At 43.3% G+C, this 69247-nt stretch overlaps 3 protein-coding genes across 4 annotated transcripts; all 3 read right to left on the minus strand.

The window, feature by feature from the left end:
- Positions 1–2746: 2746 nt before the first annotated feature.
- Positions 2747–5114, minus strand: LOC120880803 (serpin B8-like; the record flags this gene model as incomplete). The annotated part of the gene is made up of 2 exons (XM_040264210.1): positions 4947–5114; positions 2747–2884 (listed from the first exon to the last, which is right to left on the minus strand). Coding segments are annotated over exons 1-2 (306 nt in total), but the record flags the coding sequence as incomplete, so codon positions are not given.
- Positions 5115–11649: 6535 nt separating this feature from the next.
- On the minus strand, positions 11650–35372 carry LOC120880828 (serpin B10). Of its 2 annotated transcripts, XM_040264233.1 has the most exons (8): positions 35311–35372; positions 31236–31412; positions 26960–27025; positions 26376–26513; positions 25273–25390; positions 17816–17958; positions 14457–14612; positions 11650–12474 (listed from the first exon to the last, which is right to left on the minus strand). In XM_040264233.1, exons 2-8 carry the CDS (start codon positions 31401–31403, stop codon positions 12070–12072), a joined length of 1194 nt encoding a protein of 397 aa, XP_040120167.1. In that variant the 5' UTR covers positions 31404–31412; positions 35311–35372; the 3' UTR covers positions 11650–12069. The 2 variants fall into 2 exon arrangements, with proteins under 2 accessions (XP_040120167.1, XP_040120168.1); XM_040264234.1 differs by lacking the exon at positions 14457–14612.
- Positions 35373–40838: 5466 nt separating this feature from the next.
- On the minus strand, positions 40839–56676 carry LOC120880830 (plasminogen activator inhibitor 2-like). Its single transcript, XM_040264235.1, has 8 exons — positions 56643–56676; positions 52418–52597; positions 48428–48547; positions 46662–46790; positions 45911–46028; positions 42676–42818; positions 41857–42021; positions 40839–41537 (listed from the first exon to the last, which is right to left on the minus strand). The coding sequence occupies exons 2-8, from the start codon at positions 52586–52588 to the stop codon at positions 41133–41135; spliced, it is 1251 nt and encodes a 416-aa protein (XP_040120169.1). The 5' UTR covers positions 52589–52597; positions 56643–56676; the 3' UTR covers positions 40839–41132.
- Between the last annotated feature and the right edge of the window lie 12571 nt (positions 56677–69247).

A 69247-nucleotide genomic window follows, 5' to 3' on the forward strand; every position in this document is an offset into this window, starting at 1 on the left:
TCAGCCCAACAAATGAAAATCCTTTCACCAATGCTCCCCTTAAGATCTATTTAGTCTTAAAATAGTGATAAGGTTACATTTTTATATAACAAGGACACAGTGATTTATAACAAAGTACAGATCTATTACAAAAGAGAAAATTCATTAACTCAAAAAGTCTAGTATTGCTAACCTTAAAAACTACTATATTTCCTTTTCTATATTCCAAATACATTGATTAATATCTTCCCTGGTGCCTAAGGATATGGAGGCCTGGCGGCAATCATTGACTCAACAATGAGAAAAGCCCTATGATAATTAAGACTCTCAAAATACTCCAAACTCTCTGTGCTGTTTATGGTTGAGAGGTAGTAAACAATCATGTGGCAGGAGTATGGATAATCCTGTCACACAAGCTAGTCTGTCAGCAGAGAGGTTTGACCTGAGACATCCTTGTCCCACCCAGGGGAGGGAATTAGCAGCAGTTATTGGCACAACAAATGAAAAAACCCTTCACCAATATAATTCCTAACCAACCCACTATACTGACAATTTCCAACTTCCCAAAGGAATTTGCCTTTAGTAAGTCTAAAACATCTCATGCCTCTCAGGTTGGGAGGCTGTAAACAATCACATGTGGCCAGACGAACCTATACAGGCGGGCCAGATAACCTTCAGAGGAGTCTGTAAGTTGAAACACTCTTCTCATGCCCAGGAATTTTTATTGCCTTGGAGCTGCACGTTTACTCCTTCTCCGAGAGAAATGGTGATGGGGGAGAGCCCCCCGTAAAGTCAGAGGTGTAGGTGAGAGCATAAAACAGACTCTGGTTTGGGGGTAGATGCTCGGGAACAGGGGGTTTCCTGAGGCTTGATCACGCCTTGGCATATGCCAAGCCTCCTTCCTCATGACCTCTGCCATGGGCAGAGTTCCTCACGCTGGCCCCCGGCCATCCCCCTTGCATGCTTTCTGTCAAATTCCTCATCACTTGCCTTTGAAATAGATGGCATTCACCAGAATGAGCTTAATCAGAGGACAGATTGTCCCAGCCCCCAGTGTCTCTGATATCTTACCTATAAAGAGTATGAGAGAAAGTTACTGCTATTGGGGGAGAATCAACTTTTCCTTTACAAAAGTTCTCTCAATATCAAGAAAAGGCTGGAATCCTGCCTTTCTGGCCACCTGAAGACTGCAGGCTCACAGTGCTGAGAAACACACACGGAGAGAAGCTGCAGGCTCACAGTCTGCTGAGAAACACACTCACAGAAGCTGCAGGCTCACAGTCTGCTGAGAAACACACACACAGAGAGAGAAGCTGCAGGCTGTTCTGAGAACATGGGAAGCAGCAGCTATGCATAAAAGAGCCCATAAACATTCCTGTTAAACATGTAACTCCACGTTGACCTTCTGTTTGATTTTACCTCCTCCACTAGGTGGCCTAATCATGTTTTACTCGTTTCTGTACCACCAACACCAACCACAGGGTCTGAAACATCCTCATGGGATGATTGGGAGGCTTGAACTAGGTTATCAAAAAGTCTTGTAGGTCTTCCAGGAGTAGAATCTGTGTGTGTGTGTGTGTGTGTGCGCACATGTGGAATTAGGGGGAAAAATAACAAGGGATGAGTCATGAAATGTAAGCTGGAGTCAAATCAGGAAGGGCATTATATGTAACACATTAAAATTCACAGGTAACTCACCTCATGAAAACTTGTTTTCTGATATCATGTGCCTGGCAATTGGCTCCCATCCTTTGCCCATCTCCTGTCCTCAAACATTTTAGCTTCTAGAGAGGAAAGAAGATGTAGAGAAAAGAACCCAAGCAACCGTGAAAAGTGGAGAATGATCCCCTGTGTCTTCAATATTCCCCAATTACAATATTCAAAAATCTGGCTCATATTCAAAAATGAGCATCCATTAACCAGAAGATTCCTGGAATCACAAGTACTTATCCTAGAAACCCTAACTAGCTGAGGCACTAAGAATCATCTCCAAGGACACTGAAGCCCAGAGCAGGCAATCTGCACTGGGTAGCACCCAGTAGCATCCAGGACAAGGTTACAGTTGCATCTTACAGAATAATCCTCGGAGCTGCCAATTGGTAAGAAGGCCAGACTTACCCTGATCATTTCATTCATCTTAAAACAGCATCCCACTGCTTATCGTTTAGCACAGTTGTTTGATTCTCACTTATTGAATAATGACAGGCTTTTACTGGACTAGGGAATTTTGGAATTACACGCTGCAGTAAATAGGAAATACTCAGACACAAAATCTTATTTTTTAGGGACAGATTTTAATTTTAGAAAGACTATTCTATTAGTAGCATAGAAGGACCAGGTTGGACTTGGAGAGATCAGTTAGAAAACAATTAAGATAACAGTGTGGAAGATGTGAGAACCTGGACACGGGTAATGGCAATGGTGACTCAGAGGAGGGGTCAAATTTAAGAGACCTCACGAGGTCAGCTCCACAGAAATTGCCCAGCAGAGATGAGACAAGGGTTAGAGGTTGTGGCCACTGAGATGGGGATGGGGGAAGGCAGGTGTGGGTGCAGGAGGCTGGACAAGTTGTAACTGACATCTGGGAGCATGAGATATCAGAAACGATCATTTTTAAAGGACACAATTCAGAGGCAATCACAAAATCCTCACTTTACAGAAGTATAATTCTAAGCACACTTTTAAGGCAGTACAGCTATTCTTTATTTCTGCTCTTCTGTAATTTCTGTTTTATTTTCAGTCTTTTTCATCACTGTGGGAGCACTACTGGCAGGAAATCCCTCGTCTTTTCCCCAAAGAGTCTGTTGGCAGTTGTGAGCAGGCTCTGTGGGCCAGGCGTGCTCACTTCCCTGAGGAGTGACTGCAAACCTCGGTGGACATCTCCACCTTCATCCAGATAAAGTGCCTGGTGAGAGAAGACAAGAACACCGGCTTATAACATGCCATCTTCTCCCTCAAAGAGCTCTTCCCAAACAAATGTCTGCGCTGAAAATCACAAAGGATCCTGTTTTAAAAGAAGTTTGGTTTGACCATCTAACACAGAGTTACTCAACCTGGAAATCCAGACATTTGGGGCCACAAAGCTGGTGTTCCAGCGGTAAAGAATCCGCCTGCCAGTGCAGGAGACATAGGAGACACAGGTTTGATTCTTGCCTGGGAAATTCCATGGACAGAAATCTCAAGGTGGGGTACAGTCCATGGGGTCTCAAGAGTTGGACATGACTCAGCAACTAAACCACCACCACGACTTTGCTGAGTCGGTCCTGCACACAATAGAATATTTAGCTGCATTTCTGGCTTCTGTCCACTAGATGTCAGCAGCACCTCTCGGGTATGACAACCAACTGTACGGACCTTGTGAACTGTCCAAGAGGGTGCAAAATCGCTCCCAGGTGGACCGACAGCCCTGCTTCAGCAGGTGTATCTATTCCAGGAAGGCAGCACGCAGTCACTCAGGAGGGAGACTGAACAGAACAAACAGATATATGGAATAACCTCTACAATACAGGAATGAGCAGAAATAGACATGGAAATGTTTCGTTAGGAATTCCACAGAAGCCCTCCAGTCTAGACTGTATTTTAATGTCAAATCAGAACTAAGGCTGTTCCCTATCTCCCGGTGATCCCAGTCCAAAGCCTCCCTCCTCGGGAGCTGAAAGAAACACCCACCGGGGATGCAACTGGGGCTGGGGACAGATTCTGAGCAGGGTCCGCACACCCTGGTGTTCATGAGAATGTGACGTGTATGTGAGAGGTTTCTGAGACCCTTTCACCAGGGAGTCTACTTCCCTAAAGTAACAGCCACTGTTTCACTGGTGCCTGTGTGTGCTCAGTCACTTAAGTCGTGTCTCACTCCTTGTGACCCCACGGACTGTAGCCCACCAGGCTCCTTTGTCCATGGGATTTTCCAGGCAAGAATACAGGAGTGGATTGCCATTTCCTTCTCCAGGGGATCTTCCCAACCCAGGGAGCAAACCTGGCCTCCTGCATCTCCTGAATTGGCAGGCGAATTCTTTATGCTCTGAGCTACCTGGAAAGCCCACTTCATTTGTATCTAAAGTTATATATAAACCATGTCAGATCAACCAGATTATCTATTGATTGATTTTATACACACACACACACACACACATGTATTGATGCTTTTGAACTGTGGTGTTGGAGAACACTCTTGAGAGTCCCTTGGACAGCAAGGAGACCGAACCAGTCCATCCTAAAGGAGATCAGTCCTGAATATTCATTGGAAGGACTGATGCTGGAAGTTGAAACTCCAATACTTTGGCCACCTGATGTGAAGAACTGACTCATTGGAAAAGACTCTGATGCTGGGAAAGATTGAAGGCAGAGGAGAAGGGGACGACAGAGGATGAGATGGCCGGATGGCATCACCGACTCAATGGACATGAGTTTGAGTAGGCTATGGGAGTTGGTGATGGACAGGGAAGCCTGGTGTGCTGTGGTCCATGGGGTCGCAAGGAGCTGGACAAGACTGAGTGACTGAACTGAACTGATATATAAGGCTGATCTATAGGTAGATAGATAAGATTATATGTAAAAAAAAATTCCAAAAGATATAAGCCCCCACTTTGTGCTGCACTTTTTCCACTTATGCATAACCTTATACTAGAGACAAAGCATTAAACAAAGGTTTATTTACAAGATTGCATTTCCATTTGAAATATGACATCAGGAAAAGTTTAAAACAAAACAAAGTTGAAACTCTTGGCTTTCTGGTGGAATAGAGTTGTAATTTCCCTTGCTTATCAAAGATGCAGTGAATAACACCCAGTGCAGCCCATGGACACTGGCAGGAGGCTTCGTCTCACACAGTCCTCCTGCCGCTTTCAGGGCTGCATTCTCCCCTTCACTGCGGTGCCCCTCCCACCTGCCGGCCTCACTGGCCTCCATCAGCCAGTGTGGAGTAAGAACAGACGAGCTCTATGAGAACACAGCGGAAACCCACATACCTGGGACATCTGAGCCACTGTGTTCCCCTCGGCCCCCATTAAGACCACGGTCAGGACAAAGGAGAGGCTCAGTGGAGAGAAGAACAGGTGTGGTGAGTGGTCCTCTTCACCCAACATTTTTAATAAGTTGATGGCAAAAGTGCCGTTTGCTACACAGAGCACAGTCATTGGTGGAGGTCTGTATCCAAAGCCAAACAGAAGCACATCAACCATGCCCTCCACTGGTCACCTGCTCAGTCGTGCCCCGCCTGTGGACCCTGGGTGTGGTCAGCAGAGAAGCTGCACCCTCAAACATCCACGTTGACTCCCGGAAACCTGTGGGTGAGACTGAATTAATGATCGTGCGATGGAGACAGTCATCTGGATCACCGGGTGAGCCCAGTATAATCACAGGCTTCTTATAAGGACCGCAAGGGACTTCCCTGGTTGTCCAGTAGTTAAGCTCTGTGCTCCCAATGCAGGGCGTCCAGGTTCGATCCCAGGTCAGAGAACTAGATCCCAAGTGCCAAAACTAAGACTTGGCACAGCCAAATAAATCACTATTAAAAAAAAATCAAGGCTAGAGGGTCAGAGGCAGAGAAGGAAATATGAAGATGGAAGTGAACATGAGGATGATGTGGAGGTCACGTATCAAAGAACAGCCTTTCGGAGCTGCAAAGTGCAAGGAACTGGACTGCCCTAGAGCCTCCAGAGGGGGAAAAAAAAGTAGCTCTGCCAACCTCTTACAGATCTCTGACCTCCAGAAGTATGAGATAAATCCCCCTATTACTGATCGTTCTCCCTCAATTTGGCATCTCTGGCATAATCTTGAAGCAACATTCCCCCCCCACTGGGAACACAGATGGGATATGAAGCTCAGATCTCAAGGCATCAGATGAACACTTTGAATCAGACACTCATTACAGATCCAGCCTTGACCTTTTCCCAGCTTAACTAAACTACAAACAAGATTCTTCCCACCTCTAACCCCTGACCTCCCTTTCCTTAAAGAACTTACTTTAGGCAATTGGTCATCTTAAGATTTTTCTTTGCAGTCTCTTGTGGGTTCTGCAGAAGTGGAACCTCTGATAGAATGGAGGGCAGACTGTATTCAGCATCATTTTCTCCTGGGGGCCCTGAATGCCTGCCACCTCCCTGCCCCACCCTCCACCTCTAACACATACATACATCTGAAAGGGAACTTGTTCAAAGATCATTTATGCTGAACTTCCTTTGTAAGATTCTGGAGGAAAAAAAGCAAGGTAAAAAACAAAGGCCATAATTCCTGACTGGGAGCTCCCACCCTTGGAGACATACACAGGCATAAATGTTCAGTTTCAAGCCACCTTTGTGCTCTATACCAGGATAAACAACAAAGTACTAAGGAAGCCAACAGTAAAGCAGAAAGAATTCTCTGCAGAAGCCCAGGAGAAGGGCAGGAGTAAGCTGGTTCTCCAAGACTGGGCAGGAGCTCTGGAAGGCAGGGCCAGCCGGTGCACAGGATGGAGAGGAAGGGCCGGATTCGCGTGGGGCCCGGGAAGCACGCGAGCTCAGTTTCTTAAGAGAGACACGGCGCATGAGACCGGAAGGAGGCACCCCACACACCAGGTTGAGAGTTTGGAACATGAGCTATGATCTAGGAAGGCAGGCACTGTTTTCAAACAAATGCCTTAAATGAGTTTCAGAAAAACATTGTGGCTCATGGTTTGCTATAGAAAAAAACTGGGGACCCCTGCTACTGACCAGCACCTCCCCAACACAGTGGAAAGGTCTGCACTAGAGAGTGGAAGACGGAACTGCCAGGCTGGGGGGCTGGTCACCCAAGGACAAGGAGGACCGAGTCCCATGCTGAGGCTCTTAGCTAATCCACCCGAAGGGTGGGACACCAACCACAGGAAGGTGTATGAATCAGCTTGGAATGGGGAAAGTGCTACATTCCAACATTCCGTTTGAGATGACTGGAACATACCATCTCAAGGGATCCTATGACAAAGACAGCCCAGGAGTGTTTGTCAACATAGGGAGGCGTCTTGCGATGACTAGAAGCTCTAGAGCAAAAGACGGACAGCCCTCAGTCTGCACCTCATTCCAGGAACCTCCAGGTAAATGGGTGAAATTAGAACGAACAAGTGGAGGCCTAAGACGAAAAAAAAGAAAAATCTACCTCGTTCTGAGAATTTCCAATATTTGCAGGTAGTGAGAGGAAAAGCCAAGAGACTGGGACCCGACAATCTGGATGTCCTGGGAGAACCGGACAGGAGAGAGGGCCGAGGGACCGGGGGAGGATGGAGGACAGGAAGGCAAGCACCCTGCGCTCTGCCCTGGGGAGCGACCAGCGAGGGCAGTTCGGACCTCAAATCCCTCAGCAGAGTTAGTGGGAGCAGGAACCAGGGGCCTGGCCTATTGGGGGAGTGTGGGATCCATTCTGTGGCTGCTGCGGAGCCCAAACAGGGAGGAAACTTTCTTTCACGCGCGAGAGAGAGCCTCGCTGGTAGCTCAGCTGGTAAAGAACCCGCCTGCAACACGGGAGGCCTGGGTTGAGAAGATCCCCCAAGATCCCTGGAGGGCACGGCACCCCACTCCAGTATTCCTGCCTGGATTTCACCTGGATCTAATGGACGAAGGAGCCTGGCGGGCTACACACAGCCGATGGGGTCTCAAGGAGTCAGGCACGACTGAGTGACTAAGCGCAGCGGAACACAGAGAGAAAGGAGCCCATGAGTAAGAACAGGTGAAAGATGTTAAAGAAAAACAAGAAAAAGAAAAAGAATGGAAGAAATGCAGAAAGGAAGAAGGGAGGGACAGAGGGAAGGAGGAAGAGAGAGAAGAATGTGGAGGAACAGGAGGGGAGGGGAGGGGAGGTGGCTGGTCACACCTGCTGAGCTGGACGGCAGCGGGGCGCGCTGGTCTGCAGGTGGCCGGCACCCAGCACCTCCCAGAACTCGCCCGACGCTCCACTCCCGCCTGCAGCGGGGGCCACAGACGCCCACAGACCCTCACCCCCGCCAGGGCGCCCCCGTCCTTCTCCAGGAACCACCGCCCAGGCGGGGCTCCGGCCGCGCCCTCCCTGCCCGCAAATGGCAAATCGCGCGCAGTGGAGGGACCACCCTGTGACCAGCGCGGGTCTCCCAGCCCCACCCTTGGAGACTCACCTTTGAGGCCCAAACCAAGCAGGCCGGGGTCCCCAGGGTGCGGCGGGGACCGGGGCGACCCCAGCCCCGCGGCCCTCCCGCCCGGACACCGCCGGCGGTCCTTCTGGTCCCCTCGCTTCCCTGACCGCGGCTGCCTCCGGCCTCCCGCCGTCCCTGCATCTCTCCGCCTGAGCTCCAGGCTCCAGGAGGCCGCCGGGGGACCCCGAGGGCTCGGGAGCGCCCCCACACCGGGTGTCTGGGAGATTCCTGCTTTCCCGGGGGCGGCGGCTCTTCCAGCTCAGTGGATGGTTCGCGTCCGCTTTGATTCAGGCCGGGCTTCTGGCGATGACTCAGAACTCCGGGAGACAGCCCGGCTTGTGCAGCGGCTGGACCGTGGACACAGGCCGAGCCTCGCGCGTGTCCCCCTACCCCGGCCTGAGAGCGGACGGCCTGGCGGCGGAAGCTAGCGCCTGGGCCTCCGAGGGTGTTTGCGGAAGGCCTCTCCAGTTAGAGAATGCGTGTGCTTTCCTGGGTTAATTTGCCGCAGTCTTAGCTCATTTAGTGGGCTTCCCAGGTGGAGCTAGTGGCATAAAGAACCTCCGTGCCAATGCAGGGGACATGAGATGTGGGTTCAGTCCCTGGGTCGGGAAGGTCCCCTAGAGAAGGAAATAGCAACCACTCCAGTATTCTTGCCTGGAAAATCCCATGCACAGAGGAACCTGGAGGGCCACGACTGAAGTGACTCAGCAGGCACGCACAAGCTTGTTTAATACGCCTTGTTTAGTACGCCTATCGGAGAAGGCGATGGCACCCCACTCCAGTGCTCTTGCGTGGAAAATCCCATGGACGGAGGAGCCTGGTGGGCTCGTCCATGGGGTCGCTAAGAGTCGGACACGACTGAGCGGCTTCACTTTCACTTTTCACTGTCATGCACTGAAGAAGGAAATGGCACCCCACTCCAGTGTTCTTGCCTGGAGAATCCCAGGGATAGGGGTGCCTGGTGGGCTGCCGTCCATGGAGTCGCGCAGAGTCGGACACGACTGAGGCGACTCAGCAGGCACGCACGAGCTTGTTTAATACGCCTTGTTTACTGCGCCTATGGAAGAGCGCTCTCAAAATCCAGATTCCAGTCTGTCCAGTTGTGTTTTTGGCTACTAGAGGAATGTCCATGTTATGTAACGTGTTGTTGCTTAGCTGCTCAGTCCTGTCCAACTCTTTGTGACCCCGGGGACTATAGCCCTCCAGGCTCGTCGGTCCATGGGATTCTCCAGGCAAGAATACTGGAGTGGTTGCCATTTCCTTCTCCAGGGAACCTTCCAGACCCAGGGACTGAACTTACGTCTCCTGCATTGGTTTTCAGATTCTTTACCACCAGAGCCACCAGGGAAACCCATATGTACTATACCACTTTTCCATTTTTTAAAAAATAGTTTTGTTTTTCCTGGGGAGAAAAAGGAGGTTAACAGGCCATGATTATTATCTATTGTTCTAAAGTCTGTGATACTTCTAAAAAGGCAGGCTATATATATACATTTGCACTAAGGGGGGAAAACAAATATCATCAGCGAATATTTTAAGCCTCGTTATTGAAAAAGTCTGATGAGTGCACACACATACATGTGTGTCCAGGATGACTGCAGTTTATTTTGCAATCATTCTTTGCACTAGCATCCACTTTGAGTCTATTTCCCCCTTGAGTTTATAAGCTCCATGACTCCAAGAGACAGGGGACCAGGGTGTTTATGTTCAGAAACATGGTCTTCATGCCCTAAATATCAACTGATACAGCATAGATGTCTAGTAGCCATTTTTTAAATGAATGACTGCCTGAATGCATCTTCAGTTCTGTTCAGTTCAGTCTCTCAGTCGTGTCCGACTCTGCGACCCCATGAATCGCAGCACGCCGGGCCTCCCTGTCCATCACCAACTCCCGGAGTTTACCCAAACTCATGTCCATTGAGCCGGTGATGCCATCCAGCCATCTCATCCTCTGTCGTCCCCTTCTCCTCCTGCCCCCAATCCCTCCTACCATCAGGGTCTTTTCCAATGAGTCAACTCTTCACATGAAGCGGCCAAAGTATTGGAGTTTCAGCTTCAGCATCAGTCCTTCCAATGAACACCCAGGACTGATCTCCTTTAGGATGGACTGGTTGGATCTCCTTGCAGTCCAAGGGACTCTCGAGAGTCTTCTCTAACACCACAGTTCAAAAGCATCAATTCTTCGGCGCTCAGCTTTCTTCACAGTCCAACTCTCACATCCATACATGACCACTGGAAAAATCATAGCCTTGACTAGACGGACCTTTGTTGGCAAAGTAATGTCTCTGCTTTTTAATATGCTGTCTAGGTTGGTCATAACTTTCAGAATGCATCTTACCAACCTGCAATTTCTAGTATCATCCTTTTCCTCTTTGTTTGGAAAATGCTGTGTTGAATACTCTTTGACTGACAGCTTCTGACAGAGTCACTCTGGTCTTTCTTTCTCTTGGCTTGGTTTCCAGGCTCCCTGTTCACTTGTTAACCTGCTTTTCTTTTGAGTCCACATGACACCCAAAACATAAGGACTTTTAATTTGGTAGAACACAGACAGAGGGATTTCTTTCATCGTTACTTAATGTGAGGTGCTATGGGTAGAGGCAAAATGTTTCATGATGATGTGATAAATGTCACATATACTACAATTTCCCTTCTTTGGAGCTAAAGCAAAGGACCCGGGTCTCCTGTATTGCAGACAGATTATCATCTGAGCCACCAGCGAAGCCCGAAGTATAGGATCTTTTTTTTTTTAATTCTATGATACCAAAACAAGATTTGATACAGAAAACACATTTTCTTGTACTAGTTCATACACTGTTCGTATCAGATCCCTAGTAGATTATATCTTTCACTTAGTAAATTCAAATGGAAAAAGCAACTATAATGATACACTCAGTCTCTAAAATTAGAATAACAGCTGACGCGACTACCTGTAGGAACAAGGTATAAGGAAGGTTGAGAAGTGCTTGCAAATGAGACTCTCAACCAGGGCTGAACATTCTTGCAAACGAGATGTTCAGCTAAGAATCCTCTGTTTGTTCCCGTGGGAAAAGAACATTTCTTGCACACAAGGATGTTTCTCTGATTCCTCAAAAGGAACAGACCCAGGGACAAAACAGATTCTAAGTTGATAAGGAAGTTCCCCAAAACAAAGTCTTAACTGCAGTAAATAAGTCAAGGTAAAGGTTATCTCGCCCTGCGCCTGCGCACTGTATAGTCTCTGAATCGTAGTGCTTGGCAACTTGCCCTGTAGGTTGTTGTGCAAGGGATATAAAATAAAGCAGCTGTAAGAAGCAAGTGTTAAAATATAAAGATTCAAACCACTGTGCAGTGTTGGTGTTTCATTCCGTCGCCAGCAACTACCAATAAGCCATTGTGTAGGAGCATTTTTAGTAGAAATTGGAAAAACACAGGCAATTTTTGTGGAGATAAAATTTTAATAAGAATACCTTCTTATACCTGACAATATGCATTTATATAAATTAGAAATTTACTCTTCTAGTTTATAAGATTTTTAAAAGCAAAGATGTTAACGTGACAACTGTTCCCCATAGTAATTCTTTCTAATAAAATGTTTATTTTAGAATACTTTTAAATTCACATATCAATATCAGTGATATCATTATATCACCTTTATAAAGATTTTTCTTCACTAAATGATGCATGTGAAATATAAGTGCCAATGGAAATACAGTGACCAGGTAGGCCAAGCATTGTAAGGCATTTGATTGAATAACCGAGTTTCTGAAATGTAAATAAAAGTCACATTAAAATGTTTAAAAACTTAAATTTGCATTCTCTCTAGCTATATAGGCCTGATAGGATCACTAGAATATGTTATTTCAAGATAATCTTTCTAATATTTATGCATAAGAAAGAGTCAGGCTACAAACTGGTTTTATAGTAACTGTGTTTTCCATCATATGTGTATTTTTCACACTGTAAGATGCTCTTGTTTGATGAGAGAGATGCAGGGTTTAGGGGGAGCAGAATCTCCCATAAAATAAAATGCCGTTGGTTTTGTTGTGCCTGATGAAAAAGAGGAACGGGTGATCTGCATTGAATTCGATGGAGGGGAGTTTCATTCTTACACTTACCTCACTCCCAGTACCAGCTGCAGCCTCTGTACCTTGTTCATTTATTTCCACAAAAGACTTATGGAAAACATTGGACAGAAATAGATTTCTCTCTGAGGACATTCCTGAGAAATCAGCTTTGCTCTGGTTAAAGGCATCGCTCATCCCCATACTGCTCAAAGTTGACTTGAGATCATAAGTCTCTTCCAGCTTGAACTTGGGAAGGTTTAACTGCACGTTGCCCAACTCCATCACGTCTGCGCTGGTCCACTCACTCAGCTTCTCATAGGTGATGGCCTTTTCCAGCTGCAATTTGGAGCCAATGAAGAAAGAACCAGTAATTTCCAATTAAGAAGTAAGAAATAAAGGTTGAGTGAAATCTCTAGATATTACATAGATGAATTATAATCACTCCCATTACCAAAGGTAACAAAACACACACATTTGGAAGTTTTTTGTTTATAAAGAGATCTTTCACACTGTTGATATATCATTTTGCAGATTAATAGTTCTCAGGCTTAATAAGTTAGACCTTGATTCAAAACAGAAGTACTTCTATGATATTTCCAAGACAGCAACTACATATACAAATATATTAGTATAAATATACATTTAGATGTCATCGACACAAAAGCATATGCTCTAGGACACATTGCATGCCAGGGAACCAAAAAAATTATTTTTATTCGTTGTATTAACTAGTTTAAAACTAGTTTATTAACTAATAAACTAGTTCAATAACTAATTTATTAAATTAGTTTCATTAGCACAGTATACAATCCTTCAAAAAGAAAATCTGAGATAAAATAAAATGCCTATACTTTATAATCACACCAATATGAAACTAGCAACTATAAATTATGGGGAAAAGAATAGTAAAGAAAGGAAAATCATTCTATCTTAAGAATAATAACTTTTTAAATGGTGATTTTGAAGCTGCTTTTTCTCTTGATATTTAAAATTTTAAAACAATAAATATATATGTATATATACATATGCATTACATATATAGGATAAAAAGCAATGTTTGATTTTTTAAATAACAAGTTTGTTTAAAGCACATGGTTTTGCTACTTTGGAGTTCTCTAGATCCAAGTATTGCTGTCAATGACACATATGTAAATGATGTGCATTAAAATGACAGTGTTTTCAGGTCAGGAACCTGCACTTTCTAAAAAAAAGAAGGCCTATAATGATGTAACTCTAATGGTTTAGTATTCACACTTGGTCTTACCATCCTCTCCAGTTTCACAAATTTTATGACACTATCTAGAAATCTTTCTAAACACCAGTAGGGCAGTGGAAGCAGAAATATAAACAGTCTGGCACACATGAAAAATTACTCACAGTGCAAAGAAAGACAGACCACTTATTGCACATGAATTGCTCAGAAATGTGGTCTGGCCAAAATCAGGCTTAAGAGATGTTTAACTGGTGAACAACTTAAATAATAACCTGAAGATGCATTGATACAGACTATATCTTCTGAAGAGTGTTTACTTGATAAAAAGCATTCTTTAAAAAATGTTTTAGACTCTGTTTAATGTTTTTAAATGTATGTCTAAGGCTAGCTTTTTAATGCATGTGATTTAAAAATTAGGTAGGTTCTACCAGGAGGAGAAAAAAGACCTATACTACCTGAAAGATTGTTATGATCAATCTACACAGCTTTGTTACTCACAATAAATATTTCTAGCTGTTGTTTGTGTGGCTACTCAATGCTAAAGGTCTCTGTAGACTACTTATCCTTCCTGAGAAACAGTAACATCAACCTTACAAAGTTTTGTAAACTTAGGTGATACATGAAAATACAGTACCTAGGGCTGAAGGTGTGTTGGTTGCCCTCCTGTGCAGAAATTCAAGAACTGTGAGATTATATCTTTATAAGATCATATCTTTTTTCCCGGGACAGATAAACAGTAGAACCATCTTCATGTCAGACTGCTGTCTTTTTTTTTTTAAGTTATTTTTCCATGCAAGTAAATGTTCCCAGGTGGTGCTAGTGGTGAAGAGCCTGCCTGCCAATGCAGGAGACATAAGAGACACAGGTTCAATCCCTGGGTCGGGAAGTTTCCCTGGAGGAGAAAATGGCTACCCACTCCAGTATTCTTGTCTATAGAATCCCATGGACAGAGAAACTTGGTGGGTCCATAGGGTTGCACAGAGTCAAACATCACTAAAGTGATTTTGCATGCATTTGCAAAATAGACATAGACTCACAGAGAGAAAAGAAATGTTGCCAAAGGGGAGAGGAAAGGAGGGAGGTATGAACAGATGGATCCCTTTACCTGACCCAGTCCATCAATGTCTTCTGGCAGTAGTATGAGCAGACTGAGGTCACGGCTCTCATAGTAGAGTTGAAGGCCTATGGCTTGTGGACTTTCGATGTAAAACACTTGAAGTTTTTCTTTCATGGACATCATTTGCACTGGTTTGCTTGTAGTCTGTAGAGTATATGCAGCAAAATCACTATGGAGGTATCTCACCAAATTCTTGACTCTTTAGCAACATTGGCTCCCAGCCATCTGGGACACTGACAAAGATGATGATCCTCTGCTAAATGCTAGATAAAATTATCCAAACCTTGCTTTCTGGAAATGTGTGTTCTACTGGATAACATCATCAATAAATGATGTGGGAGTTTCTTTCTCTGACAGTATTATGGCATCCTCTATGAATCGTGGCAAGCTGGATTCCACCAAACACTTAAAAGAATACATAATCTTAAGCAAACTATGAAAATACCAATGATTCGGAAACAAAGTTGCATTTCAGATGCAAACATTTGAGACAGCTTTTTAATATCATAAAATTGAAATCCACTAAGAGAAGGAAAACACAAGCAATTAACTAGGAGCTAAGAATTGCAAAACATATGTTTGATAAAATACCAGTATCTGAAATTTGTGAAGAACTCTTAAAATTCAACAATCATAAAGCAACAAACCCTACCTAAAAAATAGGCAAAAGATCTGAACTGATACTTCACCAAAGGAAAACCTATAGCATGTGAAAAGATGTTCAATCCTATGTGCTTAGGCAATTGCAAATTAAAACAGTGAAGATTAGCTGTGGAGTGTCACAGCTAATAGAATGGCCAAAAGTTCAAAACCCTGATGACACAAACTTCTAGCTAAGATGGAACTGACATTCTCTGCCAATGGGAATGCAAAGTGGAAGCCACACCAGATGGCAGTGCAGTGGTTTCTTACAAAGCTAAACACAACCTTACCAAGTGATCCAGCAACTGTGCTCCTGGGTAGTCACCAGAATGAGTTAAAAACATGTTCACGCAAAATCTTGCACATAAATGCTTATAGCAGTTTGAGTCATACAGAACCAAAATGCTCTTCAGAAAGGCAAATGGATCAACAAAATCTTAAATCCATACAATGGGGATTATTCAGCAATAAAGTGAAATGACCTGTCAAGCCAGAAAAAGTGGCTTTAAATACATATTGGAGGAACTTTAAATACAGATTGCTAAGTAGAAGAAGGTGGTTGCACCTTCAAGAAGGTTACATACTATGTATTTCCAATTTTATGGCATTCTGGAAAAGGCAAAACTATACAGACAGTAAAAAGATCATCAGTTGCCAAAGACTTAGAGGGAGGGGTGACTGTGTTGAGTACAGGGCATTTTTAGGACAATGAAATTATTCTGTATGATACTATAATGGTAGATACATGACATTATGAAATGTTAGTAAAGTCAATGGTAAGCAAAAGCAAAGCCTGCAATTCAGACATTTTATACTTTTTATTCATCCACTCTATGTGGTGCTAAATGTCCATCACAAAGCCCTACCTTTCTGCTAAGGTAGTGGCCTCGTGACCAGGGCTGTTCACTCAGGATGCTCTGTGCTGAAATGACTGTCTCAAAGATAAGCATACGGGTGGGACCAATCAGAGTGTTCTTTGGGAGCATTCTGCTAGAGCTAGCAGCCAAGACTCTCTGTATTAACAGTAGAGTTGTGACGCTAGAATAAAGGGCAGGCCTATTCCCTGGTCATATGGATAAACTCCATCCTTAATATTAGAGAATGAGCGCAAGAATGATGGCTCAAGGGTAGAGGCAGAGAGGACACATTGTTTGAGACTCTAGAGGCCCCACTCCTGGTTCCTCTTAGTTTCTTTGATGTTGTTTAGTCTCTTATTCGTGTCTGACTCTTTTGTGACACCATGAACAATAGCCCGCCATTGTCTTCTGTCCATGGGATTTCCCAGGCAAGAATACTGCAGGTGTTTACTTCTCCAGAGGATCTTCTTGACTGAGAGATCAAACCCACATCTCCCACACTGGCAGGTGGATTCTTTACTCCTGAGCCATCAGGGAAGCCCCTGAGCTAACACTAATATAATTCTCCTGTCACTGGAGCTAGTTTGGAATGCTTTTCTATCACTTGCAGCTGAAAATTTCTAGTGGTTTTATTAAGCTGAGTAGCTATCCAGCTTATTTCCAGTTAGCCTGTTGGATTATAAATTCAGTCCTTTCTACATCTTTTCCCCACAGATTATCTGACAATTGCCTATTGCACACAACATATTGTTACAGCAATATGTCATCAGCCAGGACTAAAACATTTTCACAAACTTTGGCCAGCCAGTTCTTTACCTAAGAATTTGGAATGTGACCTATCAAACTCATCTCTAGAATGGAGATCAGACTGCAGATTGAGAGAAGAAGGATGGCAGAAACAGAGTGGAGAAGATAGAGAATGAATCCTGACAATATTTGAATCCTAGTTTCCATTCAAGTCTCAAGACCCAGCCACATTCCAGCCCTTGGGTGTATCTGTGACCTTCCGCTCATCTCCCTTGTTGCTGAAGTAAGTGCCTACTACAAAACCAGATGCTCTGTGTGCCACCCAGAGGGAAAACTTAAAGAAAGAGATGAGACTTTAAAATGCTTTTTATTTCTTTTTCTTCTGGAAAAGTAACAGTTTGGTGTAAGATAGTGCTAGTTTACTAGAACAAGCACAGAACTCATAAGTGAAGAGCGGGGAATCATGGTTCTGGCAGCCTTCTAACTGAGGCTCAGCTCGAGGCACTTGGGGCTTCCCCACTGGCTCAGTGGCAGAGCATCCGCATGCCGCTGCAGGAGACACAGGAGACCCGGGTTCGATCCCTGGGTCGGGAAGATCCCCTGGAGGAGGAAATGGCACCCCACTCCAGTATTCTTGCCAGGACACTCCCATAGAAAGGGGAGCCTGGCGGGCCACAGTCTGTGGGGTCGCAAAGAGCAAGTAACACACACACACCCCAACACCGGACACTTAATGGTTGGTTCCTCTATTGACCAAAGAAACTGTAATGCAACCAAAACAAATAAACTTGAAATGAATCTAGTCACTTAGCCCCACTGCATTTCTAACTTGGGAAATAAATGCAGTGACTCCCTTACCTACTCTACCATAATCGCAGCAAGGGGTGAGTGATAAAATATGTGCATGGTCTGTTTACAGAGATTAAAATAATGAAAGGGTAATGTCCAGGTGGGATGAAACTGGGGCTTTTAGGTCAGTCATCCCTGCCCGAGTAAAGAGCCATAGTTTACAGGAACATATATTCAGATAGAATGAATTTAAAATAGAATTTCATTTGCAATGTCTTATAAAATACATACTGGTTATTAACAGGCTCCTACCTTGTTTATCTTGAATGACTTTTCTGTGGTATTTTGGACTAGGAATTGATGTTCCCAGACTCCTTTAAAGTAAAGGGCATTCACCAGAACCATTTTGGTTGTAGGGCCCACAGCATCATCAGGTAGGAGATTCAGGATTTTTCCTACAAAAGCAAAGGAACAGATTCCAAATGATATAGTTATATCCTGGTGAAATGCCATGCTTATAAAACTGATAATTATGAAATACTGTTTAATGGTAACAGACCCATAAAAATTCAAACCAGGAAGTCAGTATTGATAGAATACTATTAATATTAACAGATCTCTTTAGACTTCTACTAAAAAATAATTTTTATGTAGACCATTTTTAAAGTCCTTACTGAATTTGCTACAATACTGTTTCTGTTTTATGTTTTCATTTTTGGGCCACAAGTCATGTGATATCTTAGCTCCCCAACCAGGGATCAAACCCATACCCCATGTTTTGGAAGGCAAAGTCCCAACCCCACTGGACCACAAGAGGTGTCCCCTGTTTAAATTTTTTCATCTGTTGTTCCAATAGTGTCCTTTTTTTCTGGATTAGAAATCAATCCAAGGGCTCAAGTTGCATTTAGCTGCCATTTCCTCTTCGGTCCTCTTTAAGCCGAGGCAGTTTCACATTCATTCTTTGTCTTTCATGACCTTGATACTTTTGAAAAAAAATTTTTTTTAGAATGCTTGGCTCTCAGCTCAGATGTTTCTGATGCTTCCTCAAGATAATATTTAGGCTATGTATTTGAGGGAGAATATTGAAGAAAGTGGGGAAAACCACTAGACCATTCAGGTATGACCTAAATCAAATCCCTTATGATTATACAGTGGAAGTGAGAAACAGATTTAAGGGACTAGATCTGATAGATGAATGCCTGATGAAATCTGGACGGACATATGTGACATTGTACAGGAGACAGAGATCAAGACCATCCTCAAGAAAAAGAAATGCAAAATGGCAAAATAACTGTCTGAGGAGGCCTTACAAATAGCTGTGAAAAGAAGAGACATGAAAAGCAAAGGAGAAAAGGAAAAATATACGCATTGGAATGCAGAGTTGCAAAGTATAGCAAGGAGAGATAAGAAAGCTTTCCTCAGTGTTCAGTGCAAAGAAATAGAGGGAAACAACAGAATGGGAAAGAATAGAGATCTCTTCAAGAAAATTAGAGATACCAAGGGAATATTTCATGCAAAAATGGGCTCAATAAAGGACAGAAATGGAATGGACCTAACAGAAGCAGAAGATATTAGGAAGAGGTGGCAAGAATACACGGAAGAGCTGTACAAAAAAGATCTTCACGACCAAGATAATCACGATGGTGTGATCACTCACCTAGAGCCAGATATTCTGGAATGTGAAGTCAAGTGGGCCTTAGAAAGCATCACTACAAACAAAGCTAGTGGAGGTGATGGAATTCCAGTGGAGCTGTTTCGAATCCTGAAAGATGATGCTGTGAAAGTGCTGCACTCAATATGCCAGCACATTTGGAAAACTCAGCAGTGGCCACGGGACTGGAAAAGGTCAGTTTTCATTCTAATCCCAAAGAAAGGCAATGCCAAAGAATGCTCAAACTACCACACAATTGCACTCATCTCACATGCTAGCAAAGTAATGCTCAAAAATCTCCAAGCCAGGCTTCAGCAATACGTGAACCGTGAGCTTCCAGATGTTCAAGCTGGTTTTCGAAAAGGCAGAGGAACCAGAGATCAAATTGCCAACACCCGCTGGATCATGGAAAAAGCAAGAGAGTTCCAGAAAAACATCTATTTCTGCTTTATTGACTTTGCCAAAGCCTTTGACTGTGTGGATCACAATAAACTGGAAAATTCTGAAAGAGATGGGAATACCAGACCACCTGACCTGCCTCTTGAGAAACCTATATGCAGGTCAGGAAGCAACAGTTAGAACTGGACATGGAACAACAGACTGGTTCCAAATAGGAAAAAGAGTACATCAAGGCTGTATATTGTCACCCTGCTTATTTAACTGCTATGCAATGGCACCCTACTCCAGTACTCTTGCCTGGAAAATCCCATAGATGGAGGAGCCTGGGAGGCTGCAGTCCATGGGGTCACTAAGAGTCGGACACGGCTGAGCTACTTCACTTTCACTGTTCACTTTCATGCATTGGAGAAGGAAATGGCAAACCACTCCAGTGTTCTTGCCTGGAGAATTCCAGGGATGGGGGAGCCTGGTGGGCTGCTGTCTATGGGGTCGCACAGAGTTGGACATGACTGAAGCAGCAGTAGCAGCAGCTTATTTAACTTCTATGCAGAGTACATCATGAGAAACGCTGGGCTGGAAGAAGCACAAGCTGGAATCAAGATTGCTGGGAAAAATAGCAATAACCTCAAGATATGCAGATGACACCACCCTTATGGCAGAAAGTGAAGAGGAACTAAAAAGCCTCTTGATGAAAGTGAAAGAGGAGAGTGAAAACGTTGGCTGAAAGCTCAACATTCAGAAAACGAAGATCATGACATCCGGTCCCATCACTTCATGGCAAATACATAGGAAAACAGTGGAAACAGTGGCTGACCTTATTTTGGGGGTGCTCCAAAATCACTGCAGATGGTGACTGCAGCCATGAAATTAAAAGAGGCTTACTCCTTGGAAGGAAAATTATGACCAACCTAGACAGCATATTAAAAAGCAGAGACATTACTTTGTCAACAAAGGTCTGTCTAGTCAAGACTATGGTTTTTGCAGTGGTCATGTATGGATGTGAGAGTTGGCCTATAATGAAAGCTGAGCGCCGAAGAATTGATGCTTTTGAACTATGGTGTTGGAGAAGACTCTTGAGAGTCCCTTGGACTGCAAGGAGATCCAACCAGTCCATCCTAAAGGAGATCAGTCCTAGGTGTTCATTGGAAGGACTGATGTTGAAGCTGAAACTCTAATGTTTTGGCCACCTGATGGAAGAGCTGACTCATTTGAAAAGACTCTGATGCTGGGAAAGACTGAGGGCAGGAGGAGAAGGGGACGACCGAGGATGAGATGGCTGGATGGCATCACAGACTCGATGGACGTGAGTCTGAGTGAACTCCAGGAGTTGGTGATGGACAGGGAGGCCTGGCGTGCTGCGGTTCATGGGGTTGCAAAGAGTCAGGCACGACTGAGTGACTGAACTGAACTGATTGCTGTTGTGGGCTGAATTTTGTCCTCCCCAAAAGATACATTAGTTCCTAACCCCCAGTCCTTGTGAATGTGATCTCATTTCAAAATAGGGTCTTTGAAGGCGTAATCAAGTTAAAATGAAGTCATACTGGATTAGGTTGGGCCTCTAATTCAATGACAGGTGTCCTTATAAAAAGGAGAGAAATTCAAACACAGACACACAGAGTGTGAAAACACAGACAAAGGAGCGGAAGAGAAGAAAGCTGTCTGTTAACAGAGGCCGAGACCGGAGAGACGCTTCTACAAACCAAGGTTTGCCAGCAACCATCAGCAACTAGGAGAGAGGCATGGAATGGTTTCTTTCCTAAAACTTTCCAAAGTGGAAGCCTGGCGTGCCACAGTTCACGGGGTTGCGAAGAGTGAAACACAGCTTAGCGACTGCATAACAGAGACTGTTAACACCTCGATTTCAGAGGTGCAGCCTCCAGAACTGTGCTGTTGCCTTGCTTAGCACTAAGTTGTGTCTGACTCTTTGTGACCCCGTGGACTGTAGCCCAACAGGCTCCTGCGTCCATGGGCTTTCCCAGGCAAGAGTACTGAGGTGGGCTGCCATTTCCTTCAAGGGACCCTCCCAGCCCAGGGATGGCACCCACGCCTCCTGTGTCTCCTTCATGGGCAGGCACGTTCTTTGCCACTGAGCCACTGGGGAAGCTCCAGAACTATCAGAGAATACATTTCCATTGGCTTAAACCGTACAGTCTGTGGCCCTTTGCTATGACAGCCCTCGGGTTTATGGCACGCGTCTACCATCATAGGAAGTCTGGACAGCTCTGTTATCTGGTGGAATGGGTTCTGTCATGATCCTCGAGTGCATCAGCCTATGTGGGGAAGATGGCAAGACCGTTATGCAAACGCATCTTGAGAGCATCAGACAGTTACTCTCTACTCAGCTCTGAAAGGGTTTGCTTGGGTGAAAGACAGCATGTGGGTTGTTCCCTGCCTTCCTGCCCGTAAGGCCCTCTTCTGTCTTCTAGGGACCCAAGCAGGCAGAGGGCAGGCATTTGAGAGCTGAGATTTAGTGCAGCTCCAACACTGTAATTGCTTCTACTTCCACTGGAAAGAACCCTCTCGTCAATGCAGGTAGACATAAGAGACATGGGTTCGATCTCTGTGTTGGGAAGATCCCCCTGGAGGAGGGCATGGCAACCCACTCCAGCATTCTTGCCTGGAGAATCCCACGGAGCGAGGAGCCTGGCGGGCTCCAGTCCACAGGGTCGCAAAGAGTCGGACACGACTGAGTGACTTAGCACAGCTGCTACGTTGAGTTTGTGTTGCCCGTTTCAATGTGCTTTTCCTGTACAATCACATTTGGTTCTCACATGAACTGGAACAATGCAAGTAGCTTCTTTCTGCAAATACAGGCTAATTTATAATTCTCAAGCCAGACTCACATTTGGATGAATCCAAATCAGGCATAAGTTAGGAAAAACAGTCACTCCTCCGTCAGCATGGCTTCTGAGTCACTGCTGCTGCTGCTGCTGCTGCTAAGTCGCTTCAGTCATGTCTGACTCTATGCGACCCCATAGACGGCAGCCCACCAGGCTCTGCTGTCCTTGGGATTCTCCAGGCAAAAACACTGGAGTGGGGTGCCATTTCCTTCTCCAATACGTGAAAGTGAAGTTGCTCAGTCGTCTCCGACTCTTAGCAACCCCAAGGACTGCAGCCTACCAGGCTTCTGTGTCCATGGGATTTCCCAGGCAAGAGTACTGGAGTGGGTTGCCATTGCCTTCTCCTCTCAGTCACTAGTTCAGTGAAATAAGAACTGAGAATTTACGGCTGCCAGCTTCCTCAATTCACTTCAATAAACATTAATGTTCTGAACAACTACCATGAGCAAGGCTATTATTTGTTAGTGATTTATAGCAGAAACTCAAATAAGGTAGTGTTATTGCACTGTATGGATGTGAGAGTTGGACTGTGAAGAAAGCTGAACGCCGAAGAATTGATGCCAAGGACTCTTGAGAGTCCCTTGGACTGCAAGGAGATCCAACCAGTCCATTCTGAAGGAGATCAGTCCTGGTGTTCTTTGGAAGGAATGATGCTAAAGCTGAAACTCCAGTACTTTGGCCACCTCATGTGAAGAGTTGACTCATTGGAAAAGACTCTGATCCTGGGAGGGACTGGGGCAGGAGGAGAAGGGCAGGACAGAGGATGAGATGGCTGGATGGCATCACCGACTCGATGGACGTGAGTTTGGGTGAACTCCGGGAGTTGGTGATGGACAGGGAGGCCTGGCGTGCTGCAGTTCATGGGGTCGCAAAGAGTGGGACACGACTGAGCGACTGAACTGAACTGAACTGATTGCACTTAGGTCTTTGAATCTAGTGGGAGAGGCAGGGACTTCAATGAACAATTGTTAGTTTTAGGAACAACGTGGTGAGTGTCACGGTAAATGTTCCCAAAGAGGCTTTAAGAGCAAGGAGGAAAGCTCTTTGTCTGAGGGAGGCCCTGAGTTGTTATCCAGTGGCTGTGAAGGGGCTGGGGGAGGCAGGAGAGGGGCAGTTTCTGATTGAGGGGACACAGGAGTAAATAAACATGTGGGGTTGAGAAGTAGCACAGGAATCTTCTGGGATTCTGTGCCACTTGAAATTCCTGAGCATTAATTTTGAGTCAGAGAATGGTAAGAGTTGGAACGAAGAGACAGGCAAGACCCCGTGGTCACGCTGAGCTTCTATATCAGCTTAGGGAGTTGGGATTCATCTTTTACTACCAGTCCAGGTAACTGACTATCTCGGTTTGTCCAGGACTGAGAGACTTTCAGAAAATAAAGCCAGGAAATTCCCAGGCAAGCTAAGACAAAATGGTCACCAGAGCATGACGTATGCCATGTTTCCAAGTTTGGGATATAAGTGGAATTGATGTGTGAAAGTTTCAGGGCAGCCACTTAAAAGCAAAGAGGCTTTATCTTCCCTACTTCCTGCTGACTGTGAAGCTGACAAGTGTTAAGAATCATCTCCTGTGTGCACAATCTCAGTCGTGTGCCACTCTGCGACCCCATGGACTGTAGCCTGCCAGGCTCCCCTGTCCATGGAATTCTCCAGGCAAGAATACTGGAGTGTTTTGCCATTTCCTTCTCCAGGAGATCTCCCCAGCCCAAGGACTGAACCCGAATCTCCTGCATTGGCATATGGGTTCTTTACTACTGAGCCACCAGGGCAGCCCAAGAATCATCTTCAGTTCAGTTCAGTTCAGTTCAGTTCAGTTCAGTCGCTCAGTCGTGTCTGACCCTTTGCGACCCCATGAATCACAGCACGCCAGGCCTCCCTGTCCATCACCAACTCCCGGAGTTCACTCAGACTCACGCCCATCGAGTCAGTGATGCCATCCAGCTGTCTCATCCTCTGTCGTCCCCTTCTCCTCCTGCCCACAATCCCTCCCAGCATCAGAGTCTTTTCCAATGAGTCAACTCTTTGCAGGAGGTGGCCAAAGTACTGGAGCTTCAGCTTCAGCATCATTCCTTCCGAAGAAATCCCAGGGCTGATCTCCTTCAGAATGGACTGGTTGGATCTCCCTGCAGTCCAAGGGACTCTCAAGAGTCTTCTCCAACACCACAGTTCAAAAGCATCAATTCTTCGGTGCTCAGCTTTCTTCACAGTCTTAGACAAATATAAAAGCCACATCTTGACAATGCAGTGCTAACACACAAGGCTGTATCTCGGGAAGGCCTCTGGGGACAGAATGCTTATCTATCCTGCGATGATTAGGTCAGAGATAAACGTCTGTCTTTTTTGGACATGAATCTGAGCAAACTCTGGGAGATGGTGAAGGACAGGAAAGGCTGGTGTGCTGCAGTCCACGGGGTCAAAAAGAGCCAGACACGACTTAGCAACTGAACAACAATAGCAACAAGAAACTTCTATCGTATTACTAGGATAGTTACTGTATTTTAAATCTGTCCTAATATATGACCTTATTCTGAAACTTACTTAAGGTTATACAGTATATTTAATGCCACACTTTAATTATTCATTAGCAGCCACTTTTCTTTAGAAACCGCATGTGCATCAGTATTCCAAAACTTTTTGCATTTCTCTAGAGTCCTCTTTGGAACTACTAGAGTCTAATCATTCTCCTGTTTACTTGGTATTAATAAAACGGTTGTCTTATCTGTTTTAAATAAGACTTAGAATAAAAACAAATGTAATGAATAATTAGAATATGCCCACAGTTCTATTTAAGAAATGCAAATACTTAACATAACACAATTCAAAATGATAAAGTGATACTTTTCAAAAATACACTGGTGATCACCTTGGAGAAAGCTTACCCTCAGTCTGTTTTTCAACCCAAGAGTTGATCTCCTTTCTGATTTGGTCAGAAGCTCCCATAAAGTTCACAGACTGTGGCTCTGCACCAAAATATGTTTTCACATCTTCTAAATATTTCTGGAAGATATAGGTAAAATCTCCTTTTGCAGACTTTTTTTTTTTTTTAACCAAAGCTGAGACATCAAGTCTATTCAGATTATCAGGAAAAAAAAAGTCCAGCTAGATGGATAATTGCAAACTTGCACCCCATTTTTTTCTTCAGTCTTTCCATACTCTGGCTATGGTTAAAAACTAAGCTCCCCTGTGCAAACTTAGCTGGATGCAGACTAGCCATGCAGAAATGCAGTTGTGGAAGGAAGGCCTGGAGCCCCCACAGCCGTATATATATATGTGCCATGTGGCATGTGGGATCTTATTCCCAGGAGTCTTCACCACTATACAGTTTGACTTTTTCTATTGCTATCCTTCTATCCTATTCAGTTTCTTTACTTCTTACCCACTGGGCACCTGGGTCTTCTGGCTCTTTTCTGAAACGTGCCAAAGGAAGAACTAAACGTTTGGGCAGATGTAGGGTTGGCTCCTCTGAGGGTCTGTATTGTGGGGTCTCAGCCACCAGAGAAGAGAAGAGGACTTAATTGCATGTGAAGAATGTTTTCTAAAGCCTTGATGTGAAGCGATTTGTCTGATCCTAAAGTCAGCTTTGCTCTTGAGGACAGAGCCTCCAGCCACCCTCTGACGGTCCTGCCACCCTCTGCTCCTTCAGACTCACCGTATGGACCCGCTCTAGATCTTCTGTTCTATCTCCCGTGAAGCAAATGTTGGCCAGGGGCTTCGTAAGCCACATTTCTATGTGCGTTGGTGGGTTGTACCCCTTTGTTATGGGCATAAAATTCCGATCACTTGATGTGGTTTGGGATACATTGTTGGTTTCCTTTACAACTTGACACATTGGTCAGTTTAAATGATCATCAGAAATACTAACCACAGACACCCTATACAGTAAGATTGTCCCCAGGGTCCCTGTAGAAAAGTACCAAGTGTTTGATTGGTTTCACATGGCTCTTTCTTTCCCATCCACTTAAAATAAGGGGTTTGCACTTACCTTGTGAAATGGGTACGTTTTCTCCCCGTAGATCCTGTTGGCTGTTTTAAGTATGCAAGCATGGCTGGAACTGTTGGTTTCTGAAATAAGTGTCTGGAGATAAGAGTGTATTTCTTCAGGCTTGCCCACATTGAATTCCTTTCAAAGAAAATAAATTGGTCAAATAAAAATGCTGAAAAAGAAACACATGTATATGAACAATTTAGAATAAAAGAAATTATTTCATGTTCATGAACTGATCATGAAATCAATTGTATGGTAGGTAAATTTTTTTCCTTTGGTATTTTTAGTGCAGGATATAAAAGTTGTTGAGGCATAATTTTCTTCACACTTAGTTTGCAAAAATAAGAACAAGGTTGAAAGTGAAATAGTTTTGAAGGGAAAGAAAGGGGAGAGATAAGGGGAAAGAATATAACTCTTTCAAAAAGCGTAGATATTGTTTGCTCTAAAATTTTCCTATAGTTTTAATATCTTTTTCTAAGAAAAATTACCTATTAAAGGTTGTTTGATTTAGCCACTGAAAAAAAAATGCTAAAAGTACCTTCTCCTTAATTATCAAATGGATATTGAAATATAAGACATACCATTTTCCTTTTCTTTTCACTGTCAGGACAAAATTTGCTGTCCTGGTCTCTGCTAAATTGAAGAACCTATAATTTCAATAAAAAGGCGATACATGAGCACATTCTGCGGAGATGTGATCATTCAAAATACACATCAGTAACTACAAGCCAGTCATTGGGGGGGGCTGTGATTTGACTTAAATGGTGTAATACCTGGACTAACAGAGTAAGCCAAGAGCTGCTTTTAAATAAATTTTTAAGTTGAACTTAAGTTGTTAGTCTCTTTACTTTAATACTTTGCATTCGACATTGAAAATAACATTGGAAATACCCTTAGATGTAAAATTCTCATGTTTTCCATGGTTCATTTTTATCTATCATTGTTTTCAGAATAAAGCTAAGTATTCAACTAAGTGCATCATTTAGCCAATTTAAGCAAAACCCAATATTGCCCTAATTATCTGGAAAATTCAGGAATTTTAGTTGTTTTTTCTACTTAAGTGCTTCAGTTCTCACTGCCGACCATTATCTGATGATACAGTCAGAGTCTTTGTGTTCACCCAGCATTTATGTGAAAATTCACAAGAAGGATGTGGACTCTGTGTTTCCCTAAAATTGTCCAAGAAGAGAAAAAGACACTTTAATTATATCCCCCACATGCGTCCTGGATGCAGCTCACAGAAAGGAATAACACTACTGAACGGCTTTCACTTTCACTTTGCTATATAAGGCTACACACACACATAGAAACACTGTGATTTGAGAATGCTTACATCAAATTAACTGCTTACACAGTAATCAGTTCAGTTCAGTCACTCAGTCGTGTCTGACTCTTTGTGACCCCATGGACTGCAACATGCCAGGCCTCCCTGTCCATCACCAACTCCCGGAAGCTTGCTCAAACTCATTTCCATCAAATAGGTGATGCCATCCAACCATCTCATCTTCTGTCCTTCTGTTCTCCTCCCATCTTCAATCTTTCCCAGCATCAGGGTCATTTCAAATGAGTCAGTTCTTCGCATCAGGTGGCCAAAATATTGGAGCTTCAGCATCAGCATCAGTCCTTCCAATGAATATTCAGGACTGATATCCTTTAGGATGGACTGGCTGGATCTCCTTGAAATCCAAGGGACTCTCAAGAGTTTCCTCCAACATCACAGTTCAAAAGCGCAATTCTTTGGTGCTCAGCTTTTTTTGTAGTCCCATTCTCACATCCATACATGACCACTGGAAAAACCATAGTGAAGTTGTTCAGTCGTGTCCGACTCTCTGCAACCCCATGGACTGCAGTCTACCATGCTCCTCCGTCCATGGGATTTTCCAGGCAAGAGTGCTGGAGTGGGGTGCCATTTCCTTCTCCAGGGGATCTTTCCAACCTTGGGACTGAACCCAGGTCTCCTGCATTGCAGGCAGACGCTTTACCATCTAAGCCACCAGGGAAGCCCAAATAAAAAAATAAAAAACCATAGCCTTGACTAGATGGACCTTTGTTGGCAAAGTAATGTCTCTGCTTTTTAATATACTGTCTAGGCTGATCATGGGCATCCCTGCCTGCAGTGCAGGAGAACCATTCTCTGTCCCTCACTTGGGAAGATCCCCTGGAGAAGGAAATGGCAATCCACTCCAGTATTCTTGCTTGGAGAAGTCCATGGACAGAGGAGCCTAGTGGGCTATAGTCCATGGAGTCCCAAAGAATCTGACATGACTGAGTGACTAACGTGACTAGGTTGATCATAGCTTTTATTCCAAGGAGCAAACGTCTTTTAATTTCATGGCTGCAGTCACCATCTGCAGTGATTTTGGAGCCAAAAAAAAAATACTCAGTATACAGCCTTGACATAGTCCTTTCCCGATTTGGAACCAGTCTGTTGTTCCACGTCCAGTTCTAACTGTTGCTTCTTGACCTGCATATAGATTTCTCAGGAGGCAGGTCAGGTGGTCTGGTATTCCCATCTCTTTTAAAATCTTCCATAGTTTCTTCTGATCCACACAGTCAAAGGCTTGGCGTAGTCAATAAAGCAGAAACATGTTTTTCTGGAACTCTCTTGCTTTTTCCATGATCCAGCAGATGTTGGCAATTTGATCTCTGGTTCCTCTGGCTTTTCTAAATTCAACTTGAACATCTGGAAGTTCGCATACTGTTGAAGCCTGGCTTGGAGAATTTTGAACATTATTTGCTAGCATCTGAGAAGAGTGCAATTGTGTGGTAGTTTGAGCATTCTTTGGCATTGTGTTTCTTTGAGATTGGAATGAAAACTGACCTTTTCCAGTCCTGTGGCCACTGCTGAGTTTTCCAAATTTGGTGGTATATTGAGTGCAGCATTTTCACACCATCATCATTTAGGATTTGAAACAGCTCAGCTGGAATTCCGTCACTTCCACTACTTTGTTTGTAGTGATGTTTCCTAAGGCCCACTTCACTTCTCATTCCAGGATGCCTGGCTCTAGGTGAGTGATCACACCATCGTGATTACCTGGGTCATGAAGACCTTTTTTAAAGTGTGTAGTTCTTCTTTGTATTGTTGCCACCTCTTCTTAATATCTTCTGTTTCTGTTAGGTCCATACCATTTCTGTCCTTTATTGAGCCCATTTTTGCAGGAAATGTTCCCTTGGTATCTAATTTTCTTAAAGCAATCTCTAGTCTTTCCCTTTCCATTGTTTTCCTCTATTTCTTTGCACTAATTGCTGAGGAAGTCTTTCTTATCTCTCCTTGCTATTCTTTCAAACTCTGCATTCAAATGGGTATATCTTTACTCCTCTGCCTTTAGCTTCTCTTCTTTTCTCAGTTATTTGTAAGTCCTCCTCAGACAACCATTTTGCCTTTTTGCATTTCTTTTTCTGGGGATGGTCTTCATCCCTGCCTCCTGTACACTGTCACGAACTTCTGTCCATAGTTCATCAGGCACTCTGTCTATCAGATCTAGTCTCAAATCTATTTCTCACTTCCACTGTATAATCGTAGGGGATTTGATTCATGTCATACCTGAATGGTCTAGTGGTTTTCCCTACTTTCCTCAATTTAAGTCTCAATTTGGCAATAAGGAGTTCATGATCTGAGCCACAGTCAGCTCCCAGTCTTGTTTTTGCTGACTGTATAGAGCTTCTCCATCTTTGGTTGCAAAGAATATAATCAATCTGATTTTGGTGTTGACCATCTGGTGATGTCCATGTGCAGAGTCTTCTCTTGTGTTGTTGGAAACTCTGTTAGCCTTTGCCCTGCTTCATTTTGTACTCCAAGGCCAAATTTGCCTATTACTCCAGGTATCTCTTGACTTCTTACTTTTGCATTCCCATCTCCTATAATGAAAAGGACATCTTTTGGGGTGTTTGTTCTAGAAGGTCTTGAAGGTCTTAATGGAACCCCTCAACTTCAGCTTCTTCAGCATTAGTGGTTGGGGCACAGATGTGGATCACTGTGATATTGAATGGTTTGCCTTGGAAACAAACAGTAATACTGCTCTACTATTTTAATGGTCTTCATGTATTCGTTAGATTCACCCAGACAAGCAAGGACTGAGCAAAGTAACAACCAAACAAAGCATGAGAAACAGATTCCACCTGATTTTTCTATTTGTGTCTTTTTTTTTTTTTTTTACAAATAGCTGTGAAAAGAAGAGAGGCGAAAAGCAAAGGAGTATTTGTGTCTTTTTAAATCAATTTATTATTTTGTTTATTTATTTTTGACTGTGCTGGGTCTTTGCTGCTTTGCGTGGGCATGTGGGCTTTCTTTATTTGAAGTGCCTGAAGGCTACTCTCGGAGTGGGGCTTCCCTCGTTTTGGAGCCTAGGCTCTAGGTGCACAGGCTACAACAGTTGCCCTGCAGCCTGTGGGATCTTCCCCAAGCAGGGATCAAACCATGTCCCCTACACTGGCAAGCAGATTTTAACCACTGAGCCACCAAAGAAGTCCTCTATTTGTGTCTGTAAGAAAATCCTTCCAAGATTAGAAAGATGATGACTAACTCTATTAAAGTATGAGCCATGACTTTCTTGAAATATTTTAATAATCAAAATTTTTTTAAAAAGTTTAACATTGAACCAAACTTGATAACCTCATGTCCTCATCTGATTTTGCCAGAGAACACAGGTTCTGAAATAGCTTTCCTAGAAACAGTTGTTTGTTGATTCATTTTCTCAGCCTTATTTTTTAAGGTCTGGAAATGTGTGTGTCTTTTATTTTAGAAGACATGATTATAAAATGTGGACTATTTGGGTTCCAGGAGAGGAATGAAGGTGAAAGCCAAATAAAAGCATTTCATTTTAAGCCAGTAGAGAATAGTTGACCTTTCTTACTCACCTGGGCCATTTGGGCTGCAGTGGTCCCTTTTGTGCCCAAATACACCATGGCCAAGGAGGCTGAGATCCCCCAGGGAGAAAAGAAGATATTTTTACCCTCAGCAGATTCAGCTAGCTTTTTACTAAACTCCAGAGCAAATTGGTTGATAGATTTTGCTAGCGAGTCCATTGGGAAGATCTAAGAAAAATAAAGCAGAGTTAAAGAACATATTAATAATCATTTCCATTTATTTTACTTTTGTAAATGGATTTTTTGGCGTACACAATTATCTTTTCTATCATCCTTCATTGAAATGACAAAAGAATGTATTATCCAACCTGATTATATACATAATAGCCCATGTCACAATCTATACGGGGCTTCCCTGGTGGCTCAGTGGGAAACAATTGGCCTGCCAAGGCGAGAGACGTGGGTTCAGTCCCTGGGTCAGGAAGATCCCCTGGAGAAGGAAACAGCAACCTACTCCAGCATTCTTGCCTAGGAAATCCCATGGACAGGGGAGTCTGGTAGGCTACAGTCCATGGGTCGCAAAGAGTCAGACATGATTTAGCAACTAAACAACAACAACAATCTATATATCTGTATTTATGCCCTCCTAAGAGCTGAACGAACATAATTCCAATATTATTATGAATCTTAGAAAACTGAAGTCCAGAGAGTTTAAGAGGACTCCCTCAAATTCTAGAGCTGAAGCACCTGAGAGGACACCTGGATTCTGGTCAGTTGGGTCTCCCTGTTGAAATTCCAGAGTTTAAATTGCAGTAGAATCAGCCAAGTGCTTCTTTTCAATATGCCACATACCTGCTGGCTTTACCGGGAAATGAGGAGTAATTATACACCTTTCTGACTTTGTAGTTTTTCTCACTTATCTTTCATCCCTATTTTTATACTTTTTAACCTTGTTTATCTGTTTGCACCTTGATAGATGGTATCCTGGTTTATGGAGAGCCTTTATCCTCTTTCATAATAATATGAAACCCAACTCTGCTCCAGACCTTTTCCTCTGGATGCTTTTTCTGAACTTTGGGGTTCGTAGGAGCATGTCTGCCACCAAAGTCCCATAGCGTAGCTTTTGCCACTGCTAGTTCTGTTTTCATATGTTCGTAGCTTTTCGTCTCTAGAATAAGTTCCCTGAGAGCAAAATTTTCTTACTCTGCTTTGTGCATCTGCTAGCACCCAGCTCAGGACTTTGTACAAAATGGAAACTTCCAAATATTTTTTTATTTAGAGTGTTTATATTTAAGGTTCTAGTCATCATTTTTTAAAATCTATTTAAACCTGAAACTTTCACAGTCTAGTGGAAATGCTTATAGAGAAGTAGAGAAGTCAAGATTCTCTTGTCTTTATTCTCACTCACTTGAGACCCCCCGCAACCAATCATAATGAACAAAGGAACTCAAGCTTTCTCATTTTTTAAAATATTGTATTCAGTTTCTAAATTTCACCTCTAATCACCCTGATATTCTCATTTAATTTTATTAAAACTGGATTGCTATCAAAGAAATAGTGAGTTCAATCTATTGTCATTTTATAGCCAAATAATTTCTCAAACTGATTAAATAATTTAAAGTAAACCAAACCCTAGGTCTAGAGAGTCCTATTCGGGCAAGTATTGTGTAGAACTTGGTCTTGCACTGAGACCATCTGGCCCTCTGAGAACCTAGAGTGAGAACTTCAGAGGAGTCAGGAGATCTCTCTAGCTAAATGGTTGAATCGAGGGAGAGACATGTGCAGACAAAGTCTTGACTTCTTCATGGCTTGAATTAACAGTGATACTGTTGAAACACCTCCTAGTCCTCGGCTTACCCTTAACCAAACAACTTCTCAGCCCTTAAATCATCTCTAGTCATAGCTTCTACCTATTGCAGAAGCTGATGATAGTTCTAGGCTAACACTATTTTATTAAATGAACAAAGCAACAACTCTTGTTTTGTAATAACTCTACACCCTCATAAAATGTTTGAAATTTACATATAAGCACTTTGTCCTGACAGGTCCAGTGCCAACTTGGAAATAAGCTCCCTGTTTTCTTTACAGCTATATCCCTTTAAATGATGTTTTGTTTACTACCTATATATTAAGCTTTATCTTTTATTTTTTAATTTTCTTTTTTGGCTGCACCGGGTCTTATTTGCAGCATGTGGAGTCTTTGGTTGTAGAATGTAGGGTCTAGTTCCCTGAACAGTCATCAACCTCAGGTCCTCTGCTTTGGTAGCACAGACTGTTAGCCACTAGACCACTGGGGAAGCCCCCTAAGCTTTCTCTTTTAAGAACTCATGAATTTTTCATATGGAAAATGCTCGGCTCCATGGCCAAAGTATAATCACCATGAAGGGAAGAGAGGAGAAATTATTATTTTAAGGCTGAGGACTTTTATCTTTCTCCCTATGATTTATGAATATCCCAGAGCTTAGATACTGGTAGAAAATTCCTAAAAATGATAATTCTCTCTGACAAAAGAGTTAATTTCTTATGGAAACCTAATAGACAGTTATCTTCAGCTTCATTAACTCTCTCATTAATGTCATCATTAATACATCAGGTGCAGCCTAGAACATACAAGAGGAAGAGTTCTTGCCTTTAAAAAAAGTGCCAAAGTGCTAAGCCAGCATTAAAGTGATTCCTGAAAGATGCAGAATTTGGGGATGAAGTTCTCATGGAATAATTTATCCATTCAAGGGATGGAGAGTGATCTTTTCAGAGGAGACTATAAATAAAGACTAAAGTCTAGATAAAAAACCATGTGTGCCCTTTTCAGAACGAATTGCTCTTTGCGGTTTCCAGGAGGAATATAGATACATCAGTATGACTGCTCAGTCGCTCAGTCGTGACTGGCTCTTTGTGACCCCATGGATTGCAGTCTACCAGGTTCCTCTGTCCATGGAACTTTCCAGACAAGAATACTGGAGTGGGTTGTCATTTCCTAATCCATATATCAGTATCCCTACATTTATGTAAAATATGTAATATCTCAGTCTGTAAAGGGGCTTAACCAAAGAAATACGAAAATAAGGAAAGAATTGTATCGTTCATCAAAATGTCTCATTATAGATACACATATTCCCAGCAAATCTGTGTTGGAAAGAATCTTCTAATCCTAATCAAATTGTCTCATTTTATCTGCTAGGAAACTAAGGCCCAGAGAGGTAAAATGTGCTAACATGCACAGCTACCTAACAGCAGGGCTATCATTGCAATCCCAGTCTCTGGACTCTGAATACAAATCCTTTTGCCACTATATTTTATTGCCTTTAAGGTTTTATGGTGAAAGGGAGGGATTGGGTGACAAAAGAGGTCGAACAAGAGGAGGGAGAAAGGAGGGGTGATGGTGAGCGGGAGGAGGGAGCAGGAAGGACTCTGCTCTGCTTTCCTCTTAGAGGACAGTCAAGGCCTCCTGACCTTCCCAGGGTGCTGATAATACTGCCTACTTGGTGGAGTTGTCCTGTCAGATAATGACCTCTGCACACCCCCAGCGCCTCCGAGTCTCCCTGAAGCCATCTCTGAGGGAATTAGTAGTCTGGGAGGGTTTCTGATGAGCATGCAGTGTAAGCTTAGGGTCTTGATTATTCCATGAAAGAGAAGAAAGCTAACAGCCCCTGGAATGATGTCCAAGACTTGAAACTGGGTAGGGGTAGGGGGTAGAGAGTCAAATCATTAGTTCCCTACACAAATGAGTGAGATCAAGTTCATGTTGCCAAGCCTACTCTTTCAAAGGGATAGAAGGGTTCTGGTTCAGTCATTCTGAGAATACCCTATTTCTTTTTGCCCCGTTGACAGATACAAAGGCAGCAAATCCAAAAATGTGACTGGAAAAAATATCATTCATAATTTCACAATTCATGATAAAACCACCTCTCTCACATCTTTGGAAATGAAAGCGCTCTCCTGCTTAGCCTTTTCCAGCACAATCTTTGAACCAGTTCAGGGATAAATCTCTGACTTGCACAGAATTCTTGGGGGATGGCCTCAACTATTATTTCTGTTCTGCGGAGGTCTTGATAATTTGTTATTCATCTAGGCAGTTCAATGAAGAAAGAAAACATAAACATTTTAAACAAAGAAATATTTACAATACCTTGTTTTCTTCCACTGAAGCAGAATTGGCAGTGGGTTCCTTTAGTAAGAGATTGTGGCTGAGTTAAGTAACTCTTAACTGTAGGAGTAATTTTTAGCAGTTTTAGCACCACCCTTTTCTTAGCCCCACCCTCTGATTCACTTTTACAAGCCCATACACTCTTCCTTTCAAGCTTATCTTGGCCAGAAGCTCAAATGAAAAGAAAGAGAGACAAGGTTTTGCCACAATTGCTTAACTGCCCACATTTTCCATGTCTGTCTGTACATAGAGCCTGGAATTCTGACAAATTGTAACTCACACATTCCTGGCTTCATGTTTTCCCTAGTCTGCCAACTGGCAGTGATTAGTGGCTTCCCCTAGATATTTTTTTTCCCATAAAAACAGAAAGTTTTAAGTTAGTAGAATAATTATGAGCAATGAAATGGAGATTATTATAAACAGCAATGTTTGCTGTTAAATTGCTCACAAGGTATTAAGTGAAGTATCCAAGAAATGTTTCTGTTCTTCTCATTTGGGCTCTGGTGTTGACCCCCAAGCATAACTCTATTTCGTGTCCATTGTCCCCACTCCAGGGACATGGGGTCTGGATGGATGTTTTAGACGCAGTTACTGGATCTGGTAAACAATCTGCCTGCCAATGCAGGAGACGCAGGTTTGATCCCTGGGTCAGGAAGATCTCAAGGCTTCCCAGGTGGCACTAGTGGCAAAGAACACACCTCCCAGTGTGGGGAACCTAAGAGATGTTGGGTCAGTCCCTGGGTCTGATCCCCTGGAGGAGGCCATGGCAACCCACTCCAGTATTCTTGTCTGGAGAATTCCATGGACAGAGGAGCCTGGCGGGCTACAGTCAGTAGGGCCGCCAAGAGTTGGACACAACTGAAATGACTTAGCAAGCACAAACACACACACACACACATCATACGGAGGCTCCAGATAGAGGGATTGTCCATCTTGACTGCCAGTGGTTCACCAGAGAGTGGCTCAGGCTTTATCACTGCACAGATCTAGTTATTTGCATTACATTCAATGTATCTATATAGATTTGGGGGGATCAAACAAGAAATTGTTTCATCTCCTCTAAAACCTCTTCTCTAAAACCACAGACTAGGTTCTATTTATGTTTCCCCACAAACCTTCACCAGATTCCTTTCTCACTTACCTCTTGTTTAAAATCTTCAGGGACTTTCCTGGCAGCCCATTGTTTACGACTCTGCACTTCCACTGCAAGGGGAATGGGTTCCATCCGCGATCAGGAAACGAGGGTCCCAGAGGCTGCACCGCAGCCGATAATAGGTGAGTACTGAAATGGGATCTGCATATGTTGGTACTCGCCCTATGGGCCTTCCAGGTGGCGCCAGTGGGCAAGAACCATCTGCCAGAGCAGGAGACACAAGAGAGGCAGGTTTGATCCCTGGGTTGGGAAGACTGGCTGAAGTGGGGCAGGACAACCCACTCCAGTATTCTTGCCTGGAGAATCCCACAGAAAGAGGAGCCTGGTGGGCTCTCGTTCACACGGTTGCAAAGAGTTGGACACAACTGAAGTGACAGAGTGCAGCACACACTTACTAGCTACATTGATAGAATTTTGGTTTTGCATTGTTTTGATGGCTGTTTGGAGCAGGTTGGGAAAGAGGTAATGCTATCCTAAGTCAACAATATAGTATTATCAGCAGAATTTTGCTCATATGTTTATTTATTGTTGTTAGTTATGGCCTGCCCTGTGTATGTTTAGCAATATGTACCAATATCCCTAATGACAATGAAGGGATAGGAGCTCTATAAATGGAGAGCAGGCATAAAAGGAGAGTTTCGCTCTAGCTTTTGGTTTGTTTTTACAATATTTGATGTTAAGATTGTAGGAATTTATTAAGTATTCAAAATCTATTAGAACATTAAAAAGAACTCTAGGTCCATCAGGATTATTCAAGTGGAAACCAGAAGAAGAGAGGAGATAGAGTGGAGCCGAGACAATTGTGTGGGTGATGGCTGCCATTCAACCGCTGGTTGGTAACAGGACACCACTGACTAGGTGCCTGGTGAACACGATTTTTTCACAGTTCTGGGTGCTGCAGGTCTGAGATGAGGGTGCCACGTGACTGGGTGCTTGGCGAGGGCTTGCTTCCTGGCTCACAGGTGGTTGCCTCCTGGTCTTTACTTGGCTGAGGGCTCTTGTCTTTTTTCCCTTTCTCTGTAAGTCACCAGGCCTTCACAGGTGACACTAGGGGTAGAGAAGCCGCCTGCCAGTGCAGGAGACACGAGAGATATGGGAGACGCGGGTTCAGTCCCTGGATCGGGAAGATCCCCTCGCAGAGGAAGTGGCTTACCCACTGCACTACTCTTGCCTGGAGACTCCCATGGACAGAGGAGCCTAGAGGGCTATGGTCCACAGGGTTGCACAGAGTCGGACACAACTGAAGCAACTTAGCAAGCACAGGTGTTACAGAGTCCAAGCTCTCTCTGCTCACCTTATGATAAGCTAATAAATCCGAGACGAGGTGTTAAGTCAAAGAAAGGACTTTATTCGAGAGCTGGCTTACCAAGAAGATGGCAGGCTAGCATCTCAAAATAACCATCTTGTCCAAGCCTAGATGCCAGGTTCTTTCATGGATCAAAGATGGGGAGGTGGTGAGGCAACAAAGTAAGATGTCACCTTGCAAATGTCCCTGAGAGTGGCAAGGCTCAGGCAGGGGGGTGTGGTCTCACTTTCTTACAGTGATTTCATGGGTGGTGTGAAATGGAATATCTCCTGTCAGATCAACTAGCAAAGATGCTGCATCTGTCTGCAATTCCCGCCTCCCCAAATGTGAATTTTTAGGCCACGCCAGTAAGCAGCAGGTGAGGGGGGCCTCACCATATGCCACACAAAGAATTTAAGAATGTCACAGTCTTTCACAGGTGGGCAGAGTCAGACCCTGAGGCAGTCTCCCTGAGGCAGACCACCATGTATGCCTATAACAACAAAACTGCAAGGTAAGGATTAGGTCACAGAGCAGATGCACTGTGAATTCAAAATTAACCCTTCCTGGTTACATAAGAACACTGATTACAGCCTTGACTCACCCTCATGACCAATTCTAATCCCGATTACCCGCCAAAGGCCCAGCCTACAAACTACATTACATCAGGGATTAGGGTTTCAACATCTGTGTTGGAATGAAGATAACAAATATTCAGGCCATAGTGGTGGCTGAGAGTTTCCCAGAACTGAACCAAGACACAGGTTTCCAAATGGAAAACATCTCTGATGAATAAGATAAATTTTGAAAATGATTTAAAAGGACCCCTAATGCAGTAAAATATCAAGAACAGCATCAAAAACAAAAATAAAATTATTACATTTTAATAATTTAATCTACAAGAAGCAAAACTACGGAGACATCACTTTGCCCACAGAAGTCCCTACAGTCAAAGCTAGGGTGTTTCCAGTGGTCAGGCACGGATGTGAGAGCTGGGCCACAAAGAAGGCTGAGCACTGAAGAGTCAATGCTTTTGAACTGTGGTGCTGGAGAAGACTCTTGAGAGTCCCTTGGACAGCAAGGAGATCAAACCAGTCAATCCTAAGGGAAATCAACCCTGAATATTCACCAGAAGGACTGATGCTAAAGCTGAAGCTCCAATGCTTTGGCCACATGATGGAAAAGCCAACTCATTAGAAAAGTCTCAGATGCTGGGAAAGAATGAAGGCAGGAGGAGAAGGGGATGACAGAGGATGAGGTGGCTGGATGGCATCACCGACTCAACGGACTTGCATTTGAGCAAACTCAGGGAGATAGTGAAGGACAGGGAAATCTGGCATGCTGCAGTCCACGGGGTCACAAAGAGTCAGACACGACTTAGCAACCGAATAACAACAAAGTGTGAAGAACACTTTGAACCTAGAATTCTGCGCTCATGCTCTAACTCAGTAATGATGGTGATATACATCTTAAGACTCACAACCTCACAATGATTCAGAAAGTTACTGTCTATCACCTTGCTGAATGAATTGGTAAAATACATTTTTTAATGAATCTAAAAGTAAGTAGGAGAAAGCAAGGAAGAACCTCTAATTTTTAACAATGTCTGATTGAGAGGAAATAAATCACAATTCAAGCCTTAAAGAATTAGCTGAATAATTTTGGGGGACTCTATGCTTGACCAGCTGACAATGAGACAGTTTTATTGCCAACTAAGAAAATAATTATACTCACCAGTATTTATTAAGTACTGTATTGCTAAGCATTCATTTAATTTCTTGTTAAGCATGAGTTCATTCCAGCATCAGAACCACCTTATGAGAAAAGCACTGAAAGAAAACTGAAGCAGGAAGAAGCATCATTCCCAGCTTGTGGTCAGAAGACTCGTAAGTGTGCGAACTGGGATTTAGGTGCAGTTAAGTCAAGGCCATAAGGCTGCCTCTTTAGCCATGATGCTCCAGTGGGTCACCCATCCCTAGATTTCATCATGAAGAGGGCAGTGCCTGGAATGCACGTTTAGGACCAGCCACACTACTGTAGCCAGGTCAAACTCCCTAAACCTCAGATCTTCCTTATTTCTCAGGGCTTAAATTATGTTTTTCTGTGCTGCTGATCCACTCAAAAGTATTCAGTGCTATTCAAAGCAAACACACTTAAAAGAAGTCAGCTTACATTTTCCTTCCACCCTCGTGCCCAGCTCTTCTCTGCCCCTCTGAACTCTCCCTCTCTCGGTGCACTCAGTGAGTTGACCTTGATGCTATGTCTGCACCGCTAGACTCAGTGTTGATTCCTGATGTCCTGATTTGAACACAGCGGTCCCCAAAGGACTCTGACCCAAACTATCCTTTTGAATTGCTATACTTTTTGCTGCTGTGAGAAAGAAGTTCTAATCAATCTTTCACACGACTCCATTCCACCCCCAACACAGGCCCCTTGCAAAGCAGTTGGTTATGCCCTTGGCTCCTTTATTCTGTGTACTTGGTTCTCACAAACGAGCTGTGATGCCTGATCTCTGAGAAACAAGATAACCAGATCTTAGAATCTAAAGACCTAATAGAATGTAAACAAACAAATGGTTTGTGAAAATAGGTTTATTTTTTATATTTTTGCAACCTTGTGTAAGTTACAGCCACATGCATGGGATACAGAGAGCTAGAAATGCACACAGTATACATTTCCCTGTTGCTCAATGCTTCCTTCTAGGTTTCTACTACAAACGGGCACGGAAGGCCACCTACCTACCCTTCACTAAAAGAACAGATACATATGCCCGCGTGCCCAGTCACTCAGTCATGCCTCACTTGGCACAGCCCCACGGGCTGTAGCCTGCTGGGCTCCTCTGTCCACGGAATTGCCCAGGCAAGAACACTGGAGTGGGTAGCCATTCCCTTCTCCAGGAGACCTTCCCTACCCAGGGATCGAACTCAGGTATCCTGCATTGCAGGTGGATTCTTCACCCTCTGAGCCACCATGGATGCCCACAAATACATATATTTCCTGAGAAAGAAGAATAAGTGATGACCAGCTTCTGTAAATGTATCAGCTACTGTTGACAGTGACCATATTTTTTTAAAAAATTATATAAAACAATAAATAATACAGTAAAAATTAATGCTATAAAATAAACAGAGTAAGAAAGAGCTAAATGAGAGATCATCCCATTTTAGGAGGCAAATGATTAACGGTGGGGGGGTGGTGATGTTATGATTGACAGACGTCACGCCATGTCTGTGTTTCTAGTTATTGTGGAATAGAAGTTCAGAAAAGCAGAAACATGCAGAGGTCTCTAAAGTTTTGGCACTTGCAGAAATCCTGAGGCTTATACCTCGTATTACAAATTTCTGTGCAGAAACGGAAACATTCAATTTAGGGTGATGCAAATCTGCCCCAAAAGAGAATGCTCTTGGTTATCTTGTGCACGATAAGGAAGAGGAAAGGATGGTCTGCCACAAACTGTGGGCCTCCATGGCCTGTTCTCCCTGTTACGATGGCCCCAGTGCCGGCAGCAGCCTCTGTGCCCTCCTCATTCACATCCACAGAAGCTTGATGGAACACTTCAGACAGAAACAGGTCATTCTTTTCTGACATGCCTGAGAAATTGGCTCGGCCTTGGCTGAAGGCATCGCCCATGCCCATGCTCGTGAGAATGGTCTTGAGTCCATAACGCTCTTCCAGTTTGAACTTGGGGATGTACACCTCCACGTCGTCCTCACCCATAGTGTCCTTGCTGAGCCACTTGCTGAGTTTGTCATGGGTGATTTCACTCTCCAGCTATGAATCCAAAACATAAAACCACTGAGTGCTTAGCAGAGAAGGACAACAACCTCTAATGTTGACAACCAATGACTTTACTATATTAAAGTAAAATTTAATAGTTAGGTAAAAATTTTGCAAGAAGATAGCATATATGAGATGTGTTTAAGGCTTCTGAATGACCGGGAAACCTGGCACAATTCGTCTCAAACAAGTTCACATATTCAAACTACACACCATTTCCTCAGATGTGGGCATGTGCAAAGGCTTCCCAGGTACACGTGCAAAGGCGCGTTTAGCCCCAGGAGTTTAAAACAACGTAAGCTGGAATTCTTACCAACTCCAAGCCCGTGGAGGACTCAGCAATTCCATCTGGAAGTAGCAGGAACATACTGACCTCTCCAGCATATGGGAGTTCTAGAATCTGGACCTTCAGGTCTGCTATGTATCCAATGTTTAGCTTTTTGTGCAGGAACATCATCTCTACTGATTTGCGCTGAGTCTAAAGTGATTAAAAAGTAAAGTATGAAAGTTGATAGTAAGATGTCAAACAATTTACAGTCAGACATAAAAGAGAATGGGTTCTGCTTTCATGCTAAAGAAATAGATTTTTTAATTAAAAATTGTTTTCAAATTTGTCTTAAAAAGCCAAAATATATTTTAAAAATAAAAATTTATTATTTGTGTACTCTCACAGTGACTCTAACCTATTTTGTTCTTTCAAGATTATACCCATTAGTAATAAAATGGACAATTATAATTAAATACTAAAACATTTGTTCAGGACCTCCTAGGGGTCAAGAACTCTGCAAAATCTCATTGAATCTTTACAACAACATTTTGAGTTGGATATTATCATCCTAGTTTCACAGATCAAAAAAAGGAGTGCATGAACCACAAGTAACATCATAGTTGGTACAGCCTACATATAAGTCCAAGATTGTGTAATTATAAAGTCTTTACCATTACTCATATGACCTCTAAGAAAATTACCAAGTGCTATTCAGTAACCTGGAAGAGTCAATCAACTCTCCAGTGTGTATAATGCAAATCATGTATGGGCATCAATGAGTGGTCCCAATTTTTCTTTTTCTATTTTGTCAAAGACCCTAAAATATCTATTAAGAAAATCTGTTTCGTTGTCATTATCTCATACCAAGTTCACACGGAAAGGATAAAGCCCCTTTAGTTTCTTCTGAAATGGAGTCTTCCATTTTCCTTTGAAGTAGATAGCATTCACCAGGACCATCTTGGTGTCTGCATCAACAGAACCTTCAGGTAACAAGTTTGGGATTTTGCCTACAGAAAATATGATATATGCTTATGTTTCATGATTAACAATTATGAAGTCATTATGATTTCTTGAATCTTTTGGGTCACCATCAAGCTTGACATCCACATTTATCAAACTCTGCAGAGATGTTGATATTCACATTCAAATTTTTCTCTTAATTTATTTAAAACATCAGTAAAATTTTTTCAGGTTTGCAAAATTCAAGAGCAAATGAAGAAGTAATGTAACTAAGATTTAGAATTGCTAGCAGACTTGGAAAAAAATTTTAAGTTTCTTTTAATTTTTTTTTCTTTGTGCTGTATGCAGGATCTTATTCCTCTGACCAAGAACTGAACCTGCATCCCTTGCTTTGAGAGCACAGAGTCTTAACCCCTGGACTGCCAGAGAAGTCCCAGAAATTTTTAAATTCCTTTTATACTGTTTTATCAAAGTTTTACAATTATATGAAGTTAGTTCATCCAGATGGGAGTGAAAAAGAGACTCAAGGAATATAATGGGCGTCCCTGTAGCTCAGATGGTAAAGAATCTGCCAGCAATGCAGAAGACCCGAGTTCAGTCCCTGGGTGCCAAAGATCCCTTGGAGAAGAGAATTGCAACCCACTCCAGTATTCTTGCCTGGAGAATTTCATGGGCAGAGGAGCCTGGCCGGCTACAGTCCATGGGATCACAAAGAGTCAGGCATGACTGAGTGGCTGGCACTGCCAAGGTGTCTAACAGTGCATTTCCTTCAAGATCTGCGCTAGGCAGCCCGTAGGCCTAACTCACTGATCCATCCAAAAACAGTGTTCTGGAAGTTGCGCCACACCTATATCAGGAATAGCACAGATTCGTGAAGTAATAAAGGAAAAACTGTCCTGGGGGCGGGGCGGGCTTGGAATACTGGAAGAGACATTCTAAATCATTCAGGAAAGAAAGTGCGGTGAGTTCTATTAAGAGAGACGAATAATGCAGAGAACTGCAAGAACGCAGAGAAGGGAATGAATGACTGAGTCCAAGAAAGTTCCCAGAGGTGATGATATCGGACTGTGATTTTTTTTTAAGTCGGTTTAAGAAACAGCCCGTTTATAGTGAATACCTGCTCTGCAATATTTCAACCACATTATTCTATTTATTCCTCACAACCATTCTAGTAAGGGAGTATTATTAGTGTCACTTTACACAAATAGAAAATAAACCTTGAATATTCATTGGAAGGACTGATGCTGAAGCTGAAGCTCCAATACTTTGGCCACGGGCTGGGAAGAGTCAACTCATTGGAAAAGACCCTGATGCTGGAAAGACTGAGAGCAAGAGGAGAAGGCGGCAACAGAGGAGGAGATGGTTCTATGGCATCACCGACTCAGTGGACATGAGTCTGAGTAAACTTCAGGAGATAGTGAAGGGCAGGGAAGCCTGCTTGCTACAGTTCGTGGGGTGGCAAAGAGTTGGACATGACTTAGCAACTGAACAACAGCACAAATGGGCACCTTAGTGAGATATTAGTGACCTTTCCAAGGTCATAATGCTTGAGAGCTGGTCGGAATTCCACCATCTTCCATTTCTGCTGACAGATACAGGACTCAAGCAAAACGGTCACTGTAGTCTGACCAGTTTCAGTACAATTATTCAATTTCTTCATCAGTAAAACCCCTAGCAAATAAAACTCCTGGCCACTACTTGGAAATCTACTGGGACTTTATTTAACTTTGTGACACATAATATTTGATCATAACAAGGAAAAAAGAAATCTTTCTCAAATTACTATAAAAATTGGTAAAACAATCAATCTAAATGAGTATTTGGCATTTTTGCAATTTCACTGATTGATTTATAGCCATTCACCACAAACGCTTAGAAAGAAGAGAAATTCTTGCTGTTCTCAAAGAAGCAAAGCTTTCATGCATCTCTTTGATTTTGCAATCTCCTTTGACTTTCATTTTTGTTAAATCTTCACTTTCTCTGCTTCCTTTTTGTCAGTGGCGCAGCAATCTTTCAGAGCAGTAATTTAAAAATCTAGAAATGAAGAACTAAAGTAGGCCAACTGTTTTTAGAGGAACAATGATTCTTTTCTCGAGTCTACAGAACTTAACACAATTGCTTTTTCTATTAGGGTAGCTAAGAAACGAGGATAGCATGCTATGGTTTGAAATAATGTTAAAACATAGGAGGCAGGGACTTCCCTAGTAGTCCAGGGGCTCGGATTCCACACTGCCTACGCTGGGGGCCCAGGTCCGATCCCTGGTCAGGCAACTAGGTTTCACATGCCACAACTGTGACCCGACATGCCGAATAAGAATGCATTTTAAAGTAAATAAACAAGCACAGGGAACACGTGAGAACAAGCACAGGGAGCACTCGAGAAGATGCATAGGGAACACGCGAGAACATGCACAGAACATGCGAGAACATGCACAGAACACGTGAGAACAAGCATAGGGAACACGCGAGAAGATGCATAGGGAACACGTGAGAACATGTTTTCTGCATTATCAGACTCTTTACATGTTGATCTGAAGGGTTCCAGAATCAGGCTAAGGCTCCGAAGAAGAGGAAACCCCGCTGCCCCACGAGAAGACAGTGGGGTCTTGGATGAGCCAGTTAAGGACTGAGGACACGCATAGTAAAGGCAGAGGCAGCTTAGACAGCTAATGGGAGATAAGAAGGGGCTGAGAGACCTGGACAGCACACTGACTCTGGATGGTGAAACAGAAGCAAAGCTACAGTTTTATGATCCCTCCTTTTCCCATTGCCCATATTCTCACACCAATTACTCAGCTGAATATTGTTCCTTTTTCCTTTGTTTTTGTTTGCAGTGTACATAAAGTCACAATTATTTCAACACTGATATTTCCTAAATTAGAAAAGATCTGCCTCTTCTTACATTCTATTCGGTAATAATCCAAACCAGATTATTGAAGTACTGAATATATATCTGCTATTAATAGACCTTGATTATTTTTTCTCACTTCAAACACCACAAAGCTCAACAAGAATCAGGTTACATTAGCCAAAATAACTAAGGTTAGGAGTAAGGGCTAAGTCCAAGGATTTTAAAACACACACACACATCAGAGCTTTCTACGTGGAAAGAAGAGCAGAAACTATTTCTTGGTTTTACCTTTGGTTTGAGTCTTGACCCAGGAATTAATCTTTTTTCTGGCATCTTCTGCACATTCTAGGAAGTCAACCGCCTGCGGTTCTGTAGAGTAATATTTCTTAGAGAGTTCCATGTATTCCTTTAAAGTGAAAAAATAATGACAAGATTACCTAGAATATATACCCAACAAGTGAAAGAGTTAGCTGCTCAGTTGTGTCTGACTCTTTGTGAACCCATGGACTGTAGCCCGCCAGGCTCCTCTGGCAATGGGAATCTCCAGCCAAGAATACTGGAGTGGGCTGCCATGCCCTCCTCCGGGATATCCAACCGTCTGTGGTTTATTTGTAGATTACAGGTTTCCTGTCAAGACTGGGGAGCCTGAAGCAGGGTAGGGGGAGGTTGGCTGGGGGCTGATTATGTGCTCTCTTGACCCCCCCAATCCAGTCCCGACGGCCTTTGTTCTCCTGCATGCTTTGCACAATGAACACTGAATGCAGAGCGAGAGGCTGGGCATGGGGTTAGTGGTTCTGGGAACACCTGTGCGCACCTCCTGACTTGTGACTTTCCATGTGGGGTTTTTACAGTAGAAACAGGAAGCACCCACGGAGGGAACATAAGCATGACTGTGTTGGATCATGTCCCATGGCCTCGGGGAGCCTTGTGAGCCTGAGTGGAATTCTGACCCTCTGGGAATGAATCAGAGTAAACCGCTTTGAAAGTGACCTCGTTGCAAGTTTGGGACCCTGCCATTCAGATCGCAGGTTTCACTCACTTCCTTGAATCTTGCAGATTTCTCTCCAAACAGTTTATTGGCACTTTCCAATAAATACTCCCCCGTGGACACGTTGATGGCGTTGCTGAGAGAATGGAAGGATGAATGGATTACCCCCGCAGCTTGTGCCTTAAAAGGAAAGAAGAGATTCATTTTATATAACTCAGGACTTCTAAACAAGATATTTCTTAAGCAATAGTATGTTTTTTCTAGGATATCAATAAAAGGCTGTATTAAAATATACTTTTTTCTGGCACTTTAGAAGTAACTCAGGAAATAATGTTGATATGGATATAGTACATTAAAACTTTTCAGATAATTTTTTACTTGTTTCAGATTTTTCTGTGCCCATAGGATTGGATTTAACTGGAACAGAACTGAGATCCTAGAAAAAGTCAGGCTCCTTTGATACTTACCTAAGCTATAGTCTCTAAGCAACCTTTATTATATTAAAATGTTACCTTAGGAATGTTCTTTAAAAGTTTATATAGCTTCTACAAGTCCTTGGCATAGTTAAGGGGTAGTCTGTGCAATGGAATCTGGAGTTTAGAAAACTTAAAATCGAGGGGAATTCCAACCCCCAACCTGAAGTTTGCGAGCATGATGACAGACACGGGGCTTAGTCACAGCAGTGGCTGGGTGAAGCTGAGGTCAGAGCCCTGAAGATGGACCGTCAGCTGTCCACTCAGGCCTGACAGAATTGCCTTTTGAAGAAGCCCCCTCGTCATCTTGAGTCTGTAATTCCAATTCCCTGAGTGACAGATAGATGGAGCATCAGCGTTCCTAACCTGTGAGAGGACCTAAATCAGGCTGTGGCTGTGGGTGTTACTTACCAACAGGAGCCCATCTACACCAGGCTCCTAAACGTAGCTGAATGGTGTTTAAGGGAGTGGGGTACTGGGGAAAGATACTAGCTTGAGATTGGTTAGATGAATGGATGGTAGACAGAGAGTAGATGGTGATCACAATAATGATGATAAATAGCTGGATAGATGGGCATTGTTCTGTTGTTAATAATGATGATGATAGATTGACAGATCGGGAGAGAGAAGGAAGATAGATGTAGATGGACAGTGGCTGACGATCGCAATGACGACCGGAGGGAGGGAGGGAGGGAGGGACGGAGATGTGTGCTTGTGCTCAGTCGCCCAGTCGTGTCCAACTCTTTGCAACTCTTTGGACTTAGCCCGCCAAGCTCCTCTGTCCATGGGATGTTTCAGGCAAGAATACTGGAGTGGGTTGCCATTTCCTACTCCAGGGAATCATCTTATCCAGAGATTGAACCTGCGTCTCCTGTGTTGCAGGCAGATTCTTTACCCCTGAGCCACGGGGGAAACCCTAGATAGATAGGAGAGAGGAGACAAAGGACACAGGAAGGTCAGCGACCTCTTCTGAAGTCACCAGGCCTGGCCACCTCCACCCCTCAATGACTTGTCACCCCTTACTCTGGACTGCATTCACGCATGTGTATTGTAGGAGTCTCTACTGTGGCTTTAGAATAAATTATACATGCCCAACTAACGGCAGAGTAACGTGACAGAATTTACAAACAGTCTTGACCTGGAAGTCAAAAAACGGATTCTACCCCAGCTCTGCCCTTCCTTATGAGAGTGACTGTAAGATATTTACTCAAGGGCTGTGAGTCTTAGTTTTCTTCCTATGAAAGGTAGAAATTATACTAGGTTCCTTCCCTAATATTGTGACTTTAAGACAAGAATTTTCTGGAAACAAAATACAAAAGAACTAGGAATGGATGAGTCAGATACCTGCAAAAGAGCATCAGGATAGCTGCCCCTCTGGACCTGCCGTGAGGAATTCCAGCTGCTGAGGCTCCGCGGGGTCGCTGGGGCGCCTCTGTGGACCCCAACGTGGTTAAACCGAAGCACCTGCAATTGGCATTCGAGAAAACTGGGCACATTTTCTGCTGCATTATTTAGCTTTTAAACCAACGGCTGTCAAGTTCCTCTTAGTGGTCCTACGTCAAGTTCCTTGCCTTTGTGTCTGGGCAACAAGCACAGATACTCTTCGAGTATAATATGTGTCAGTCAGTGAAATTCCCCTCATGGGAATTAGCATGAGTTATTTCATACTAATTCAAATACTGGCCATTTTAACAAAATATATATGATGAGATGATTTGTAACCTTTTGATCAAATTATCTAAATTATCACCCAACTCATAAACTTCCTTGAAAACATCCCAGTATTTTGAAGGAAGTAATAAGGTTAACTCCTGACCTTGTATCTCTCCGTTGAGTGGCCTTACACATTATACCCTTCTAGACTGTTAACAATTAGCAGCCACAGCTAGCTTAAGCACAAAAACAGGGTGCCCAGTATTGCCAAGGATCACCTAAAGCATTTGCACATACGTGTTTACACATAAAGAAATCCCTCGCTTCTGTCCATGTTGGGGGAAGATGGCAGGGGTCAGATGACAACACGAATCCCTTTTTTGAAACATTTGCTTTCGTTCGTGTATTTCTTTAGCTGCCCACCGTCTTGGTTGAGGCAGGCAGCATCTTCAGTTGCAGCAGCAAGATCTTCAGTCTCCACATGTTCCCCGACCAGGGATCAGACCCAGGTCCCCTTGCGTCCCGGTGTGAGTTTCTTTATGCTGAAAGTGGCAGGTCCAGCTAACAGTGAAACTGGCGGGTGCAGCCTGGCCCTGGAAGGTGCCTCAAGCCCCCTCCCCCAGTACAGCAGACGCCTCCACTCGGCCCTGACACCCACCCGCCCCGACTGCCAGCATCCTTTGGGTCCCAGCGCCGTGGGGCCCCAGGCAGGGAGGAACTTATTGGTAAAGCACTGATGGTGGAGGCTCTGCCAAGGGAGGGAAGGCAACCTTGCCCAGCAGATGGTGGATTTCTAGGCTGGAAGGAGAGGTCTTAGGACTTCTGGGGTCTTTCTCTGCTCTTCAGACCATATATTGTAAGTTCCTACCTAATACGCTCTGAGAATCAGTCTGACTGACAGTGTGAAAGGGAGGAATACTCCGTGTAAGAGCTTCCCTGGTGGTCCTACCTCTTGAGGAAGCTGACCCATAGGTCGGGGTCTCTGGGCAGCACTGAAGCCCACTCGAGGCACGACAAGAGTCCTTGCAGGTGTGGGGTGTGTGTCACGCTCCTGAGCCGGGCTGAGGCAGGCACCCTGCCCAGAGAGCCGGGCCAGCCCAGGCCGGTCAGTGGCCTTCTCCTGAAGATAAGAGCTGGGTAAAAATACTCCTGCAGATCTCACATTGCCTGTGCTTTGTAACAGAGCATCTATCTATTCTGTTTGCTCCTTTTTTCCACTACAACCGCTCCAGCCTTACCAGCTACACCAGTTCCCAAATGTGGGCAGCCTCTTCCTGCCCTGATTTTCTCATCTATAAAGTGAATACGATAATCAGAGCTCCTGCCTCACAGGATTTTGTATTCTGTGGGTAAATTCATAAAACATTCTCAGCAAGGTGCCTGGCTGGGGCATTGTAAGTATCAGCTATGAAAACAGTTAGTTCCACCACATGCCTCTCCTGTTAACTCTAATCTTCATACTCATCTTGCCCAATACACATTTTCACTTACATTTTAAAAATAAGAAAGTTACTACTAGACTCTTTTGAGTTATCAAATGGTGCTCTAGAGGTCTGCAACTATTGTACAAAATAGGTGGTTAACAATCCGCATTATGTATGATCAACTTAACATAGTTTGTGGGTACAGAATGTCTCCCATCCAAGTATGAACCAGGCCCAGCCCTGCTTAGCTTCCAGGATTGGGAGGGTTCAGGGTGGTATAGCCACAGACCACACAGACTCCCTTTGGGGAAGAAGATACTCTAAAGTTGGACCGTGGTGGTGGCTGCACAGCCCTTGTGAATATACTAAGAGCTACTGAATTGTAAACTTTAGATGGGTGAATTTTATGAAATGTGAATTATATATCAACAAAGTTGTTCTTATAAAATAAAAAATAAGAAAGCTGAGGCTCAGAGCATTTAAATGGCTTCATTTACACGCCTAGTAAGTGGCAAAACCACCAACCAAAGACAGGCAGGTCTGTCCCCAAAGTCCAGGCTTCCACGTCCAGACCAAAAAACGTCTCCTCTCTTTTTTGGTAGAGATTTAAGCCAATTTGCCTTGAATTTTAAAATCTTCCCATGTGGCAGAGTTACAAGAAAACTACTGTATATAAAATTCTTGTCCCACATGCAGAAAATACTTCCCAAACACAGAAAAGCTGTGTTGTACCATGAGTGACAAATAAGTTATTTTCCTCTGGTAGCAAAATCAAGATTTTCTCTTTAGCACCTAGAGCATTTTGTTTGGCATCTGTCCTCAAAAAAAAAAAAAAAATCGCTTCTGATCCCTTTACATTTAAAAAATGGAGACTTCCCTGGCGGTCCCGCGGCTAAGACCCATGCTCCCAGTGCCGGCGGAAGGGAACCAACATTCCACACAGCGCGGCCAAAACCTAAATAAAAGTAAAAACTGACGTCCTCGGTGTTTTCCAAAGTTTTTAATGGAGTTCACTGCCTTTATTTTATTTTTTTTTTTCAAGGCAAAGAAAATAAAGGGGAAGGAGTTTTGCAAAATGTGGCTGGTATCAGAGAGTTGAGCAACTGGGCTTTGCTGTGAGTCTTGATGTTCAAACTGCCACAGAGAAGCTCCCAGCCCTTTTCCTCCCGCGGAGCCACTCCAAACAAGGCCCGCCTTAAGTGGGTCACCGTGCACCGGGAAGACGGTCCATCTCCCAGTACTCACACACTCAGGTGCGATTCTCACGGGAAACTCCGGTGTGACTGAGGACAGCATCCACGCTTGTGAGAAACAGAGCCTGGACGCCCAGCACTCAGTGCTGACGTCTGTACACACGGGACTAGGAAAGAATTTTAACGATATAATTACCTCGTCTGCTCACGGACCCGGGGAAGACGAGATCGTGTGAACTTTAATAGCACCACGTTCATCCCAGAGGATGACTGCTGGGTCCGAGTGAAGCAGGTCGATGCATTTCCACAGTCCCTGACCCAGTGAAGGGTCCCCTGACTGAGCTGGTGTCCATCCACCAAGGAAGGAAGCCAGCAGCCCTGACAGAAAGGCCCCGCAGTGCCGGCCCCCCGACCACCTTGACTTTGAGGACTGGCCATCCCGTCAGCCCCGTTTTGTTGCCGTGAGCTCACGGGCCGGAGAATGTTGGCTGAGGCCCTCCGAAGTTGTGTTGCTCTTGGTGCCTCCCCCAGAGTGCAGAGACCAAGCTCTGGGACAGTTTTTTCTCCTCATGGCACTCTCTTAAAACCACTACTAGGAATTCTTCACATAAATGGAAAGAGCCTGAGATGAGAAAGCAGAAACCAGAGGGACCCAGGGAAAGGTGCTTCCGTCCCACTGCCCATCTGTCACTGATGCTCTTAAAACCAGTAAGAGATAAAGCAGACAAATCTTTTGAGAAATATAAACATTATCAGATGTCAGATAGAGTCGTTATTAACTATTTCTAACGTGGCAGGATAAGAAAACTGATAACCCTTCTACTATATCCACCACTGAGGGTTTTCATGGTTTGGCTCTTTTATCCCTTTGAATCTGAGTGACTTGTGTTGTAGTGGCTTGTGATGATTGCTGAGGGCATGGGTTCGATCCCTGGTGGGGGAACTAATCCCACTAGCTGCGGACTTTGTTATAGTCCAGACCCTGTAAGCATATAACCAGAGCAGTTCTGCAATTCGGTTCAGGAGCCCTTCCGTCCCAGGTGGAAACCCTAACAGAAACTCACCTGCGCTATCTGCTCCGCAGTACTGCCCCGGGCGCCCAGGTAGACCATGGCCACGGTGGCGGAGATGCTCCAGGGACAGAAGAGGAGATTCTGGGTGTCGGCACTTGTATTTGCCAGGTGCTTGAAGAAATTGAGGGCAAAGATTGTGTTTGCCACATAAAGTTCTTCCATTGTCTCAATCTGGAAGGAAAACGAGGAAAAGCCACAGCTCTAAAAGATGCCTCGACATTCTGAGGGACGTCAGCGGCGTAGCACAGGCTGCACCCTGCACAGAGCAGGGCCCCCTCTCTGCTCTCCTTTAACTGAACGGGGCCAGCAGCGTCGTGACCCTGGGACCTGTGCAGCCACTAAAGGGTCCACTCTCGGCGCAGTGCACTGTGGCCACAACCCGGCAATTCCTTAATGATTTTATACAAAGGGCCCTCCCTGCATTTCCCTTTTGCACTGGGTCCTGCAGATGACGCAGCTGATCCTGAGACAGAGGGAGCAGTCCTGGGATGCCTGGTGACACTCCACCTCATAATACTGGTAATAACAGCAGTAACAATAAATAGCCCTAACCGAATTCTTAACTGTATAACAGATGCTGTGTCCAACATCTCCCCTGTACTAAACCAGTCAATCCTCACACAAGCCCTGTGAGGAAGGCACTGCTATTCTTGTGCCTACAAAGGAAAAGTCTACTGCCCAGAGAGAATCAGAAAAGTGACCCCTGTCACTCGACTATAAGGGACAGGACTGGAAATCGAAGCCAGGTGGGGGGGTGGCCTTCAGGGTCACACTCTCAGCCTCTGTGTTGTACCTACAGACACACATCGCACATACAGACACACATACACACACGAGGGCCTCCCCTGGTGGCTCAGTCAGTAAAGAACCCACCTGGAATGCAGGAGACGACCTGCAATGCAGGAGACCCACGTTTGATCCCTGGGTCGGCAAGATCCCTGGAGAAGGAAATGGCCACCCACTCCAGTATTCTGGGAATACCGCCCCGGGAAATCCTGTGGGCAGAGGAGCCTGGTGGAGGGTCGCAAGAGTCCATGGACGTGATTAGTGACTCAACGGTCACCATCACACACACCAGAGGAAAACACACACATTCAAATGAAAGCCACATGCACACATACTCTTGTTGGCCCCAGTGGAGACGGACTCACCTTTTGAGAGGGAGCATTTCTCACTGCCCTATCTCCCGTTCCTACACCCCCTCCACTCACACACCACAGTCTTTCTACCAGAGTGCCCCCCGTGCTGAGCAGCTCATTGCTGGAGATGCTAGAAAGGCCCCCTCCTCCCACCACCCCTAGCAGGGCAGTCAACACCAGGTCCCTCTGCAGGAGTGGTCCTGAATTTATGGAGCTCACACACACACACACACACACACGAACACACACACCCCATCCACCATCTGAAGATAAATGACAGTCACACCTTCCGTGACCTAAGACTCGCAACCGCCAAACGCTTGGACACACCCGGGTGTGGGTGGGTACCTGCTGGTTCTAGCCAACAGACTATATCTTACATTTTCACAATGGCTTCAAACACACCCTGCAATTACCAGAATCTATAAATATACCAAGCTACGCTGACACTCATCACTCCACAGGAGCCTTCTGGGGACGGTGGCTGGGGAGCCGCTGGGGGAGGCCCTGCAGGAGGCTCTCTACAGCCTTGGGCTCCCTCGGCGGGGCCTCCCAGGCTCGCACCTCCCCAGCCCAGGGCTGACACCTGAACACTCGGTTCACAAACATTTCTCGTGAAGAAAATGATTGCTACTTGTATCAAAATTTCTCATGCAAGATACCACCCAATTGTATTTTATCAAGACAAAATAGTAAATTAAATAAAACATGTCCCCAAAACTCTCTCATGCCTTCTTGTCTCCTTTAATATATAATATTCACAGGATCAATGTGAGGTACATATTCTGATCTTTATTCTATAGGTTAAATCCCAATGTCCTGAGACATATACAAGGTCGCAGAGTTTGTAATGGTGCAGGGATTCCAGCCTAGGATTCAAGCTTCAGAAACCCACTCTGTCCAATGTCACTTACACCTCATCTACTGATGTTTAACTACTACGTGTAAGAGTTTCAGCCAGTTACTGGTTTGAGAAATGCTAGAAAGAGGAAATAAAAAGAGGAAGGAAGCCAGTTTGTAATACTACTAGAAGGCTTAAGTTTCGAAAAATCACTGTTTTTTTTCTCTTGCTTCATCACTGAGGTTAGATTAACCTGGATGACTCAGAAATTTGTTTCCTCTTCCTTCTCACTTTTAAAACCATCTTTATAATGAATTATTCCTCTCAAAAACATTTCAAAAACAGAGAATTAATAGCATAAATATTTCTCTATTGTGTGCAATAAAATAAAGAATTGGAGCTATAAAAATAAACTTAAGCCTGCAAATTCCCTAGTGGTCCAGTGTTTAAGACAGAACTTTCATTACTGAGGGCATGGGCTCGATCCCTGGCTCGGGAATTAAGATCCCACAAGCTGCATCATGTGACCAATTAATTAATTAACTAGTTAGTGCAGGCTTCTCCTATACCTAATTCTTATAATGACCTGAATAGTCAGTCACTTTGACACTACCAAAATTTGTCAAGACAAATAAAGAGGGAGGGTTTTTAATGCCAAGTTAGAAGTCCAGTTGACTGTGACTATTTTGTTAAAAAAAATTAAAAAGTAAGGACAGAATTAAATCACCCCAGATGTATTTACTTGTTTTAAAAATAGTCTAAATTTCTATCTTTCAGATAGGTGCAATTAACTGCATTTAACATAAAAAATAATGTGTGATGTCCATATCACAGTTACCAAATTCCTTCAGCCTCACTGTTTTATTCACCTTGCATAATTACTTGCCTGGTAAACCTAGTAATGCTTGTTATACCAATGAAACTATGAAGATGGCGATAGCACAGCTGGTTTCAAAGCGCAGACTGGCTTCCAATCCCAGCTCTAGTGCTGTCCCTACAGCCCTTTCAAATAAGGGTTGAGAAGCTCACGTCTGTAGAAGCTATGAATGTATAGTACATATATGTATATATACACAGTGTCTTCTGACTCTACCACACGTCCACCCTGCATTTAACTGGGAATCTGCCTGAGACCGCGTACAATTGAAGCCACTGAGTGACATCAGAATCTCTCAGAACAAGAAATACCTGCTGTGATTTCTTAACACTAGAGTGAGTTAAACAACTTCAACAATTTCTAGATACTATACTCCTAACCAACATTTGATATTATCTTAGAAGAACAAACAGATGAAAAGCGTATGTGGGCTGGCCTCTGTGATGCTTGTGTTGGTTCCTAAAACGCAAGTTCACAAACGGGCCCCTGAAACTTGGCCCAGGCGACAACGAGCTCAGACCCGCAGCCACACTCCCTCTGCTCACTGGCATCGAATGTTAGATTTGAGTTTGCTGTAGCATTTTTAAATGAACTTTTTTGCAGCAACACAGTGTAAATATTTTGAAATTGACCAGAAAAATTAATGACACAGAGAAAACAATAACTTCAAGGAAATTTCCCATTCCAAATTGCCAAGTTTTCCCCATTAAATTAAAAGCCTTTCTGTATTTGATTTATTTCATAATGAATAATTATTTGCTTATGGGATATTAAATTCTTTATTGAACTATTACCTCAGTCCATCCAGCAACTAACTGGGCTATTCTTCCTCTTTCACCAAATTGACCCATTATCAAATTAAATCCAGTTTATGCTGGCATTGAACTGAACCACTCAGTTTTCTGCTTCATTTCTGGTTGTTTAAGATGGAAACTGAGTCCTCTTTTTGTCTTTATCATATTTATGTACAATTTATAAGTCACTTTCAGTTGCTAAAAAAATACATTTTGATCGGTCTAGCTATTTTCATTAAATTCAGTGCCGAACAAGAACTGGTAAAAGGTACACACACTCTAAGCTGTTCAGTAAACTGACATCACGACCAGAATGTACACTTGGGTTTGGTAAATATTACACAGGCATTTTCTGATCTCTGAGATTTAAGATCATGTATAACTTAATTTAATTCAAATCTTGAACCAAAATATTCTCAAACAAGCAACTAAACAAGAAAACACCATTAAACTTTTACTCATCCTCTAAAAACATCCCACAGTTTAATTTTCATTATATTAATAATAGCAGTATGCAAAATAAAACCCTATTTCCCAGAGAGAGACATGGAAATGGCTGAAATACCTGGTTCTTCTCTGCCTGACAGGAAACGGTCTTCTGAGTGTTGCTAGAGTTCAGACATGGCAATGACCGGTTTTATAATGCTCTGCCCCTCCTACGTGGCATTTTTTTTTTTCTCTATATCTATCTGTGTCCTTTGAGTGATTCAACATTTTACTCAGAAAGACATCATTAGAATAGAAATGCTTGTTTGCTAAGGCATCATTTAAGAAGATGACATCATTCAGAAACTTTAAAATTTAGCAATACCTACACATGCCTGTTAAAATTAGCTAAAATCTAGAAAAAATAATAAATAAAATAAAATAAAATTAGCTAAAATCTGTCCGCCCCAGTTTCAACAGTCCCCTCTTTAGCTTGCTCTCTTGGTAAGAAATTCTACAATGTCTCTTCTATCTTTTGACAAGAACAGCCTGGGAGCTTTTTGCAATACTTAAAAGCAATGGAATCCTTTCTCTTTTGAATCTAGACAGCCCCCAAACAATTCTTTGGGAACAGGGGAGAAAAATACACTTTTCTTCCTTATAAATTCTCTATTTTAAACCCTCTTACATTTTCTCAAGCTATAATTCCCTAAATAATTCTGGGTTCCACCCTAATCTGTCACAAATCAACCCAAAGAACATTCCATTTGCCGTTTCTTTAGAACATAAATCTTATCTTTAATTAAACAGTGAAAATCCATTGTGCACTTTAAGTTAATTTTTAAGTGAGTAAATTAAAGGTGTTAATTGGAATTTGTGATGTTGAAATCATGATTCTGAAAATCACCAGATTTTTAGATACAGCCAAAGGAATCTGATAAAAACAGATAAAAGATATGCATAATGAAGAGAATCTGAGTTTTTAAATGTTCATATTGTTAGAGCTTATTGAAAAGTGTTTGCAGCACATTGTAAAGATGATTTTCTTCTCACTTTACTTCTTTATTGAAGTATAGTTATTTTAAAATGTTCTCCCAATCTCTGCTGTACAGCAAAGTGACTCAGTTTTACACACATATATAGTTGTTGTTGTTGTTGTTTTTAATATTCTGCTATCATGGGCTTCCCAGGTGTCACTAGAGGTAAAGAATCTTCCTGACGATGCAGGAGACTAATAGAGGTAGATTCGATCCCTGGATCAGAAAGATCCCCTGAAGTAGGAAATTGCACTCTACTCCAGCATTCTTGCCTGGAAAACCCTATGGACAGAGGAGCCAGAGTCAGACACGGGTGAGCACGCACAAGCACCGTTATGGCTTATCCCGGGAGATGGATATACCTCCCTGTGCTGTGCAGTAAGGCCTGGCTCCATACCCATTCCCAGTAATGGTTTGCATCTATCCATGCCAAAATCCCAACCATCCCTCCTCCTCTCCTCTCTCCCGCTTGGCAACCACTAGTCTGATCACTAGGTCTGAGACTGTTTCACAGATGTTCGCTCACATCACATTTTAGATTCCACATATAAGTAACACCATATGGTATTAGTCTTTCTTTTTCTGACTTACTTCACCTAGTATGATCATCTCTAGTTGCACACTTAACTTTTATGCATCGGAAATCCCCAAAGTGATAAGGATGAAAAGAAGCAAAAGCACCATGCTTCTTCTCTGCTGGTGTCACAAGCCCCATGTCTCCTCTTGAAGAGCTGTGTTGACAATCTGGAGTGTCCTTGAAACCAAGCCTGTGGGTTTGAGCCCTATATGAGCTTCTTAGCTTGGCTGTGGTCCACAGAGCCAGACTTATCTTTACTCTTCTTGCTAATGTGAGTCTCTGGCCAAAAAGGAGTGGACTGACTTAACCCAAAGTGTTAGTCGCTCAGTTGTGTCCAACTCTTTGTGACCCTATGGACTACAGACCACCAGGCTCCTCTTTCCATGGGATTCTCCAGGAAAGAATACTGGAGTGGGTAGCCATTCCCTTCTCCAGCAGCTCTTCCCCACCCAGGGATCGAACCCAGGTCTCCCGCATTGCAGATAGATTCTTTATCATCTGAACCACTAGACTTAACCCAAATGCCTCATTATTATTAAAGGGGCAATGAGATAGGTGTGTTCTTCAGCATCTGGCCTTCAAAAGCCAAATTATTCAGTTTATTAATTTCTGGAAGATCTCAGGTCACATAAAGAAAAACAGCTGAAATTTCACTTCAAGGATGACCTTTCAAATCCTCGGTTTCTTCATTAGCCCACAGAAACCTTGCAGGCAACACTGACCCTCGTGTGCATTTTCACATCCCTCGGCACTCAGCCACTTCCCCGTCTCAGAGAGCGTTCAGTGGGGCTCAGCCACTTCTCAAGTGACATTCGGTGGGGCCGTCGCTTGGTGTCGAGGTCTCTCTCTGTCTCAGTCTCAGTCCCCTGGAGGGCACCCCTGACACCGAAACCAATTTGTTCAACTGTTTGTCAACCACACAATAGGCGGCACAACAGTCTGCTAAGCCAACAGTGACTGCATTATCACAGCAGGATCCTCTATGACCCCCCTCAGAGTAATGGAAGTAAAAGCAAAGATAAACAAACGGTACCTAATTAAACTTAAAAGCTTTTCCACAATGAAGGAAACTATAAGCAAGGTGAAAAGACAGCCTTCAGAATGTGAGAAAATAATAGCAAATGAAGCAACTGGCAAAGAATTAATCTCAAAAATATACAAACAGCTCCTGCAGCTCAATTCCAGAAAAATAAATGACCCAATCAAAAAATGGGCCAAAGAACTAAACAGACATTTCTCCAAAGAAGACATACAGATGGCTAACAAACACATGAAAAGATGCTCAACATCACTCATTATCAGAGAAATGAAAATCAAAACCACAATAAGGTATCATTTCACGCCAGTCAGAATGGCTACGATCCAAAAGTCTACAAGCAATAAATGCTGGAGAGGGTGTGGAGAAAAGGGAACCCTCTTACACAGTTGGTGGGAATGCAAACTAGTACAGCCACTATGGAGAACAGTGTGGAGATCCCTTAAAAAACTGGAAATAGAACTGCCTTATGACCCAGCAATCCCACTGCTGGGCATACACACCAAGGAAACCAGAATTGAAAGAGACACGTGTACCCCAATGTTCATCACAGCACTGTTTATAATAGCCAGGACATGGAAGCAACCTAGATGTCCATCAGCAGATGAATGGATAAGAAAGCTGTGGTACATATACACAATGGAGTATCACTCAGCCATTAAAAAGAATACATTTGAATCAATTCTAATGAGGTGGATGAAACTGGAGCCTATTATACAGAGTGAAGTAAGTCAGAAAGAAAAACACCAATACAGTATACTAACAAACACATATATATGGAATTTAGAAAGATGGTAACGATAACCCTGTATTCGAGATAGCAAAAGAGACACATATGTATAGAACAGTCTTTTGGACTCTATGGGAGAAGGTGAGGGTGGGATGATTTGAGAGAGCAGCATTGAAACATGTATATTATCATATGTGAAACAGATCGCCAGTCCAGGTTCGATGCATGAGACAGGGTGCTCAGGGCTGGTGCACTGGGATGACCCTGAGGGATGGGGTGGGGAGGGATGGGGGAGGGGGGTGCAGGATGGGGAACACGTGTACACCTGTGGCTGATTCATGTCAATGTATGTCAAAAACCACTACAATATTGTAAAGTAATTAGCCTCCAATTAAAATAAATAATTTTTTTAAAAGAAAGGAAAAAAAAGGAACGTATTAATACCTAGAATATTAGTCACTTTTATTTCCATTGAACCAAGGCTGTGAGATTTGATTCACACTCCATAGTGTCTAGTCTGACTTCTACCAACTTTGGTGAGTTTCTGCTACATAGAACCATACCCCTTCAAGTTGAACCTGCAACATAAAAATGTATGCTTATTAATTAATTAACCTTGTGTGTTCCAGCTGTTTCATCTAGGTTGAGCTTCTGTCACCAACTAGATTATATACTTCATTCCCTTTTAGCAGCAAGAACAGTGCTGAGCATCAAGTGAGTACTGAATATTTTTTTGATGAATTGAGTAAAGTGCTAAAACTCTCTAGAAAGGCCTTATAGTGTGGTGAGCACAGATGTGGATTCTGAGAGACTCCACACGCTTGATTCGCACCCTCTTCCTGCTGTTTAGTGGGAAGCCCTGGTGGCTCAGGTGGCACAGAACACACCTCCCTATGAAGGAGAAGCAGGCTCGATTCCTGGGTCAGGAAGATCCTGTGGAGCAAGAAATGGCAACCCATTCCAGAAGTCTTGCCTGGGAAATCCCATAGACAGAGGAGCCTGGTGGGCTCACAGTCCATGGGGTTGCAAAAGAGTTGGACACAACTTGGTGATGAAACAGCAACAGAGATGCTACTTACTAACTGTATGTCCTGCCCTTCCTGCTGAGTCACTCGGTCATGTCTGACTCTGCAACCCTGTGGACTATAACCCACCGGGCTCCTCTGTCCATGGGGATTCTCCAGACAAGAATGGGTGATCTTATGCAAATGCTTCAACTTCTCTGCACTTACATTTCCTAACATGCCCCACAGCTGGTACTGTTTATTGCCTATGCAAGAGCAGTTCATCTTTCATGTCTTTCTTCCTGATTTTTACTATTATACAGAGATTTCTTGATCTTGGGAAGAAGGATCTAGTTGTTGCTCATCTAGAGGGTGGATAGATAACACAGTTTTAGTCAAAGAGATGTGGGAGAAGCCTGCTGGGGAAAATCTGGGGAACTTTTTCCTTCCTGATAAGAGGGAGATGTGTGACAAGAACCCCCTGTTCTCTACACCACCCCCTCCTACCCAACTTTGAGCACGGTTGTATGACAATGTGATACCGGGAAATGCTACAGCCATATCACAACCACAGAGAAGCCAGAAAGACTTGTAGAGATGCCAAGCCAGAAACCTGACCTCGGAGTTCCTAAGCCAGTGCTGGAAAGCACCTACCTCCATCTTTTCCTCTTGTTGTTACTGTCATATTATATAATAAATAAATCTGTATTGTTTAGGCATTGTGAGACATCTTGGGTCCTTGTTTGCAGCCAAAAGCATTCCTAAAAGACACAGACTTTTCTGATGATTGAATGAGCTACTGTCTGTCAAGCACTTAACATATTATCCTTTTCATGGCAAGTGCCCCATGAGGCTAGCTGGTACAACAGAGTGGTCGCTGGTGTCCAGGTGTGGAAGTTACCACCCTGCCTGGATTAGAGCAATTTGATGATATCAACATCTGAAAAAGACATTCACCAATCAAGCAACTGGAGAAAGCTGTAAAAGGCAATATATGATTCAGAACCACATTGAATAGGGCCAAAAGTAGGACGTGTCATAGGGAGGAGGGGAAAGCATTGAAGCTGTGTGTGAGGACCACAAGGAAAGGGTTGAGATAAATTTTAAAAATGAAGATTGAGAAGAAAAGACACTGAAATTACCAAGTGGGGAGCACACTGACTGGCTGTCTGAGGTCTGCCTGGAGCATTCATTGTCCAGGAGCTGGAGAGAGGAAAGGAGACAGCATCGTACACAGGGGCCTCTAATGCTGGATGGAGTTGGGTGCTAATCTAAAGGTGTGCTTTTGTGCTCAGTTGCTAAGTCATGTCCAACTATTTGCAATCCCATGGACAGTAGCCCGTCAGGCTCCTCTGTCCATGGAATTTTCCAGGCAGGAACACTGGAGTGGTTGCCATTTCCTTCTCCAGGGGATCTTCCTGACCCAGGGATGACACCCTCATCTCCTATGTGTCTTGCATTGGCAGGCAGTTTCTTCACCAATAAGCCACCAGGAAAACCCAATCTAAAGGCAGCCTACTGCACACCCTGGAGAAGGGAAGTAACTTGTAAAAGGTGGTGTTTTACTGAGAAAAATCTGGGAAGTCTGGAAGAGAAAGAACCCAAAGGATGAAACACATCTTAGGGTACTAGTTTGAAAAGCACAGCTCCTATGAAGTGTCCCTTACTATCGTAAAATATATTTGATTTGGTTTTATGGTAAGATTAGTGACCCCGAAATAGTACATGTAACAATTGTAGAACAGATCACTTCTATGGAAGTAAAGAATAAAATGAACAGAATATCTTTCACCTTCTCATTTTCTTATTTTCTAGGAAATGTGTATATGATTATCTTAAGTGGAAAAAGGGAGGGTGTCTAATTGAATATCTAGTGTGACGTGAACTATATCTAATTAATGTGCAAAAATATGACTGGAAGGAAGCATGTCGAAACGTAAGCAGTGATGTGTCTGCATTATAGCCTCACAGATGTTTGTCATTTTTTCATTGACTTAGAAATTTTTTATATATACTATAATTGGTATGCATTTATTTTAAAATCAGAAATGTATTCTCAAATTATCTATATTGAAGTGTTCGTTTTCTTTCCAGTAGCACTACAATGAATTATGTATAAAGTAGAAATAATATGCAGAATACCCCAAATAAGAAAGCAACTTTACGAATACAGTTCTAATATTCCAATTTAGAGATGACATACCCGGTCCTTTTTTTTTTTTAACACAAGTTCAACCATGATTGAATAGTGCTTGCAGTTAACTATTCAGAGTCTGTCTTCCTGCCAGATGGGTAAACATCATGAGTTCCACAACCAGTCATCTTTCCTGATGGCCAGGATAGACACTCGGCTCAGACTGTTTCTCACTAAGTGCTTGTCAAACGACTTATTCATCCTCAGTGCACTGGGATGTCTTCCTGTTCTCTCCAACTTGGATGAACAAACACTAACACTTCCTAATTACCCTTTCCATGTGATTGGGGACTGTATGATTTAGAAAGATATGTCTACCCTGGCAGTAATGTCCTTATTGAAGCTATCCAAAGGATAATGTAAATGTAGGTCAGAAAGGAAGCCCCATTTGACACAAAAGTCCATATAGTGGGACTTCCCTAGTGACCCAGTGGTTAGGACTCTGAACTTCCACTGCAGGGGGCACAGGCTTGATCCCTGGTCCAGAAAATAAGATCCCGCATGCATGGTGCAGCCAAAAAAATAAACAGCCCTTAAAGATAAGACATCATGCAGAGAGAGAAAATGTATGGAGGAGAATGCCCCGAGGTGAACACCAGCTGAACTCAGACAGTTCCAGTATCAGATGGTTCCAACAAATATCACTGGAATGAAAAAAAATATCCAGATAACCCACAACACTGTGAGAAGAATAAATTATTTTTTTAAAAACTCCATATAGTAATCTTACTTTATAAAATACTTTCAGTTAAATATATTAAAACATTGTTTTTATAACAAAGATCTTTAAAACAAATTAGCCTGTGTGTTTAAATAGCCTGATTCACTTTAGAAATTTGAATAGTTGTTGCTGGGAGCAGGACCAAGTGTATATGAAAGTAGTTACCCCTGTAGTGTGAATTTGGGGTCACCTTGACTAAAACATCCTCCAACATACATTCCTTGAAGTATCTTTATAAGAGAATAAATACCTCCTTTTACAATTGGCAATAAAAAATATAGTATGTTAATGTCTCTTGGAGAGATGATACATGTTTTGAAATTCCTGCAGAGAGGGTTTTGATGGAGTGGAAGGAGACATGGTCAAGGAAGGAGTTTCAGGGTGTGTGAAGATGATAAGCAAGAGAATGAGATTGGGGCTAGGCCACAGAGAGCGACAGTTCCAGAATCCAGGACAACAGAAAGCAAACCTCACGTGTTTTAAGATGTTGCCCCAGACTAGCCACAGGTGTGAGAAAGTTTGTACATGAAACGAGCTTTGTTAGGGAATGTAACACCTCATCAGAGTATTTATCCTGTTGCCAAGTGATAAACCCAACGTGGATGCCATGGTTGGTAGACTGTGGGAACACATATGCACGGTTCTGTGATTCAGTGGTTTGAGAAAGTCAGCAACCTTCCTAAGTCTTGTCATGACAAAAGCATGCAAAGAGACCGCCTTTTCAGAGCAGCCTCAGAATGCATTGTGAATCATGAACTCACTCACCACACGCATCAGGTGAAACTCTGCACTTACAATGATGCGTTTCCTTCAAGGACCTAGCGATATGTTAGTGGACTCCTGAAGCCACAGCGGCATGCCCCCTTCAACCCTATCGTCCTCGTGGATGCTTTCCTATCGCTAAACACTCCTTGATTGACTCTCTCTCTTCTCTAGCATGCTCCTACTGCATCTCAGTCAATGGCGTCCACCTGGTAAAAGTAAACACTTCAGTTTCAACCTCTGTAAAACATACACACACGATAAATAACCACATCTTCATTTAAGGCACTCCAAGTCTAGGTATCAGTTACTTTTGCTTTACGCTGTTATGAATTTCTGTATTTTTTTTCTTTCGAGTAGATAAACGACCTGAGACCAAATTACATGCCTGATTCACATGCACATCCAGATTTGGCCTCATGTAAAATGACCAGGGGAATCTTTTAATTTCTAGGAAGGACATGTCAAAGAAAAGAATTGTGAGGCAGGGACGTGTTTTGTCACAGGGTCGAGCTAGAGAATCCACATTGTCTTCAAATTCTGATAGCCTTATTTAGACTTGTGTCGAATGAGGAGGACGGAGAAGAAATTCTTGCTCAGTTCTTTCATTAGTCACGGTTCAAGGGATGCATGGACAGCGATATGGGGTGTGAGTGGTGTGTGTGGACGCCTGGGGAGCAGGAGGTGCAGGGAACAACGGACTCCTACAGCTCTGTCTCCAGCCTTGACCTCTCCCAGACCTTGAGATGCCAAACCCAGCTTCTTGGGGACGTCCCCACCGACTGACCATGGCCACTTGGGGTTCGGTGTGTCCAAAACTGGACACGCCATCTCCCCATCATCCTCCCAGACATGTGTCTGCTTATCTGCTCCCCACGTGCTCGTCCTCCGAGCCGAAATCAGAGCCACATCCTTGATGCATTTATTTTCATCCGCTGCCACATCTGTCATTTAACAGATCTCCTAATTTCAGTTTTAAGATATTTTGAGTTGAATTCTCTTTTCTTTTCTCTTAAACTATTGCCCCGGCTTGGATCTTCATCATCTCTGCCCTGATCTGCCTTTCATGTCTTGGACTTTAAGCCACAGCTTATTGTATTTGCAGTGTAAATCTGACCCAGCCTTGACTCTTCAGATCCTTCAGTGAGCCCCCATTATGCTGCCTGTCACTTAAGGCTTCCCTGGAGGCTCAGATAGTAAGAGTCTGCCTGTAATGCAGGAGACACCGGGGATACGGGTTCGATCCCTGGGTTGGGAAGATCCCCTAGAGAAGGAAATGGCAACCCATTCCAACATTCTTGCTTGGGAAACCCCATGGACAAAGGAGCTTGGTGGGCTATAGTCCAAAAAGGTTGCAAAGAATCAGACACAATTGAGCACACACGCACTCAATGTCCTCACTGGGTTCACATGAGTCCAGGACCATTTGTTACCTATCCCTTGCCTTCCTCTCAAGTCACATTAAAGACTCTAGATAAGTTTTACCATAACATCGGGTTGTTTGGCCAGCCCAATAGCTGGCACATAGTAAGTCCTCAAGATTAATGATTACTGTCACATTCACCTCTAACATGTACTTAGAAATTATATTAAAGTGCTATCTTTGCATATTTGTTTCCCCAGTAAGGCTCTTTCAGGGCAGAAATTGGGTGTCTCATTTTTTAACTGGTATAATATGTGCTCATCGTGGATACCTACTTACTGCTTTGAATTAAACTGAAAATGAGGCTTTGCGTCTCGAGGCTGATCTTTAGTAGAACTACTGAGTTACCTGGAGTGTGGCTTCTTCTTCTTCCCCTTCACTCTATGAGGGTAGAAAATATCAACTTAAAAAAAATTCACAACCTACGAGTTGCATTTTATTTTGTGGGAATTTTTAGGACTTGAAGCCCATCTCAAGTAACCCTGAGAGAACTGCTCTCCAACAAGGTGATGGGGGAGAACCAGGTTATATGAGAGTTTTGCAACAAAGGGTAGGTAGTCTGAATGTCAAAAGATTATTATAAATTTTCAAAAAAATCAGTATTCCAAGTTAAGGAATTTAGCACTTTTCTATATGTGGGAAGATGCAAGAGTCTAGGCTCACTGAAGTCATTCCTTTGGTATGTATGTCAGCTATCTGGGGCCAGGATCCTGTGTTTTCACACCCTGAGTTTCCTCAGGGCTCGCTGTAGGGAGTGGGTGCTGTCTGATCACTGCTGGATGGCAGGTATTCTTTCCTTCCTGAGTTTCCTCGGGGCATACCAGCTCACCATTCCATGGTGACTGCAATCTCTGGTGACTGGGACATTCTTTTTTTACCAATATGGCAGCAAATACTCCATTTTTCAAAAACTTAATATTCCAGGACAGAGAGTAGTTAAGAGTGAGCCCCATGAACTGGATGCGAGGTGAGTGCTGGGACCCTGGGTCTAGGAACTCAGGGAATTTCAGGGGCAGGTAGGCAAAGGATCAGACACCTTTATCTTGTACAACAGGCATGGAAGGGAACAAGCCTGTGGAAGGGGAAACATCTCTACTCCAGAGTCTGAGTGAAGTTGGGACCCCAAGAGTCTAAACAGTGAGGAAGTAACAAAACTAAGGGAGGAAGCAAAGAACTAAGATGATGAGGGTCAAGGCCACAGAAGGGGGGCTGTACAGGGGAAGAAGTCTGCTCCATCTGCCCTTATTTCCTAAGTTTTGTATTGGACACTTGACTCCAAACAGTAGTGAGTAAAACTTTCGATCGATAAAGGAATTTTTAAAAGATGCTGCTAAACACCACCTTTTAGGTTATACACTATGTGAGTTGGCAAGATTACTAGCTTCATTGAAAGAAATCAATGATTTATGAATGAATGAATTGAATGAAATCAATGATTGAAAGAAATCAGTGGCACTGAAGTGAATAAGCTAATAAGATCATACAAAGATCAGGACATCTCAGATTTCCATCAGGTCTGGACTTGTGATGACTTTTTTTTCCTGACATTTGCTTCTAGTTACTTACTCCATTCCTTCGGAGCCCTTGCTCCTCTGAAGTCTGAGTCAAAGGAATGAATATTCCCCAAAGTATATTGTGTCTCTGTGAATTTTGCTCTTATCACCCTTCCAACACTGTTTTAATCCTATTTCTTGGTAATTTCCATACTTGCCCCCACAAGCATGTTGCCTTAAAACTGGGATGGCCAAGAAATACATCATGGAAAAGCACAAATGAAATTCTTGGCCAACCCAGTTTGAAAGTGCTGGCTTATCTGTTCACATGCTGGCAGGACATGAGATTGAGTATAATAATCTAACTTTTCTTTAGTAGTTACAAACTCTTACTCCATAACCAATTCATGGAATTGTCCAGGCACACAGAAATTAGTTATGGAATAAGAGTTCGTAACTAAAGCTCATTACAAAATTTTTTTGGAGAACTCCACCATCAAGGAAGAGCCTTTGGTCATCATACTTGCCTAATCGTCGTGACCTCTGAGCCTGAATCTATGACTCATATTGGAATTATGCTGCATGACTTTCTAATATGGCATCATAAGCTTGAAGCAAGATCCTCTTCCTTCGTATCATATCCGTGTGGAAATCTGCACACGTAGCCTGCATTTCCAGTGTTTGATACAGTCATCTAAGACATAATCAGTAAGACTCGTGAGTTCCAACAGCTCTGGATAAAATTATAAAGTAGGAGAGGTTTGAAAATAATTACATGTTCTGTATCCAGAACTATTGTTGTTATAAATGAAATTATGCAGGTGAAGCATGAACAAAACATCTGAGCATATTCAGTCCAGTTCAGGCACTCAGTCGTGTCTGACTCTTTGTGACCCCATGAATCGCAGCACGCCAGGCCTCCCTGTCCAGTCAAAGAATGTACCTCATAGTTAATGATGGCCAAAATTAAATTAAATCTAAATGTTTAAGGTCAATGATCTTTCCACTTTTGAAATGTATGAGTCTGTATTTCTGTGATTATTTAAGGAACTACCAGGACCACCAGGATCAGACAATGTGGTATTCGCTCTTGACTTCCCCAGAGCCTGGCAAAGTCATTAGCAAATGATAAGTCTTCAGTCAATATGCTAAGCTGGACCCTCCCAGGATATGTGACCTATGGCAACACATTGTCTAACATCCCAACCTACTTACGGCTGGGGTTTTCTCTGCATTAGATGCTGTCAGAAAGAGAGGTGGATAATTTCCCAGTATCTGATTAAAGTTTTGCTTATAGAGTGGGGAGACTAGAATGAGGATAAAACTAAATGATCAATAAGCAGAAATCACTGGAGGGGTGAAGGTTAAGGGTGTTTGGTATTTTATGAGGGGCACAGTGACTTCACTTTTGTCTGAATTTGGACAATATTATGAAAGGACCTTATTTTGTCTCATTTTTTTTCATGGTCTCGGGGTGACTTGTCAGAGGTTGGTAACCCATGACATGGCAGTTCATGTCTAACAGGAGAGTAGTATGACCAGGCTGTGTCAGACCAGCTTCTGAAATGGCAGGGGCTGCTGCTCTTTTCATTTGTATGTTTTCTTCCTGATGGTTAAACAGCAGTCATTCTGGAGAAAGACATTTGTATGAATTGGAAGATGGCACAATAAGCTAAGGTGCTACAGTGAAAGCTTCCCGACCCAGGGGCCGAACGCAGGTCCCCCGCGTTGCGGCAGGCGCCTCACCACCTGGCCACCAGGGAAGTG

Source organism: Oryx dammah, unplaced genomic scaffold (assembly GCF_014754425.2).
Source record: "Oryx dammah isolate SB20612 unplaced genomic scaffold, SCBI_Odam_1.1 HiC_scaffold_22, whole genome shotgun sequence".
In the NCBI taxonomy this organism is placed as follows: Eukaryota; Metazoa; Chordata; class Mammalia; order Artiodactyla; family Bovidae; genus Oryx; species Oryx dammah.

Coding starts and splice junctions, on each gene's coding strand:
- LOC120880828 (XM_040264233.1), bottom strand. CDS start 31,403: ATGGACTCGCTAGCAAAATCTATCAACCAATTTGCTCTGGAGTTTAGT. Junction 27,026..31,235: donor CTGCAGCCCAAATGGCCCAG/GTGAGTAAGAAA, acceptor TTGAAATTATAG/GTTCTTCAATTTAGCAGAGA. Junction 12,475..14,456: donor ACATTGATGGACTGGGTCAG/GTAAAGGGATCC, acceptor TCCAAATTGCAG/CTGGAAAAGGCCATCACCTA.
- LOC120880830 (XM_040264235.1), bottom strand. CDS start 52,588: ATGGAAGAACTTTATGTGGCAAACACAATCTTTGCCCTCAATTTCTTC. Junction 48,548..52,417: donor CTGCGGAGCAGATAGCGCAG/GTGAGTTTCTGT, acceptor TGCCAATTGCAG/GTGCTTCGGTTTAACCACGT. Junction 41,538..41,856: donor CCTCCACGGGCTTGGAGTTG/GTAAGAATTCCA, acceptor TTGGATTCATAG/CTGGAGAGTGAAATCACCCA.